This window comes from Actinia tenebrosa, unplaced genomic scaffold (genome assembly GCF_029948245.1).
Source record: "Actinia tenebrosa isolate PJP-AT-01 unplaced genomic scaffold, QUT_ActTen_1.0 PGA_scaffold16__25_contigs__length_10494907, whole genome shotgun sequence".
NCBI lineage: Eukaryota > Metazoa > Cnidaria > Anthozoa > Actiniaria > Actiniidae > Actinia > Actinia tenebrosa.
In genome coordinates this window covers 5,383,855-5,455,943 of record NW_028292576.1, presented here as the reverse complement: position 1 = coordinate 5,455,943, position 72,089 = coordinate 5,383,855, and the positions used below count along the sequence as shown (strand labels likewise).

General features: G+C 37.9%; 2 protein-coding genes across 2 annotated transcripts; both read left to right on the top strand.

Moving 5' to 3' along the window:
* Window positions 1-26,813: 26,813 nt before the first annotated feature.
* LOC148910645 (NAD-dependent protein deacetylase sirtuin-1-like) lies at window positions 26,814-35,694 on the top strand. Its single transcript, XM_089031050.1, is given in 10 exon segments — window positions 26,814-27,120; window positions 27,986-28,071; window positions 28,763-28,924; window positions 29,858-30,010; window positions 30,651-30,798; window positions 31,074-31,153; window positions 32,513-32,576; window positions 34,074-34,141; window positions 34,510-34,570; window positions 35,543-35,694. Coding segments are annotated over 10 exon segments (1,281 nt in total).
* A 6,464-nt stretch (window positions 35,695-42,158) lies between these two features.
* LOC148910644 (uncharacterized) lies at window positions 42,159-48,035 on the top strand. Its single transcript, XM_089031049.1, has 2 exons — window positions 42,159-44,946; window positions 44,989-48,035. The coding sequence occupies exons 1-2, from the start codon at window positions 42,159-42,161 to the stop codon at window positions 48,033-48,035; spliced, it is 5,835 nt and encodes a 1,944-aa protein (XP_088887175.1).
* Window positions 48,036-72,089: the final 24,054 nt, after the last annotated feature.

The following is a 72,089-nucleotide window of genomic DNA, read 5'->3' as shown; positions in this document are numbered from 1 at the left end:
GTTACCATAGCATTCATTGTAATTTCCTACATCAATAGACCAGAGCTTTATCAAGATGGCAGTGAAATTTCTACAGCTCGTCCTATTTAAGTCTTGGAGAAAACGTTTTTTAAAGTGAGGTGTACCTAAAGAGCTCACCCCGCTAGAAATAATTAATTCAATATCGGTCGACGACAACGCTCTCGGACATTCCACAAGGTTAAATTTGGACAGGTTCGGCAGAATATCTGCATAAATACAATGACATTGAAGGTGTCGTTATGTCGTCGTTATGCAAATATTCTCCCAAAGTTAACCGTGTGGAACGACATGAGAATTGTCGACCGACGAGGTTAGCTCTTGAGGTTCACATTGTGACAGCCTTGTGACAATTATCAAAGTGATTGATTTGGGGTGGAGCTGCGTATCACTTACCGGAAATTAATGTCTACGCATGTTCTTTTTTCGTTAGTTTCTGAGATTCTAGGCTAAGCGAAGGATTAGGAACAAGACGCGCGTATAGGTGTTCCCTGTGTCATGCACAGAGGCTCAGTACAGCTGAAGAAGTTTGCAATTTTAATAAAATAATTTTGTAATAGCAAACAACAAGGTTCAATACTATGGCAAACAGTTTTAATAGCAGTCAACTTTATACAATGATTTCTTCAAGAAAATAATGGATGATAAAGTCATACCCACTCTTATGCAGGCACAATTGTCTCCAGATAACATTTTGGTTTGCTTCGTCTTATCATCCCGGTTTTTGGATAACAACTCGACGCATGCTCAGATAGAAAAATGCCGATTCCGGGCAGAGATTTCTTTCTTAACGATCGCTGAGAACAACAAAAGCCAGTAATGCGAAAAGATTCAACAACAAAAATAAAAATAGGAAAAGGAATCTCAGCTAGTAGGGTAGCTGTCGCCTTAAAAGATACACGTGCTTAATTAGATGATACGCGGATACTTGGATCCAGCGTGTGATTTTGTAATTGCTTCCTTGGTAAAGAAAAAAGCAAACTTCACCATGCTAACTTGTAACTACAAAATTGTGAGCAAAATAAATAAACTTGCTATTGATATTTGAAATATTTGCACATTCAGATGGCGACCAAGGAATATACAGACGAGGAGCTCAACTACTTCCGTCTATGTTACGTCTTCACTCATAATGTACCCGAGGGATTACGAACAGTTTTCAAGCAACAATGGAACGCGCGTTACCAGCCTACACACGGCGAATGGAATGATGTACCCAAAAATGCAACCGATTTCTGCAACATGGAATCACCTGGAAATCAAAGACGTAATGCAAGACTTCTCACTATCATGGCAAACGGTAACACTAATGAATGGGACTGCACTTGTCTCTTTTATGCTCTTCTTTTCTCAGATTGTCTCGGGCCATATCTAAATACCACTGTACAGACAAGCATTGACGAACTGAGAGAAATCCGCAATGAACCTTTTGCCCACACTGCTGATGGAAGTCTTACAGACGTGGATTTTAAAGACACCATGCGGAAAGTCTTGGCTGCTTTTAAGGCGTTGGGGCTGGATACGACGGAAGTGAATGAAGTGAAAACCCAGAAAAGCTTTCCAACAGAGGAACTAAGTAGTATTCAACAACAGCTAAATAATGAGAGGAAACGCTATGTCAAATTTCATTCCTTCTGTGTCTTACCACCCAAACCTTCCCATGACACCACTGATCGCGTAGATGAAATCAAGACAATAAACCACGAGATGGAAAAGTTGCGAAGCACGAAGAAAAATGAGACGACGGTCATCTACTTGTCTGGTAACCCAGGATGTGGAAAGAGTGAGATTGCCAGGCAGATTGGAAATAACTACTTTAACAAAGTTCCTGAAGATACAACCCATCTTAAGTTTGTATTCACCTTCAACGCATCCAACATCGACACGCTTCTTGGATCGTACGTGGATTTCGCTGCCAGACTCGGCTGTGACGAAGACTCTGTTACAAGAATTGCTACATCAAAAGACCTCACTCCAGAAGAGAAAATCGAAAATATGAAAAGTTTGGTCAATCCAAAAGTGCAGATTTATTCATCGTGGCTGATCATTGTGGACAACGTAAATGATTTGAAATCAGTTTCAAAGTACTTGCCTCAAGCGGGAGAAAAGACAAGTGGTGATGGTCAAATCCTCGTCACCACTCAAGACAGTCAATCCATTCCACTTGACCCCTATACATATCATTATTCATCTCTTAAGGTAGGGATGCAAAAAGAAGACGCCATTGCATTACTTTCCCAAATCTCTGGTATTACTAGTGATCGAGACACTTTACTTAACATTGCCAGTGCTCTTGATTTCCAACCGCTTGCTTTGGCTTGTGCAGCAATTTACGTGCAGCGAATATTTAACTCTACTGACCAATGTAAAACAAAATGGGAGAACTATTTGCTCAAACTACAAGAAGGAAAGCGTGAGGCAACCGAAGAGGTTTACAAAAAGACCACTTTGACGTATAAATCAGCAATGACAGATGCTGTCAGGCTTGCTCTTGGGAGTGTAGTAAATGAAGACAAGATTATGATGCATGCTTTTCAGTTCCTGTCAGTCATAGCCAATGAACCAATACCATTGAAATATGTTGTGCAATATGTAATGAGCTGTATGCCCGATAAAGACCAAGACGTTATTGCTGATCATATTAGATTGAGTTCGCTGGTCATTTTATCTGAAGATGTAGAAATTTCAAAATTAATTCGTGTACATCAAGTGGTTTACCATGGCCTGCAGCAATTGTTTCACGATGATGAAATGGATATTTCAAAACTGATGTCAGTGTTTTCAGATCTCGTCTCTTTTAAAAACTTTTACGATGTAACCAAAGCAGAAATCATCGCCACACGATTGTTTACGCCACATTTTGTGGTTATATCAAGTAAACGTAACCTGCGTCTATTGGAACATTCCATCTTACCAACAAAATATCTCAATGTCGCTGACTGTTTATTCAAAGCAGGAAGTATCTGTCTAGTGCAGGGAAGTTATAAGGCCTCTGAGATCTTCCTAGAAATATGTCTGTCAATCCAACAACATGCATACCATAGTGGTCCAGAAATGGCTCAAGACCAAAACTTCAACTCAAATATCGCAGAAATGAATAAATCGCACAAAGATAAACAAAGCCATCTTGAGAGTAAACTGAGTAGTGGTGATGTAGGCGTTGCCTTGGCCAATACATTAAAACGCCTGAGTGACTTATATATTGATCTAAGAAATTACAAAAAAGCACAAATACATCTGGATGAAGCACTGGTGATCGAAGAGAGTTTGTACAGAGGAGATCATCCGGAACTGGTTATTACGTTAAAGAACCTGGGTGTCTGCCTCATGCATCTTGGGCAACACGAAAAGGCAGAAGCATTTTTACGGAGAGCCCTGATGATCCAAGAAAAAAGTCCAGGTGAAAACAATACCGTGTTGCCTGACATATCAATTATTATGGTTATGTTAATTCAAAGACATGGAGAATTGGAAAAAGCCAAGACGTATCGCGAAAGAGCACTTGAGTTCGAGCAAAAACTCCGTGACAATGGATATCCACGGCTAGCTGACACCGTTAATGACCTCGGGGTTTGTTTATCAAACTTTGAAGATGAAGAAAAAGAAAAAACTTTCTATAAAAAAGCACTGAAAAAAATGGAAAGTGTACATCATAAAAATTATCCAGACAAAGCCAATACACTAGAAAACATTGGAGTTTCATTATGTCAATTAAAAAGAGACGAAAGAGCAAAAAGGTACTTTGAAAAAGCATTAACGATTTACGAAATTGGAAATGATCAGCTGTTACTAAATAGACTAGGTCCGTGTCTCATCGGATTAAAAGAATACGACAAGGCCAAAGCGTATTATGAGAAAGCATTGTCCATTAGCGAGAAAAGTGAAAATGAAAATGATCCACTGCTGGCTTCTACCCTAAATATCCTTGGTTTCTGCCATAAAAAGCTAGAACAATATGACAAGGCAAAAGTATACTATGAGAGAGCACTGTCCATTCGTGAGAAAGGAGACAATGAAAATGATCCACAGCTGGCTTCTACCCTAAATATCCTTGGTTTCTGCCATAAAAAACTAGAACAATATGACAAGGCAAAAGTATACTATGAGAGAGCACTGTCCATTCGTGAGAAAGGAGACAATGAAAATGATCCACAGCTGGCTTCTACCCTAAATAACCTTGGTTTCTGCCATAAAAAACTAGAACAATATGACAAGGCAAAAGTATACTATGAGATAGCACTGTCCATTAGTGAGAAATGAGACAATGAAAATGATCCACAGCTGGCTACTACGCTAAATAACCTCGGTTCTTGCCATAATGAACTAAAAGAATACGACAAGGCCAAAGTATACTTTGAGAGAGCACTGTCCATTCGAGAGAAAGAAGACAAAGAAAATGATTCACAACTGGCTACTACGCTAAATAACCTCGGTGTCTGCCATGTAGGTCTAAAAGAATACGACAAGGCTAAAGTATACTATGAGAGAGCACTGTCCATTCAAGAAAAAGAAGACGATGAAATTGATTCACAAATGGCTACTACGCTAAATAACCTCGGTGCCTGCCATAATGAACTAAAAGAATACGACAAGGCCAAAGTATACTTGGAGAGAGCACTGTCTATTCAAGAAAAAGAAGACGATGAAAATGATTCACAACTGGCTACTACGCTAAATAACCTCGGTGTCTGCCATAATGAACTAAAAGAATACGACAAGGCCAAAGTATACTATGAGAGAGCACTGTCCATTCGTGAGAAAGGAGACAATGAAAATGATCCACTGCTGGCTTCTACCCTAAATATCCTTGGTTTCTGCCATAAAAAACTAGAACAATATGACAAGGCAAAAGTATACTATGAGAGAGCACTGTCCATTCGTGAGAAAGGAGACAATGAAAATGATCCACAGCTGGCTTCTACCCTAAATAACCTTGGTTTCTGCCATAAAAAACTAGAACAATATGACAAGGCAAAAGTATACTATGAGAGAGCACTGTCCATTCGTGAGAAAGGAGACAATGAAAATGATCCACAGCTGGCTACTACGCTAAATAACCTCGGTTGTTGCCATAATGAACTAAAAGAATACGACAAGGCCAAAGTATACTTGGAGAGAGCACTGTCCATTCGAGAGAAAGAAGACAAAGAAAATGATTCACAACTGGCTACTACGCTAAATAACCTCGGTGCCTGCCATGTAGGTCTAAAAGAATACGACAAGGCTAAAGTATACTATGAGAGAGCACTGTCCATTCAAGAAAAAGAAGACGATGAAATTGATTCACAAATGGCTACTACGCTAAATAACCTCGGTGCCTGCCATAATGAACTAAAAGAATACGACAAGGCCAAAGTATACTTGGAGAGAGCACTGTCTATTCAAGAAAAAGAAGACGATGAAAATGATTCACAACTGGCTACTACGCTAAATAACCTCGGTGTCTGCCATAATGAACTAAAAGAATACGACAAGGCCAAAGTATACTATGAAAGAGCACTGTCCATTTGAGAGAAAGGAGAAAATAAAAATGATCCACAGCTGGCTTCTACGCTAAATAACCTCGGTTTCTGCCATAATGAACTAAAAGAATACGACAAGGCCAAAGTATACTTGGAGAGAGCACTGTCTATTCAAGAAAAAGAAGACGATGAAAATGATTCACAACTGGCTACTACGCTAAATAACCTCGGTGTCTGCCATAATGAACTAAAAGAATACGACAAGGCCAAAGTATACTATGAAAGAGCACTGTCCATTTGAGAGAAAGGAGAAAATAAAAATGATCCACAGCTGGCTTCTACGCTAAATAACCTCGGTTTCTGCCATAATGAACTAAAAGAATACGACAAGGCCAAAGTATACTTGGAGAGAGCACTGTCCATTCGAGAGAAAGGAGAAAATAAAAATGATCCACAGCTGGCTTCTACGCTAAATAACCTCGGTTTCTGACATAATGAACTAAAAGAATACGACAAGGCCAAAGTATACTTGGAGAGAGCACTGTCTATTCAAGAAAAAGAAGACGATGAAAATGATTCACAACGGCTACTACGCTAAATAACCTCGGTTTCTGCCATAATGAACTAAAAGAATACGACAAGGCCAAAGTATTCTATGAAAGAGCACTGTCCATTCGAGAGAAAGGAGAAAATAAAAATGATCCACAGCTGGCTTCTACGCTAAATAACCTCGGTTTCTGCCATAATGAACTAAAAGAATACGACAAGGCCAAAGTATACTTGGAGAGAGCACTGTCCATTCAAGAAAAAGAAGACGATGAAATTGATTCACAAATGGCTACTACGCTAAATAACCTTGGTTTCTGCCATAATGAACTAAAAGAATACGACAAGGCTAAACCGTGCTATGAGAGAGCACTGTCCATTCGCGAGAAGGGTACTCTGGAATTCAGAGATGTTTTAGTCGAGAATGGTAGTCACGAGAGCCGAGGAGCTAAGCGACGAAACGAGTCACGAAGTCACTCACGAAGCCACGAAAGTCGAGAAGCAAAGCGACGGAAGGAGTCACGAAGCCACGAGAGTCGAGAAGCAAAGGGAACTTAACACGAAAACCAACAGGAATGACTTTAGCATGAAGAGAACGACCAATGAAATAGATATGACTAGCAAAGCGTGTGTTACCGTAGACACCTATCATATTTCATCTCGCTCACGTGCCTCATTATAGTTTAGTTAACACAAGTCTTGATACGAACATGTAACAGCCGATTTAGCCGCGAAAATTGTATGTAATTGCCCTTTTCTATCTCTACATATCGTTCAACCATTTATGTTCAACCTATTGATTGTATACACACTTAGCAAGCACCATGTGATTCCTTATCGTTATTCTATAGCCTTTAGTAGTTAATAAGACTATTTCTAATAGCCTACGATTAGAGACATTTACTATGTTATTAGTGTAACTCAGTTGTGGTACTACCTATAATGCCATCCTTATAATAATCAAGTGTAACCAGTGGACTGTTATATTCATTGTACTATTCATAATTGTATTTCAGTCGACCTCTCAGTGAATAAACTATCATAGTGACAAAACCGTGGTTATTTGCTGTGCGAGTCCGGCAACTCGCGTGTTACTAACGTATACGCCGCTACAGCGTGTTTTAGCGAGAATAAGGTTAAAGAGTTTGAGAGCGAGATTAGAGCTAATGTTAGGAAAAGGAAATAAAAACTTACCATTTCCTTGCGGAGTATTATTATTGTAGAAGATATTTTTCCCTTTCATTGATCTCAATATATTTAGGAACTTCATGAAACTCGCACTCACATATATACATCTATTTCTTTACTCTTGATTAAATGAAGATTCATTATCTCTGGTATCGTTGATATTCCATAAGATTAAATTTTTGAATGTGTGATGCTGGGATGTGTCGATGTGTAGTGTGTTGATGCGGCTAACGAATGTGTCCCTATCCAATCCAAAAGAACAAACTCAATAACAATCTCCGATATTCCTCTTGAAAACTAAAGTTCACGTGCTGTATTATCTATCTCATTCCTACCCCAATAGTAGCGGTGTGAGCGCTCACCTCATCAACTCGAACCGAGTTCGAGTCCCGACGGGTTAGGTGTTGTATATGAGTAGAGTTGTTTCGTTGTTCTCTCCTGTGCTTCGAGGGTTTTCCTCCCTCCGCAAAAATCAATTCCTAAATAGACCTAATCGGCTAACATGTTGCTATGTACGTTACCACCCAATTCAAACCTTTTGGGAATAAAAGCGTTTGTCTCTACGAATTCAACTGTGAAACTAAAATATAACGAACAATGAAACTTAGTCCCATGTGGTTTGAATTGGGTGGAAACGTTTATAGCAACACGTTAGCCGATTGGGTCTATTCCAATTCGATCATGGAATGAGAGCTACAGTTTTGTTATCCACTGGCTATTAAGTGCTACCCTCTTGAAAAAATAAATAAATAAAGGACATTATAATGTTTAGTGTCGCCTGGTAACCTGTCGCGTACAGTTACCATTTTATCTTCACGCCTCAGAGTCAGTTTCTTTTAAAGGTTGCTTTTACAAAAGGATATATGGAACACCAATTGGATTGCCCAAATGGACCGATGGCGGCGCCAAAGAAAATGGGCCGAAGCATGCCGTATTGCAAGAAATAGGAAGAGTATTTTTAATAGAGACTCTGGTAGGAATCTACCAAACAAAATAGTCCCCTTTACAGTTTCCTGCGCCATCTTGAATCCATTGGATAGCTATTGCCCTGTAAGCCTGGGATCTGCATGGTCCTCCACACCCGGTAAGCAATGTTGAACTTAAATGCGCACAGTCTATCAACTATCATCAGCTCCATTGACATTAGATTTACCAAGACTAAGAAGAAACTGAATGTGGACAGAGCGAGTGCCAGCCATCGTCCTACAAAATACTTGTCATCCCTGGCGATATACCCAGCCACGAATCCAGGAATGTTGAAGATATAGTTGAGAATGTCAGCGATACATGAACTCAGGATGAGAATATTGGGAATTGTTCGTAGAGATTTGAATCGGTACATCAGAACTCCGACGCTAGCATTACCAACGAAGGTAACGAGAAAGACAACTAGAATTATGGATAGACGTGCTCCTTGATCGAAGTCCATTCCTGGTCTTTACAGCGCAAAACCTTGCATATTCTATACTAGGTTTGATATCGATGGAGTATATACATTTGTTTCTGTGAGAACAGCGTCATCAGTCGTATTTGTAAACGGCTTTTAGGTCCAAAGCGGAAAGCAGTTCTATCAGAAGATTTGTTTTGCTTTTCTTCATGAGTACTGCAGGATTTATTGTCCAAATTTCTAATTATTTAAGTGGAAGTTAAATCAATAAAAATAGTTTTTGCTCTATTTTGGTGGTTTTGTGAGCAGTTCGACCTGTAAATATGGAACAAATTAAAAGCTTTATCAAATACTCGTTAATCACAGTGAAATAGCAAGGTATTGCGAATAGATAAAAATAGCAAAACCACTAAAGGTTCATTTTAATTTCCACGCACTGAAAATGAAAATAAACCATGAAATAGTAGAGCTTAGTAGTAGAACTTTATTTTTTATTTAGGTAAATAAATAAAAAGCTTCCGATTTCCAGTTAAGCTAAAATTTTATTGATATAATCTCTAAGGTTTTAATAATCACTGAAGTTTTTTTCCTGGTATTCGGATGGAAAGTATTGAATTTTTACGAATCTTTAAAGGAGTCTGTGACGTCACTTGATCAACACTAAGCATCACTCATCAAAATATCCGCCAGTTACTAGGTAAGTGTTTCCAAAAGTTCTAATTGTTCTAGGTGGAAGTTAAATCCTCAAAAAATTAATTGCTTTTATCATTTTAGTTGTTGTTGAAAAATCGATATTTCTTTGATATATTGGTTTCTGTAGTCACGATTTTAATAAACACTGTCATATAATAGGTAACAAAACAGACTTTCGTATTACAAAATCTAAGAAAAGGGTTGACCGCGGCAAAAGGGCCCGTTTTGTGGCTGACGTGTCGCTGCTATGGTAACTATTCACGTGATTATTTTCACGAAAAATGATTCCTAAACTCATGGTCTTTAATATGGTTAGCCTATCAGATATCAAGATATAGATCTGTATTTGCTATAAAATATTATTTTTTGATATTCTGAACGTCGTGGATTGATTGATACGGGATTTTGAACAATTTTTGGTGAATTTGCGTTGCCTTTGACGCAAATCGTCCGAAGACCATGATCCTTTGCGTTTAAACAATAGATTGTTGAAGATTGTTTTGTATTGTGAGGTCATAGTGAAGTAAACCTAGGCACTCCGACCACTGCGGATAGCAACATTTTCCTAGTGTTTCCCGGCCCTCGAAGCAAAATGGATTCCCGGATCTGCTGGAATAAAATCATTCATTTGCAAAAAAGTTTATTGTAAACCACGTGATCGCAGTTTTCACATTTATAAGCGATTCTGATAATTACTAGATTCTAGAATCTTAACACTGTACAGTCATTATTCCCGCTTTCACATTTGATTCGTTTATCACTCGTTTGACCGATGCATAAATTGTGAGTAAATGACATTATTATTGATAGTAGCTTTGAAACCAAAATTTGTCGGTGATAATTTGCTTAAAATGCACAGAATTCATTTATATTCATCGCTCATGCGTCTCCATCTTTGGATTTCTTTATTCTCTAGCACCTTATTCAGATAGCTAGATTGCTGATAACTAGAGAAACCAAAGAGGATAAAACCGTTATTTGAGGTACTTGCTAGGCTCTTGTCTGCCATCTTTCTTGTTCGATTGAGTACACAGAGACTAGCAAGGGGGTCATTGAAAAATGAACTTATGACTTCCGCATCGAAAATTCTCTAGTCTAAAAGCGTTGCACTATCGAATACGTTAAAGAAAACCGTGTTTTTAAGTGAATAACGTAAAACGGAAAAAATGGTCAAAAATCCAGTATTCTGCCCATACATTCCCTTATAAACGCTGTTTGCAGAACAAGGAAGGACTTGTACTACAAAATCTTGAATTTCTCTACCTGTAGATTTACTAGAGGCATAAATTAAAAAGTTTATTCAACTTTCATCATCTAACATCGTATTCAGATAGCTAGATTGCTGATAACCAGAGAAACCAAAGAGGATAAAGCTGTTGTTTGATATAATTGCTAGGCTCTTGTCTGCCATCTTTCTTGTTCGATTGAGTGCACAGAGACTAGCAAGGGGGTCATTGAAAAATGAACTTATGACTTACGCACCGAAAATTCACTTGTCCAAAATCGATGCACTAACGAATACGATGAAGAAAATCGTGTTTTTAAGTGAATAACGTAAAGCGGAAAAATTAGTCAAAAATCCAGTATTCTGCACATACATTCCCTTATAAACGCTGTTTGCAGAACAAGGAAGGACTTCTACTACAAAATCTTGAATTTCTCTACATGTAGATTCACTAGAGGCATAAATTAAAAAGTTTATTCAACTTTCATCATGTAGAATCTTATTCAGATAGCTAGATTGCTGATAACCAGAGAAACCAAAGAGGATAAAGCCGTTGTTTGAGGTACTTGCTAGGCTCTTGTCTGCCATCTTTCTTGTTCGATTGAGTACACAGAGACTAGCAAGGGGGTCATTGAAAAATGAACTTATGACTTACGCACCGAAAATTCACTTGTCCAAATTCAATCAAACATCAAATATGGTAAAGAAAGTGGTGTTTTTAAGTGAATAACGTAAAGCGGAAAAATTAGTCAAAAATCCAGTATTCTGCCCGCCCATACATTCTCTTATAAACGCTGTTTACAGAACAGGGACGGACTTGTACTACAAAATCTTGAATTTCTCTGGCTGTAGATCCACTAGAGGCATAAATTAAAAAGTTTATTTAACTTTCATCATCTAGCATCTTATTCAGATAGCTAGATTGCTGAAAACCAGAGAAACCAAACAGGATGAAGCCGTTGTTTGATGTAATTGCTAGGCTCTTGTCTGCCATCTTTCTTGTTCGCTTGAATACAGTGGGCCAAGCAAGGGGGTCATTGAAAAATGAACTTATGACTTAAGCACCGAAATTTCACTTGTCCAAAATCGATGCACTATCGAATACGGTAAAGAAAATCGTGTTTTTAAGTGAATAACGTAAAGCGGAAAAAATGATCAAAAATCCAGTACTGCCCATACATTCCCTTATAAACGCTGTTTGCAGAACAAGGAAGGACTTCTACTACAAAATCTTGAATTTCTCTACCTGTAGATTCACGGCTAGAGGCATAAATTAAAACGTTTCTTCGACTTTCATCATCAAACATCATATTCGGATTGCTAGATTGTTGATATCCAGAGAAACGAAAGAGGATAAAGCCGTTGTTTAGGGTACTTCCTAGCCTCTTGTCTGCCATCTTTCTTGTTCGATTGACTACAGAGGGCCTAGCAAGGGGGTCATTGAAAAATGAACTTATGACTTACGCACCGAAATTTCACTTGTCCAAAATCGATGCACTAACGAATACGGTAAAGAAAATCGTGTTTTTAAGTGAATAACGTAAAGCGGAAAAAATGATCAAAAATCCAGTACTGCCCATACATTCCCTTATAAACGCTGTTTGCAGAACAAGGAATGACTTCTACTACAAAATCTTGAATTTCTCTATCTGTAGATTCACTAGAGGCATAAATTAAAAGTTTATTCAACTTTCATCATCTAGCATCTTATTCAGATAGCTAGATTGCTGAAAACCAGAGAAACCAAAGAGGATAAAGCTGTTGTTTGAGGTATTTGGTAGCTTCTTGTCTGCCATCTTTCATGTTCGATTGAGTACACAGAGACTAGCAAGGGGGTCATTGAAAAATGAACTTATGACTTCCGCATCGAAAATTCTCTAGTCTAAAAGCGTTGCACTATCGAATACGTTAAAGAAAACCGTGTTTTTAAGTGAATAACGTAAAACGGAAAAAATGGTCAAAAATCCAGTATTCTGCCCATACATTCCCTTATAAACGCTGTTTGCAGAACAAGGAAGGACTTCTACTACAAAATCTTGAATTTCTCTACATGTAGATTCACTAGAGGCATAAATTAAAAAGTTTATTCAACTTTCATCATGTAGAATCTTATTCAGATAGCTAGATTGCTGATAACCAGAGAAACCAAAGAGGATAAAGCTGTTGTTTGATATAATTGCTAGGCTCTTGTCTGCCATCTTTCTTGTTCGATTGAGTGCACAGAGACTAGCAAGGGGGTCATTGAAAAATGAACTTATGACTTACGCACCGAAAATTCACTTGTCCAAATTCAATCAAACATCAAATATGGTAAAGAAAGTGGTGTTTTTAAGTGAATAACGTAAAGCGGAAAAATTAGTCAAAAATCCAGTATTCTGCCCGCCCATACATTCTCTTATAAACGCTGTTTACAGAACAGGGACGGACTTGTACTACAAAATCTTGAATTTCTCTGGCTGTAGATCCACTAGAGGCATAAATTAAAAAGTTTATTTAACTTTCATCATCTAGCATCTTATTCAGATAGCTAGATTGCTGAAAACCAGAGAAACCAAAAAGGATGAAGCCGTTGTTTGATGTAATTGCTAGGCTCTTGTCTGCCATCTTTCTTGTTCGCTTGAATACAGTGGGCCAAGCAAGGGGGTCATTGAAAAATGAACTTATGACTTAAGCACCGAAATTTCACTTGTCCAAAATCGATGCACTATCGAATACGGTAAAGAAAATCGTGTTTTTAAGTGAATAACGTAAAGCGGAAAAAATGATCAAAAATCCAGTACTGCCCATACATTCCCTTATAAACGCTGTTTGCAGAACAAGGAAGGACTTCTACTACAAAATCTTGAATTTCTCTACCTGTAGATTCACGGCTAGAGGCATAAATTAAAACGTTTCTTCGACTTTCATCATCAAACATCATATTCGGATTGCTAGATTGTTGATATCCAGAGAAACGAAAGAGGATAAAGCCGTTGTTTAGGGTACTTCCTAGCCTCTTGTCTGCCATCTTTCTTGTTCGATTGACTACAGAGGGCCTAGCAAGGGGGTCATTGAAAAATGAACTTATGACTTACGCACCGAAATTTCACTTGTCCAAAATCGATGCACTAACGAATACGGTAAAGAAAATCGTGTTTTTAAGTGAATAACGTAAAGCGGAAAAAATGATCAAAAATCCAGTACTGCCCATACATTCCCTTATAAACGCTGTTTGCAGAACAAGGAATGACTTCTACTACAAAATCTTGAATTTCTCTATCTGTAGATTCACTAGAGGCATAAATTAAAAAGTTTATTCAACTTTCATCATCTAGCATCTTATTCAGATAGCTAGATTGCTGAAAACCAGAGAAACCAAAGAGGATAAAGCTGTTGTTTGAGGTATTTGGTAGCTTCTTGTCTGCCATCTTTCATGTTCGATTGAGTACACAGAGACTAGCAAGGGGGTCATTGAAAAATGAACTTTCGACTTCCGGACCGAAGTTTCACTTGTCCAAAATCGATGCACTAACGAATACGGTAAAGAAAAACGTGTTTTTAAGTGAATAACGTAAAGCGGAAAAAATGATCAAAAATTCAGTACTGCCCATACATTCCCTTATAAACGCTGTTTACAGAACAAGAAAGGACTTCTACTACAAAATCTTGAATTTCTCTACCTGTAGATTCACTAGAGGCATAAATTAAAAAGTTTATTCAACTTTCATCATCTAGCTTCTTATTCAGATAGCTAGATTTCTGATAACCAGAGAAACCAATGAGGTTAAAGCTGTTAGTGTTTGAGGCACTTGCTAGGCTCTTGTCTGCCATCTTTCTTGTTCGATTGAGTACACAGAGACTAGCAAGGGGGTCATTGAAAAATGAACTTATGACTTCCGCATCGAAAATTCTCTAGTCTAAAAGCGTTGCACTATCGAATACGTTAAAGAAAACCGTGTTTTTAAGTGAATAACGTAAAACGGAAAAAATGGTCAAAAATCCAGTATTCTGCCCATACATTCCCTTATAAACGCTGTTTGCAGAACAAGGAAGGACTTGTACTACAAAATCTTGAATTTCTCTACCTGTAGATTTACTAGAGGCATAAATTAAAAAGTTTATTCAACTTTCATCATCTAACATCGTATTCAGATAGCTAGATTGCTGATAACCAGAGAAACCAAAGAGGATAAAGCTGTTGTTTGATATAATTGCTAGGCTCTTGTCTGCCATCTTTCTTGTTCGATTGAGTACACAGAGACTAGCAAGGGGGTCATTGAAAAATGAACTTATGACTTACGCACCGAAAATTCACTTGTCCAAATTCAATCAAACATCAAATATGGTAAAGAAAGTGGTGTTTTTAAGTGAATAACGTAAAGCGGAAAAATTAGTCAAAAATCCAGTATTCTGCCCGCCCATACATTCTCTTATAAACGCTGTTTACAGAACAGGGACGGACTTGTACTACAAAATCTTGAATTTCTCTGGCTGTAGATCCACTAGAGGCATAAATTAAAAAGTTTATTTAACTTTCATCATCTAGCATCTTATTCAGATAGCTAGATTGCTGAAAACCAGAGAAACCAAAAAGGATGAAGCCGTTGTTTGATGTAATTGCTAGGCTCTTGTCTGCCATCTTTCTTGTTCGCTTGAATACAGTGGGCCAAGCAAGGGGGTCATTGAAAAATGAACTTATGACTTAAGCACCGAAATTTCACTTGTCCAAAATCGATGCACTATCGAATACGGTAAAGAAAATCGTGTTTTTAAGTGAATAACGTAAAGCGGAAAAAATGATCAAAAATCCAGTACTGCCCATACATTCCCTTATAAACGCTGTTTGCAGAACAAGGAAGGACTTCTACTACAAAATCTTGAATTTCTCTACCTGTAGATTCACGGCTAGAGGCATAAATTAAAACGTTTCTTCGACTTTCATCATCAAACATCATATTCGGATTGCTAGATTGTTGATATCCAGAGAAACGAAAGAGGATAAAGCCGTTGTTTAGGGTACTTCCTAGCCTCTTGTCTGCCATCTTTCTTGTTCGATTGACTACAGAGGGCCTAGCAAGGGGGTCATTGAAAAATGAACTTATGACTTACGCACCGAAATTTCACTTGTCCAAAATCGATGCACTAACGAATACGGTAAAGAAAATCGTGTTTTTAAGTGAATAACGTAAAGCGGAAAAAATGATCAAAAATCCAGTACTGCCCATACATTCCCTTATAAACGCTGTTTGCAGAACAAGGAATGACTTCTACTACAAAATCTTGAATTTCTCTATCTGTAGATTCACTAGAGGCATAAATTAAAAAGTTTATTCAACTTTCATCATCTAGCATCTTATTCAGATAGCTAGATTGCTGAAAACCAGAGAAACCAAAGAGGATAAAGCTGTTGTTTGAGGTATTTGGTAGCTTCTTGTCTGCCATCTTTCATGTTCGATTGAGTACACAGAGACTAGCAAGGGGGTCATTGAAAAATGAACTTTCGACTTCCGGACCGAAGTTTCACTTGTCCAAAATCGATGCACTAACGAATACGGTAAAGAAAAACGTGTTTTTAAGTGAATAACGTAAAGCGGAAAAAATGATCAAAAATTCAGTACTGCCCATACATTCCCTTATAAACGCTGTTTACAGAACAAGAAAGGACTTCTACTACAAAATCTTGAATTTCTCTACCTGTAGATTCACTAGAGGCATAAATTAAAAAGTTTATTCAACTTTCATCATCTAGCTTCTTATTCAGATAGCTAGATTTCTGATAACCAGAGAAACCAATGAGGTTAAAGCTGTTAGTGTTTGAGGCACTTGCTAGGCTCTTGTCTGCCATCTTTCTTGTTCGATTGAGTACACAGAGACTAGCAAGGGGGTCATTGAAAAATGAACTTATGACTTACGCACCGAAAATTCACTTGTCCAAAATCGATGCACTAACGAATACGATGAAGAAAATCGTGTTTTTAAGTGAATAACGTAAAGCGGAAAAAATGGTCAAAAATTCAGTATTCTGCACATACATTCCCTTATAAACGCTGTTTGCAGAACAAGGAAGGACTTCTACTACAAAATCTTGAATTTCTCTACCTGTAGAATTACTAGAGCCATAAATTAAAAAGTTTATTAAAGTTTCATCATCTAGCATCTTATTCAGATAGCTAGATTGCTGATAACCAGAGAAACCAAAGAGGATAAAGCTGTTGTTTGAGGTACTTGCTAGGCTCTTGTCTGCCATCTTTCTTGTTCGATTGAGTGCACAGAGACTAGCAAGGGGGTCATTGAAAAATGAACTTATGACTTACGCACCGAAAATTCACTTGTCCAAAATCGATGCACTAACGAATACGATGAAGATAATCGTGTTTTTAAGTGAATAACGTAAAGCGGAAAAAATGGTCAAAAATTCAGTATTCTGCACATACATTCCCTTATAAACGCTGTTTGCAGAACAAGGAAGGACTTCTACTACAAAATCTTGAATTTCTCTACATGTAGATTCACTAGAGGCATAAATTAAAAAGTTTATTCAACTTTCATCATGTAGAATCTTATTCAGATAGCTAGATTGCTGATAACCAGAGAAACCAAAGAGGATAAAGCCGTTGTTTGAGGTACTTGCTAGGCTCTTGTCTGCCATCTTTCTTGTTCGATTGAGTACACAGAGACTAGCAAGGGGGTCATTGAAAAATGAACTTATGACTTACGCACCGAAAATTCACTTGTCCAAAATCGATGCACTAACGAATACGATGAAGATAATCGTGTTTTTAAGTGAATAACGTAAAGCGGAAAAAATGGTCAAAAATCCAGTATTCTGCCCATACATTCCCTTATAAACGCTGTTTGCAGAACAAGGAAGGACTTCTACTACAAAATCTTGAATTTCTCTACATGTAGATTCACTAGAGGCATAAATTAAAAAGTTTATTCAACTTTCATCATCTAGCTTCTTATTCAGATAGCTAGATTTCTGATAACCAGAGAAACCAATGAGGTTAAAGCTGTTAGTGTTTGAGGCACTTGCTAGGCTCTTGTCTGCCATCTTTCTTGTTCGATTGAGTACACAGAGACTAGCAAGGGGGTCATTGAAAGATGAACTTATGACTTACGCACCGAAAATTCACTTGTCCAAAATCGATGCACTAACGAATACGATGAAGAAAATCGTGTTTTTAAGTGAATAACGTAAAGCGGAAAAATTAGTCAAAAATCCAGTATTCTGCACATACATTCCCTTATAAACGCTGTTTGCAGAACAAGGAAGGACTTCTACTACAAAATCTTGAATTTCTCTACATGTAGATTCACTAGAGGCATAAATTAAAAAGTTTATTCAACTTTCATCATGTAGAATCTTATTCAGATAGCTAGATTGCTGAAAACCAGAGAAACCAAAGAGGATAAAGCCGTTGTTTGAGGTACTTGCTAGGCTCTTGTCTGCCATCTTTCTTGTTCGATTGAGTACACAGAGACTAGCAAGGGGGTCATTGAAAAATGAACTTATGACTTACGCACCGAAAATTCACTTGTCCAAATTCAATCAAACATCAAATATGGTAAAGAAAGTGGTGTTTTTAAGTGAATAACGTAAAGCGGAAAAATTAGTCAAAAATCCAGTATTCTGCCCGCCCATACATTCTCTTATAAACGCTGTTTACAGAACAGGGACGGACTTGTACTACAAAATCTTGAATTTCTCTGGCTGTAGATCCACTAGAGGCATAAATTAAAAAGTTTATTTAACTTTCATCATCTAGCATCTTATTCAGATAGCTAGATTGCTGAAAACCAGAGAAACCAAAAAGGATGAAGCCGTTGTTTGATGTAATTGCTAGGCTCTTGTCTGCCATCTTTCTTGTTCGCTTGAATACAGTGGGCCAAGCAAGGGGGTCATTGAAAAATGAACTTATGACTTAAGCACCGAAATTTCACTTGTCCAAAATCGATGCACTATCGAATACGGTAAAGAAAATCGTGTTTTTAAGTGAATAACGTAAAGCGGAAAAAATGATCAAAAATCCAGTACTGCCCATACATTCCCTTATAAACGCTGTTTGCAGAACAAGGAAGGACTTCTACTACAAAATCTTGAATTTCTCTACCTGTAGATTCACGGCTAGAGGCATAAATTAAAACGTTTCTTCGACTTTCATCATCAAACATCATATTCGGATTGCTAGATTGTTGATATCCAGAGAAACGAAAGAGGATAAAGCCGTTGTTTAGGGTACTTCCTAGCCTCTTGTCTGCCATCTTTCTTGTTCGATTGACTACAGAGGGCCTAGCAAGGGGGTCATTGAAAAATGAACTTATGACTTACGCACCGAAATTTCACTTGTCCAAAATCGATGCACTAACGAATACGGTAAAGAAAATCGTGTTTTTAAGTGAATAACGTAAAGCGGAAAAAATGATCAAAAATCCAGTACTGCCCATACATTCCCTTATAAACGCTGTTTGCAGAACAAGGAATGACTTCTACTACAAAATCTTGAATTTCTCTATCTGTAGATTCACTAGAGGCATAAATTAAAAAGTTTATTCAACTTTCATCATCTAGCATCTTATTCAGATAGCTAGATTGCTGAAAACCAGAGAAACCAAAGAGGATAAAGCTGTTGTTTGAGGTATTTGGTAGCTTCTTGTCTGCCATCTTTCATGTTCGATTGAGTACACAGAGACTAGCAAGGGGGTCATTGAAAAATGAACTTTCGACTTCCGGACCGAAGTTTCACTTGTCCAAAATCGATGCACTAACGAATACGGTAAAGAAAAACGTGTTTTTAAGTGAATAACGTAAAGCGGAAAAAATGATCAAAAATTCAGTACTGCCCATACATTCCCTTATAAACGCTGTTTACAGAACAAGAAAGGACTTCTACTACAAAATCTTGAATTTCTCTACCTGTAGATTCACTAGAGGCATAAATTAAAAAGTTTATTCAACTTTCATCATCTAGCTTCTTATTCAGATAGCTAGATTTCTGATAACCAGAGAAACCAATGAGGTTAAAGCTGTTAGTGTTTGAGGCACTTGCTAGGCTCTTGTCTGCCATCTTTCTTGTTCGATTGAGTACACAGAGACTAGCAAGGGGGTCATTGAAAAATGAACTTATGACTTACGCACCGAAAATTCACTTGTCCAAAATCGATGCACTAACGAATACGATGAAGAAAATCGTGTTTTTAAGTGAATAACGTAAAGCGGAAAAAATGGTCAAAAATTCAGTATTCTGCACATACATTCCCTTATAAACGCTGTTTGCAGAACAAGGAAGGACTTCTACTACAAAATCTTGAATTTCTCTACCTGTAGAATTACTAGAGCCATAAATTAAAAAGTTTATTAAAGTTTCATCATCTAGCATCTTATTCAGATAGCTAGATTGCTGATAACCAGAGAAACCAAAGAGGATAAAGCTGTTGTTTGAGGTACTTGCTAGGCTCTTGTCTGCCATCTTTCTTGTTCGATTGACTACAGAGGGCCTAGCAAGGGGGTCATTGAAAAATGAACTTATGACTTACGCACCGAAAATTCACTTGTCCAAAATCGATGCACTAACGAATACGATGAAGATAATCGTGTTTTTAAGTGAATAACGTAAAGCGGAAAAAATGATCAAAAATCCAGTACTGCCCATACATTCCCTTATAAACGCTGTTTGCAGAACAAGGAATGACTTCTACTACAAAATCTTGAATTTCTCTATCTGTAGATTCACTAGAGGCATAAATTAAAAAGTTTATTCAACTTTCATCATCTAGCATCTTATTCAGATAGCTAGATTGCTGAAAACCAGAGAAACCAAAGAGGATAAAGCTGTTGTTTGAGGTATTTGGTAGCTTCTTGTCTGCCATCTTTCATGTTCGATTGAGTACACAGAGACTAGCAAGGGGGTCATTGAAAAATGAACTTTCGACTTCCGGACCGAAGTTTCACTTGTCCAAAATCGATGCACTAACGAATACGGTAAAGAAAAACGTGTTTTTAAGTGAATAACGTAAAGCGGAAAAAATGATCAAAAATTCAGTACTGCCCATACATTCCCTTATAAACGCTGTTTACAGAACAAGAAAGGACTTCTACTACAAAATCTTGAATTTCTCTACCTGTAGATTCACTAGAGGCATAAATTAAAAAGTTTATTCAACTTTCATCATCTAGCTTCTTATTCAGATAGCTAGATTTCTGATAACCAGAGAAACCAATGAGGTTAAAGCTGTTAGTGTTTGAGGCACTTGCTAGGCTCTTGTCTGCCATCTTTCTTGTTCGATTGAGTACACAGAGACTAGCAAGGGGGTCATTGAAAAATGAACTTATGACTTACGCACCGAAAATTCACTTGTCCAAAATCGATGCACTAACGAATACGATGAAGAAAATCGTGTTTTTAAGTGAATAACGTAAAGCGGAAAAAATGGTCAAAAATTCAGTATTCTGCACATACATTCCCTTATAAACGCTGTTTGCAGAACAAGGAAGGACTTCTACTACAAAATCTTGAATTTCTCTACCTGTAGAATTACTAGAGCCATAAATTAAAAAGTTTATTAAAGTTTCATCATCTAGCATCTTATTCAGATAGCTAGATTGCTGATAACCAGAGAAACCAAAGAGGATAAAGCTGTTGTTTGAGGTACTTGCTAGGCTCTTGTCTGCCATCTTTCTTGTTCGATTGAGTACACAGAGACTAGCAAGGGGGTCATTGAAAAATGAACTTATGACTTACGCACCGAAAATTCACTTGTCCAAAATCGATGCACTAACGAATACGGTGAAGATAATCGTGTTTTTAAGTGAATAACGTAAAGCGGAAAAAATGGTCAAAAATTCAGTATTCTGCACATACATTCCCTTATAAACGCTGTTTGCAGAACAAGGAAGGACTTCTACTACAAAATCTTGAATTTCTCTACATGTAGATTCACTAGAGGCATAAATTAAAAAGTTTATTCAACTTTCATCATGTAGAATCTTATTCAGATAGCTAGATTGCTGATAACCAGAGAAACCAAAGAGGATAAAGCCGTTGTTTGAGGTACTTGCTAGGCTCTTGTCTGCCATCTTTCTTGTTCGATTGAGTACACAGAGACTAGCAAGGGGGTCATTGAAAAATGAACTTATGACTTCCGCACCGAAAATTCTCTTGTCTAAAAGCGTTGCACTATCGAATACGGTAAAGAAAATCGTGTTTTTAAGTGAATAACTTAAAGGGGAAAAAATGGTCAAAAATCCAGTATTCTGCCCATACATTCCCTTATAAGCGCTGTTTGCAGAACAAGGAAGGACTTCTACTACATAAACTTGAATATCTCTGCCTATAGATCCACTAGAGGCATAAATTAAAAAGTTTCTTTAACTTTCATCCGTTTATTCCCCCTTGAATTGCAGGGACCTCCTGGCACTAGGAAGACAGCCCTAAAATTTCAATAGCAGAGTTCAAAAAGTTAATAATTGTCTTCGCACTCCCAATCTCATGTACTTTTTCTAGATTGTAAATTATTTCATCATAACACCCCTTCTCAATGTATTATTAAAGTAAACATCAATAGATATTAATAATCGGTCTTACTTGTGTCATGATATTTAGTGGAGGCTTTGATTATGATTGCTTGCTTTAATGACGAATAATTTGGGTATACTTATTCTGGTGCTTAACTTGATACAATGTGTGTAGAGAGAGAGTCATATTACATTTGTTATATAATAGAACCTAATGTTGCGTGACAAGTATATATTATTACATCCCCCTTTCCATTAAAAAAAAAATTAAATTTATGAAATGCTTAAAATTATCTTAATAGAAAAATATCATATGTAATAACAGTAATATTACTTGCTCATGCTTGCAAGTGTCTAATTTTTTTTATTTTTTTTAATTTTTTAATGTCTTTAAACGTATCTGTTGGGCGGTCTTACGATTCTTCCACTTCGGGTAACTATGGTCCCAGGTGCGTGGCTTCCGTTGTTTTGCAGAGGTTCTGCATTGCCTCTGGTCTCTGTTAATTCTTGATATTCACTGGTAGGTTGTTCTGCCCCTGGGGGTGCTTCTCTGATGTGACATCTGTTGCGTCTAAGCTCACTTCCGGTTTGTGACGTCACTAAGTATGAGCGTGGTGCTTCAAGCTTTTCCTTGACGACTGCAGGCTCCCACTTCTTGGTCGAGGGATTCTGAATGGTGATGTTGGTACCTCTTGCTAGCTCGGGTAGAGGTCTGACATTACGGTCGTGGTAGAACCTTTGAATTTCTTGCTTCTCCTTTAACCGGTCGGTGATTTGATCACTGTTGGCACTCCTGTTGATGGTGCGGGGTAGGTTATCTTGCAGCTTTCTTCCGAAAAGTAACTCAGACGGCGATGGAAGTTTATTGTCAATGGGTGTGGTGCGTAGACAAAGCAGTGCCATACTGGGATCCTGTCGTTTCTCGAGGGTCTTCATGAGAACACCTTTGACTGTTTTTACTTGATTTTCTATGAATCCATTTCCTTGTGGGTAGTGTGGAGAACTTGTTACGTGGTGGAAACCATATTCATTGGCAAATTCTTGGAATGCTATACTGTCGTACTGAGGGCCGTTATCTGAACGGACTATCTTTGGGATTCCTTGCTCGCTGAAGATTTGCTTCATCGCATTAATGACAGTTCTGCTATTACTCTGCCCTTTGGGTATCTTCCTGACGAATGGGTATTTGGAGTAAAAGTCAGAGATCAGAAGGTATTCAGAGTCGTGTAAGTGGAACAGATCAGTTCCTATGGTGTGCCACGGCCGAGGAGGTATCTCAGTTGGCAGCAACGGTTGTCTGGCATTAGATGCCTGATGTTGTTGGCAGATGGAGCATGATTGGGTAATCTTATCAATCTCGTTATTAAGGTTCTTCCAGTACACAGAAGTTCTGGCTCTGAGCTTTGTCTTTTCAGCTCCTTGGTGTGCTGCGTGAAGCTTTTGTAGAATGTCATTCTGAAGCGTTACGGGAATGATGATTCTTTCACCTTTTGTTAGTATTCCGTCATCTATTCCTAATTCGTCTCTGAATGACCAGTATGGCTTTAGGCTCTTTGAGACTTCTTTGATGGTTGATGGCCAGCCTTCGTAGATGACTTGCTTGAGGGTGGCTAATTCTTGGTCTGCGCTGGTGTTTTCACGAATCTTCTCAATCATGGTCTTGCTAAATTGAGGGTACACCTCATGTACTTGGACTTCCATGTTTCCAATGGGATGGTGATCTTCTGGTGATAGACGTGAGAGTGCATCTGCTATCAACATGTCTTTTCCGGGTATGTACTTGATTTTCAGGTCGTATGGCTGCAATCTTAGTAGCATTCTCTGTAATCTGGGTGGTGCCGATATCAGATGCTTGAGATGAATACTTTCTAGAGGTTTGTGGTCAGTAAGCACTGTGAATGGTCGTCCGAATAGATAAGTATGAAATCTCTCACAACCGTATACTACTGCTAGAAGTTCCCTTTCAATGTTAGCGTATCTTGCTTCGGTTTCAGTTAGCGACTTGCTTGCAAAAGCGACTGGTTTGCCATCTTGGAGTAAGGATGCTCCAAGACCCTTGATCGAGGCATCAACTTGTAGGGTTACTTCCTTTCTATCGTCAAAATATGTTAGGGTGGTTGTATCAGCGATTGACTTCTTTATTTGCTCAAATGCTGCTTGGTAGTTGGCGTTCCAAGTGAAGACTTGGTTATCTTTGAGTAGACTTCTTAAAGGTGCTGTAAGTGTGCTTAAGTTGGGTATGAAAGAACTCATGTAGGTTGCCAGTCCTAGGAAGGTTTGAAGATCTCGGCGATCTCCTGGCTGTTTCATCTGCTTCAGGGCGGACACCTTTGCAGGGTCGGGCTGTATTCTAGCTTCGCTACAGATGATGCCATAGAATTTGATCTTATCTTGCTTTATGTGACATTTGTCTGGATTGAGCTTTAATCCAGTCTTCTCACATCTTTGGATCATGCTGTGCAAGTTTTGGTCGTGTTCTTCTTCTGTTTGGCCATAGACAACTATGTCGTCAACTATTCCAATGACTCCTTTACAGCCTTCGAAGGTCTGGTCGATTTAGGATTGGAATACATCTTGTGACATACGGAGGCCGAATGGCATTCTCAGAAACCGGTACCTGCCAAACGGGGAGTTGAAAGTTGTGAGGTAACTTGATTCTTTGTCGAGGACGACGTTCCAGTATCCGCTTTTGGCATCTAGAATTGAAAAATGCTTGGCTCCGCTGAGTTTGGGGAGAATTTCTTCTAGTGTTGGCGTAACGTGGTGGTCCCGTTGAATGGCGGAATTAAGATCTTTAGGATCCAGACATATTCTTATTCTACCGTTGGGTTTGCGTCTATAGACTAGGCTGTTGACCCATGCGGTGGGTTCACCTTCACGGACCTTTGTGATTATTCCTTGTTCCATCATCTCGTCTAGCTCTAGCTTGATATCATCCTTAAGGCTGATCGGTACTCTTCTTGGTGGGTGAATCACAGGGGCTATATTGGGGTTCAGCGTGATATGGTATAATTCGCCTTGGAATTTCCCGATGCCGTCGAAGCAGGTGGGGTATTTGGATAATAGCTGTGCTTTACTTTCTATCTTCTGGCTCGTAGCGTGGTTTGTTTGGCTTTGGCCGTGTGGTTGCTTGGCATCATCCTGTGTTTCCACAGAACAGTTCAGTGTAATTAGCCTTAAATCTAGTGCTGTTGGTAGGCCTATGATTGCACGGCCTGGTGCGTTGGTGATGTAGAATGGTGCTTTGGTTTGTAATTTGTTGTGTATGCATTCTATATCGTATATGCCTAGTTGACCGATTTCTGATCCGCCGTATGCTGAGAGCTTTGTTGCTGATGGCTTTAGGGCATTAGGTAGAGGGTTTCCGTCTGGACCAATTTTCTCCGGAAACATCTGCTTGAAAAGTCGGATTGGTAGGATGTTGGCTTGTGCTCCTGTGTCTACCTTGGCCTTTAAGTTTGCAGCTTGTGCGTTTCGCATGCTGGCCAATCGAACGCCTAGTGTTGCGTATACTTCATCTCTGGGTTTAGTAGTGACGTTATCGACACTTATCGATTCAAAATTCAATGAGTCAAAATGTTCATGTAAATCATTATTGTTCACCATCTCATGGACGCGCTTGTTTTTGTGACGTGCTTCTTGTGTGCTGTCTTGATGGGATGGTTTTTTGTCTTGTGTCGTATGTTGGTTTGTGAGCTGTTGTGTGGGCTTGTTCTTTTGGCGACACATTTTACTCCAGTGGTTAGCTCTGGAGCAGTAATTGCATGTAGAACCATACGCGGGACATTTCCGGTATTCGTGAGTGTTTCCGCAGTTTCCACATTTTCTCATGTTTCCGGTTCACGCTTTGGTTGTCAAGCGGTTTGTTGGATAGCTGTTCTATATGCGCCATTGTTGCTTCGTATGTTCTGGCGTATTCGATTGCTTTGTCAAGCGTTAAGTCGTTTCCGTGCTCAAGTATGCGCTCTTGAGCTTTAACATGCTTAGTGCCTATAATCAATTGTTCAATTAGTCGTTCTTCTAACTCCTGTTGATCTCTAAACTTGCATTTATTTGCATGATTCCTGCACCTAGTCATAAAATCATCAGTGCTCTCATCGATATTTTGTTTTAAATGTTGAAGCTGATACCTTGCTAATCTAAAGTTAGTTTTAGGTGCGAGATGCTTTTCGAATTTGGACCAAATAAGATCGGGCTTTGTTTTGTCATCGTCGTCGGTCCACGTGAAACTGTTGTATATATCTACGCCTTGACGGCCTATCCAAAGTAGTATATATGAAGATTTTTCTACATCTGATTTCTTTGAGAACGGGCCGGTGAATATTAATTGGCAATATTGTTTAAATCTAGCAAATTCGTCAGTGATATCGGCTCCAGCTTGCCAGTTCATAACAGGGGGCGTGAACCCTGTCGCCATGCTTGATGTGTTTCTTGCCAAAAAACGCTTATTTCTTAATATTACTGACCTTCCAGTGTCTTGTGTGGTTAGTACTTTACTTCTGACACCATGTCATGATATTTAGTGGAGGCTTTGATTATGATTGCTTGCTTTAATGACGAATAATTTGGGTATACTTATTCTGGTGCTTAACTTGATAAAATGTGTGTAGAGAGAGAGTCATATTACATTTGTTATATAATAGAACCTAATGTTGCGTGACAAGTATATATTATTACAACTTGTTCTCTTTTTCACAAAATAAAGCTTGGTATCCCTGTGGTTACATCCGATCCCCTACACATAATGACCCTTCAATACCTTCCATATAATGGACCTTGCATACCGACATACGATCCAAAATGGCGGATGCAGAAAGCAAGAAATTCCGTTCAAAACGAATTCGTCTTTCTCCTGAGAGAGAAATCGAAGGTCTTAGCCCCCCTAAAGCTCCAAAAAGTGATAAAGAAGGAGCAATAGTCGACGAAGAGCCAATTTTGTCTAATTTTAGCGTCTTTCAAGAAACTGGTTGTTCGTCACGTGAACATGATGGCGGCAATAACGAATTTTCAAAGCACGAACAATTCGACGGGGATGACTTCCCGAGCTGTTTTAGCGTAGAAGATGACATTGATAATATCGAAGAACGTCATTACTAGCCTATAGCAGGTAAACTTCAAACTTAACCTTGTTTAACGAGAGTAATTGGAATATTTTCAACTCGCTGTCGGCAGCCATGTTTGTTTTTGTTTTGTTAACGAAATGTCACTTTACGAAATCCTGTTTTTGAGCCAATAACGCAATGAATAAAGAATAAAAGTGAAATATTAGTTATTAGGATATTTTAGAATGTGAAATTGCCTTTCAGTTATAAATTTTCAAAGGTTTTTAAGGCAGTTTCATAAAAGTACTTACATCTTAGAAAAAATTGAGGGGAGGGGAGGTGGTTATGAACGAAAATCGTCGTAGGACTCATATCCAGTAATTCTGTTTATTGAGTTTGAAGTTTCCAACTGCAAAATAACCTCCATATTCATATTCTTGGTTTGCAATCAATCCCAAGAGAGCACAATAACAAAAGGGATGTCCGCCATGTTGGAAGATATAACAAAAGAATTCATTGAAAAATCTTTTGTCAAATTCTTCCAACATGGCGGCTATGACGTCTATTGCAAATGAAGAATAACGAAATTAAAAATCACTAGTGCTCATAATAAATACACAACAAAATTACTGGATTCTGATTGGACAAGAGGAGTATAAATAAATCATTATTGTACTCTGTAGAGTCTAAATTAAGTTGCTCAATTTTGCTGAGTGCATTATGAACTAAAAATCGTACAATCTTACTCAATTATTTGGAATATATAGATAATCATTTCTTTAAAAGTTCTCAAATTAGACTTGCCTAAAGGCTTGTCTAATTTTGGAAAAACGTCTAAAACAGCACTCATACCTATCAATTCCAAATATTACTCTATTGTGAGATTTCCTATACAAACTGAATAATGATTATTTCATGGTGATATATTAGGTCCAATGGGCTGGGTTCAGCGGCAGATGACTCTCGGCATAAATCCAAGAGAAATACTATCTTACATGATACCCCATGCTAAAGTGGTAAGTACAGTACATGTATGAAGAAAGACATTTGAGTTACAGTACAGCATTGTTTAACGCTAAGTTTTTCAGATTTTAATTTCTGGAACTACAAAATGAATAGTAAGCCTATAAATCCAATAGATATAATAGATTTATAAGTTATACACTGTAGTGAAAGTAGAAACTGACGTTTTGGACATTAGTCCTTCGTCGGAGTCATTGACTCCGTCTGACGTTGTCTACGCTAGTGCTTACTAGCCATCATCTATAAATCCAATGGCACATACATAAACCTTGATCGCTAGCATATGGACTAGTGTGTCCTAATTTTCACTAGCCTGGAGCAAAGACTTACTAGTCCCTGACTAGTGGACCTGTATCAGTTGTCGCCATGCTATGTATCATTATATCATGATCGACCGGATTTTCTTAACCTCATCCAGTAATTGTTTAAGGTAAAACAGTTATAATGCACACATTTAGGAAGACCTGACACTTGTAAGACACGATAGAAATACTAATGGAAGGCATCTTATAATTAATAATTATTAATCTTTTATTTTATGTCGGCATTAAGATTAATTTTACTTGTATCAAAAGTGCAGAAAAAATGTTTATCATTTTTTTTCTCTCTGAATAGTTAGTGATGAAGCTTGAGTCAATCATCTGTTGTTTCTTAAAATTCTGTTGTGTTTCTCTAAATGATCAGCCAACAGAGATAGAAGATAGCCATTCAACACTGTGGAAGATTATTATCGGCCTCCTTACATCACCAACACCTCGACAAAAACTAGATTATGTAAATACATTAGATGATGTCGTCAGTCTGGTGAATAGCTGCAAAAATATTGTGGTATTGACTGGAGCTGGGGTGAGTTATTCATACAGTACCTAGGATATGCAGAAGATTTTATTTAACCTGTGAAAAGATAATAAATAATAAATGGGATATAGCAGTGGCATTTCTACAGAGTAGCTATTCATCCACTGTCATTCCAATTGGAATTTAGGAGTTGATTTTTGCGGAGGGAGGAAAGCCGGGGAACCCGGAAAACCCTCAAAGCACAGGAGAGAACCAACAAACAACTCTAGGCACATAGGATACCAAGCTCAGCGGGACTCGAACCGGGGCCGCATTGTGGAGAAATGAGCGCTCTCACTGCTACGCCACCCGTGCTTCCCAAAAAAGTAATATAGTATGCATAATAGTTAGTATTAGACAATACAATAAACTTTATTTAAAGAGGGTGATATATTAACCCAGTGAGTTATCAACTATAGCTAAATAGTCATTTTTCTTTTACAGGTAAATAAAATAATTCTCTAACTGATTGCAAAATATTTTGTAAAAACTTTAAAAAAAAAAAAATTATAAAAATTTGAATCTGTTAAATTTGAGAATTGATCCTGTGACTCCAGGAAGCATAGAAGCACACAGGAAGTGATGTAAGCACAAAAGAAGCATAAAGAGAAACACCTTGAGCTGTAGGCGAGGTCTTCTTACACTTCTTGAGTGCTTACATTGCTTCCTAAGTGCTTAATATCACTGAACGGAGCACAGAAAGAGGTGTTTTATTTGTTTTATTATATAGTTACTAAATGTTTTCGGTATTGAATTAAATTACGCAAAAAAATGGTCTAAGATCTGTAGCAGCACTTGGCGCGTGCAAATGCCATCAGCACTGTGCTCCGTTCACTTAATAAAGCACAGTTTTTGACCAATCAGAGGGTGCATACTAGCCTAACTATATAATCATTTTTAATGTTCAATCTTTTTGTAATTACGCATCTTATTCCTTATCAGGTTTCTGTGTCTTGTGGTATCCCAGACTTTAGATCACATGATGGTATTTATGCTCGTCTAAGTCAAGAGTACCCTGACCTACCAGATCCTCAAGCCATGTTTGATATTACATACTTTAATCAGAATCCCAAACCATTCTTTAAATTTGCTAAGGTAAAATAAAAATATTATAGTAGGAGATTATCCTTATTTTAGTATAAATACATGTACACAGGTGATTATTGAAAATCTTGCGCACTGATTGGTCAAGAAACTCGTTTCGGTTATTAATTATTCCCCGATATTCAATTCGCCTTTGGCGAATATAATTATTGTTAAATAATGAGAAATATTTTTTCACGGCTCTTGAAATTCTTGAGTTTCCCAGAGTCTCTGACATTTCATTTAAATTTGCTAAGGTAAATAAAAATATTAGCATGACATTATCCTCATAATAATGAGAAATATTCTTACCAATCACAGCTCTTGAAATTCTTGAGTTTCCCAGAGTCTATGACATAGCATTCCATTGAGATTGATTAAGAGTTATATTGGATAGTCCCAAAAACTATCCTTATCCACACCATGGAGGGAATTTATAAGAGCACCCCTTACCCCCAGTAACTTCTAATTTTTTTCCATACAAACTCTGTAATGTTGTTCTTTCTCTGATCCCCTTCCCTCCAGAATTTCAAGTTTCCTCCATGGGTGGGGTATGGATATTTTATGTAAAGTTCTACACATTTTATTTAGCTACCTGTTGCAAGTCTACGCAGGAAGCCCATAATATTAAAAACGTTTTTTTTTGTCATAGGAAATTTACCCAGGGCAGTTCAAACCTTCATTAAGTCACAGATTTATTCGCCAAATTGAAGAACGTGGTCACCTCTTGAGAAATTACTCCCAGAATATTGATACACTAGAACAGATAGCTGGTATAACAAGAGTTATACAATGTCATGGTATGTATATGCTCTATTTAAGGAATATTAAACATATGCACATGTCTCCGTACTGTGACTATGAACACTCTGGGAGCTGTAGATCACAAGATAAGCAAGTTATTAAAGGAACATGAGTCATAGCTGAGTGTTTCTCTTGTTTTTTAAGTACTCTACATCTCCTTGGGTGTTTATCACAGTACAGAGAAATAAGTAACTATTTTATATTGCTTTTATAAAATTGTTTAGCATGTCTCAATCTGCATTTATTAAGTTAACATTGTGTTGTTTTGCAGGATCTTTTTCAACAGCTTCATGTACCAATTGTAAATATCAAGTATCCTCAAGTGTGATCAAAGAAGATATATTTAGTCAAGTGAGTAGTAGAATAGAAATGGTGAAGGAGGTTTATTTTAGTTAGAGGGGCACATCCAGGATTTTGTTCAGGGTGGTGTTCTGTGCACAAAGTCGAACCAGGGAGGGGTGCACCCCTTAGAATCAAAGGGAAAAACATTATTTTGTATTGGTTATCTTTGAAGTAGGAGAACAAAGCTGAACCAGGGAGGGTTGCATCACTTAGAATCAAAGAGAAAAAACATTATTTTGTATTGGTTATCTTTGAAAGTAGGGGGACAAAGCTGAACCAGGGAGGGTTGCACCCCCCTTAGAATCAAAGAGAAAACCATAATTTCGTATTGGTTATCTTCAAAGTAGGTGCAGAATGTCAAACCAATGAGGGGTGCACCCCTTAGAATCAAAGAATTTTTTATGGGTTATCTTTGAAGTAGGGACTCAAAGTTGAACCAGAGAGGAGTGCACACCCTCTGCACCCCTCCCCTGAATCTGACCCTGAGTTGTGTTTTCAAAATAGTGTAATAACAGGAATGGTAAAGGGGGTTTTGCATAAGACGTCATCAAGGGTTTTTATTTTCTGTGGTGTGTGACCTCAAAGAATTCAAAATCACTCCCAAAATAATGATTGATTGCGTTTTGAATCGCTCACATGACCATCTGGAGAACTTTAAGTAGTCGCATGGAGGTCACGTGGCATTTAAATTTTGAAGAAATAGAAAATGCTCAAGCATGCTGTGTTTAGTTATAAAACAAGCGGGGATTGGCAGAACATGAGAGAAGTTTTAGGAGAAGCATGATGCTTAGTGGACTTTCACGACACTTCTCAAGTGTTCTGTTAATCCCCAAGTGTTTTATAACGGCACACAGCACAGCAATCAAGTTTTTTATTTCTTTTATAAACCGTATATAACCGTTATTTTAGATAGGAATGATGCAACTAAAAGTGTGTGCTTGTGCTATATGCTCTCATAAAGCACATGCTCCCAACCAATCAAAACGCCAGATTTATAACATTTTATAATGTACAATATAAATTAAGCTAATGTAACATGACCATTTGGAGCTCTCCAAATCATTGGTCACATTTGCCAAAATTCAGTTTTCTATTTTATATCCTCTGATCAGCTTTACATTGTACATTTGTTGTGTTTTCCCAGCACCTAAACCAATAATATTGCTTATTGTGTATCTTTTTTTTACTACCATCATCACTGAAGTGTGAACCATGAAGTTTGAAGTCTTGTTCGCTAACAAAGCATTTCAACGACCTTCATTCAAATAAGTGCAATAAAATAAAATAAATCTTGAGGGAGATTTTAGACTGCACTAAAGATTTTCGTCCTTTAATCCTCAAAATCGTTTCCAACAACTTTTCTTTCAGAAAATACCAACTTGTCCAAAATGTAGGGAAGAAGAAGATGGGGCTTTTGCTATCATGAAGCCTGGTATCCTTTGTTTAGCTAACATCATCATTATCATTATTTCCGTCACCTCTTAGGAAGCACTGTAAGCACTCAAGGAGTGTGAGAAGCTCTGGCCTATGGCTTCTGCTTCTCCTTATACTTTTGTTGTGTTTACATCACTTCCTGCATGCTTTATTAGTGAACGGAGCACAGAAAAAGCTGTTTTATTTGCTAATTATTTTTTATCATTATAGCTACTGCCATCATCATCATCATCATCAACACCATCTTTACCATCATAATCTATTACCAATATCATAATCAACACCATCTTTACCATCATAATCTATTACCAATATCATCATCATGATCATCACCATCTTTACCATCATAATCTATTACCAATATCATCATCATCATCATCACCATCTTTACCATCATAATCTATTACCAATATCATAATCATTATCATCATCAACACCATCTTTACCATCATAATCTATTACCAATATCGTCATCATCATCATCATCATCACCATCTTTACCATCATAATCTATTACCAATATCATCATCATCATCATCACCATCTTTACCATCATAATCTATTACCAATATCATCATCATCATCAACACCATCTTTACCATCATAATCTATTACCAATATCATCATCATCATCATCATCATCTTTACCATCATAATCTATTACCAATATCATCATCATCATCAACACCATCTTTACCATCATAATCTATTACCAATATCATCATCATGATCATCATCAACACCATCTTTACCATCATAATCTATTACCAATATCATGATCATCATCATCATCAACACCATCTTTACCATCATAATCTATTACCAATATCATGATCATCATCATCATCATCACCATCTTTACCATCATAATCTATTACCAATATCATCATCATGATCATCATCAACACCATCTTTACCATCATAATCTATTACCAATATCATGATCATGATCATCATCATCACCATCTTTACCATCATAATCTATTACCAATATCATGATCATCATCATCATCATCACCATCTTTACCATCATAATCTATTACCAATATCATCATCATGATCATCATCAACACCATCTTTACCATCATAATCTATTACCAATATCATCATCATGATCATCATCAACACCATCTTTACCATCATAATCTATTACCAATATCATCATCATGATCATCATCATCACCATCTTTACCATCAATCTATTACCAATATCATGATCATCATCATCATCAACACCATCTTTACCATCATAATCTATTACCAATATCATCATCATCATCATCATCACCACCATCTTTACCATCATAATCTATTACCAATATCATCATCATGATCATCATCAACACCATCTTTACCATCATAATCTATTACCAATATCATCATCATGTTCATTGATGTCCATTTTTTTAGTGTTATCATTAGAATGCAAACAGCCTATTTTAAAATGACTAGTAAATTGAATGCCTGTTTTTAGTCTTAACTACAGTATCTGTAGATATTGTCTTCTTTGGTGAGAATGTCCCTTCTGATTTTTACCATCACTTAGAAGAAGATTCAGGAAAGGTATTAAGGCCAAACTAAAATATAAGTGTATTTCCTGTTGTGCGACCCTAATTTTCTAGCCAATTGTTGCAGACACTAATATTTTCACTGTTGTATCAGTAAAAAAATATATAATCCGACCTACCAACCCAATTATTTCTTTCATACAACAAGAAACACTTTTTTTTGTTTGACATGTGAAATAGCTTTGTGTATTTAACAAATTTCATATGAATGCGAATCCTGTGTTGCTATAATTATACTTCAATAACATTTTGCAATCAGCCAATCACGATGCATGAAATTACAAACCATCCAATCACAATGCTTGTCTTGGTTGTAAGCCATTTGTCTGCTATAACATTTTCTACTCTGTATTTGTCTTTTAGGCAGATCTTTTGATTGTTATTGGATCATCGTTAAAAGTGAGACCAGTTGCTTTGATACCAAGTAAGTAGTACTTCACATGAACTGTTCATACCATTGCCACATCTTGTTCTTTCAATTTTAATATAGGTAACGTGGGTGGACTAGATGAGCCCAGAGGTTGTTTCAGGGTTCTATCTGTGAGTTAGCCATGCCCTGACTTAAAACAGTCCAGAGGTTGTTGTATTTTTGAATTAGACGTGCCCTGACTTAGATCAGCCCAGAGATTATTGCAGGGTTCAATCTGTGAGTTAGCCATGGCAGACATCCATTTGTAACTGTGCATGTTACGGGCGTGGTGTTACCGAATGGTTTCATGGTGCTTTACAAGACGTCTGGGTTGATCAAAATGATGCTTTGGGCAACAGACTTGTATGCTTTGAACGACTTGTGGAAAAGGTAAACATTGAACTAGCAAGCCGTGTGTCTAGCTATCTAGCTCATCTGATAAAAAATTAAAATAAATGAGGCTGTGTTTACACCGTACAGAACGATTTTCTAACCTGTTAAAAATTCAAAATGTACATACCGTTTAACACGGTATGTATAAAAAAATACGTTCTGTTTTCACGAATCCGGATCCAAATTTGCACGGCTGACTGGCAGACTGTGTGGATCAAGTGAATATTCATACAATCTTTGGCAATGGTCAATTCTGAAATCAGGTTCATTAGCAAACGCTTAAGAGTTTTGGATTTTTTGTTTTTGTTTTGTTTACATGAATGAGTGGTGGCGACACGGTTCTTCTATTAACCCAATTCAGACCACATGGTGCTAAATAAAAGATTGTCATTGTCATTCCCTAGAGTATCATTTCTTTATTTAACAGTTGTACATGAGAAGAAACATGAATATATATGGATACAACTCAAAGAATTTTATTCTCAAGAGGATGACACGTGGTCTGAAATGGGCCAAACATCGATTTGGTCCATATTTCCGCTAAGAATAGTTACAATCTAACTTTATGGTACTTTGATCTAAGATACAAAACAGGACAGCTTCGAGAGGATCTAGAAAAAGTGTTGGTGACAGAAGATCTGAAGGAGCAGGCAAAGGGCGAACAGATTGAATTCAGCGTCGAGATCGACGAGCAAGAATACAGATATGCTTGTATGGACTTGGTGATTGCCCAAAAACAAGGTTAGCAGAAAAGTTTACTTTAAAGTGCCTAAAAACCTTGAGTCAACATTTTCATTGTTGATTCTACATGAAGTGAATAGTTGAATGGTAAAATCTTAAATAATTTAAGTGATGTAGAATCAATACTGAAAACATAGAGTTAGAGTTCATAGACACTTCAGAAACATTGCAAAACTTCAACTCCATCTGTGAGCTACCCGGGCCTTGACTTTGGTCGTCCCAGTTTTTGTCGATGTAAACTAATGCGCTTCCATGGCATTGCCGAGCTCATAAGTAAACAACTATCAAACGAATGATAACAATTTGGGGAAAAAACGAACATCCCATGTATTATCATGTTTAAACAAAACTTTTTTTCCCACTGTGATAACATAAGGAAAACTGTCTACAAATGAAATTGTAATTATTTTTTCAAGCTGAACAAAGTTACCACAACAGTCTGTTGTCATCGCGACGACGCTCTCGATCTGTCGATAGTCTGACGTCATTAAGACTTCAGGAGATGTCACGTGACTTGAACTGTCCCGCTCATCCCGATACAAACCAAAAGAGAGTTAGCATTTTAAACACGAAAAGTGTTTCAATCTGTTCAATGAAAGGAGCTTTGGAAGTGAGACATCTGATGGTAATTATTATTTATTTTTATTATTTTGTTTATAATTTATTTTTGGTTGACTTCGTCTGTTTTCTCTCTGTACTTGTCAACCCTTTTTATAGCTTATTTCTCGCCTATCGTTACGTTTCATTCCATTTTAATAATATATTTTCATGATATCCTTTATTCCATCTTCCCTCATCGTCCTTCTTTTCCTTACTTCCTTTCTTTCTTGCTTGATTAACTTCATCCAGTTGCTTGCTTCATTCCTTCCTTCCTTTTTTTCTGTTTATTTATTTTTCTTTTTTTGTACTTCTTCCTCGCTTGAACTCGACCCTTCCCATACCTTTATTCCTTCTTATCTTGCTTCCTTTGTTCCTTTCTTGCTTGCTTGCTGGTGGCATGGGTGACCTAGTGGTTTACTTCTCGCCTCTCACCGTTGTGGTCCGGATTTGAGTCCCTGCTCAGACTGGATCATATATGAGTTGAGTTTGTTTGATATCTTGTTTTCTCCCTTTCCCTCCGGCTCCCTCCCTCCGTAAAAAGCAACATGTGAGTTGAGTGTTCTATGTTGTAAATATAGTATGTAGTGGAAGAATCCCTAAGGGGAATAATGGTTGTCATAAGTTTATTAAACATAGAGTTTATCTATAGCTTGCCTGCTTGCCTGCTTGCCTGCTTGCCTGCTTGCTAGCTTGCTTCCTATTATAATATTTAACTAATTCCCTTATTCTATTTCTCATTTTAGAAGGCTCTTTTCAACTCCTTAGGGATTTCCTAGAAATTAGCGGAAAAGTACGCGACGTGTGTTCACTCCTTGACCGTCCAATGGTGATTTGTAACGACTGGAGAAATCTTGCCTCCGAGTTTAGTTACAAAATGATTCACATTCGTCTCTGGGAAAGAAATCACTCGCCTTGCATGACTCTTTTAGAAAACATCACATTAAGAGATCCTGACACGCTAGTATCCAAACTAATCGATAAACTGTCGGCTATTGATCGACATGATGTTATCAGACTTATACAAGGTAATCTAAAACATTTTTGACTACAAAATAGATATAGTTTAACATCATTAACTACCACGACTAGAATCCATAGACCTTTTAAGTCGTAACGTAGTTTTCGGGTCAAAAACCGCTCTAAAACAGAGGGAAATTGTTGTACAACCACTTGAAGTCAAACGTTTATTCAGTCGGCCAAACTAAGAGACGTGCAACAAAAATGAAGAAAATATTTATAACTATTTAACAAGTTATTTTTATTAATTTTCAAAGCTATACAAAAAATAAACCATTTTTGGTTAGAGTAGCACTTTAGCCGTTACCCTAACCCTGATGTTAGCGAGTTGGCTGAGACGGCCGAAGCTTAGTCGCATTAAAAAAAAACTCGATACTGCGCATGCTCAAGAATTTGGCGGGAGGGCTGGCAGACGCGCATGCAAGTGGGGTTTATTTCTATTAACTGATATTTTTTTTAATTCAAAGGTCGTGAACCCAAAAGTGACTCAAGGACAGTATGGCATTTTCCATTCAGTACTCGCAAACAACTGTCCTTCGAACTAGACAACGCCACAAAAGAACAGTTCCATCTTGTGATCAGTGACATCTTCAAGGACCTTGAAGCGAGCAAAATAGAGTCCCTAAGAAAACGTCCCTCCCCTACAATGGCCCTCTTGGAAGAACTAGAGACAATTTGTCCTTGTTTACCGATGTCCCATGTACGAGATGCGTGCTACCGAGCCAAGGCGTGTGGTGCGGTGAAGATCATGGACAGCCATATAAGGAAGAAAAGCTTTCAGGGCAAAATAAGTAGTCATAGAAACCTGTTTGAACACGTGGGAAGCGATGAATCAAAGAGTGTCGCTTCATTGAGCCGTGATTCTGCGATTGAACAGGACCTGATGGAACATGAAGGGTCGTGATGGATTAAAATTACAAGTTATGAATCACTTGGCTCAGTTTGCGCATGCGCTACATTTCAGAACGTTTTCTAAGAATTTTGAAGAGTTTGAGTGAGAAAATAAATGTTTGTTTTCTCCAAGTATACTAAAAAGTTCGAGAGTATACTTTTGTCACACCAAGATACTGTATTAACAAACACAATATAAAAGAATTAGCCTTAAGTTTCAAGCATGGACACTAAATTTTGGCATTTTGTGAAGTCCAATTTTTCAGGCATGTTTGGCTCAGTAGTCAAAGATGAGTAGTTAAAGATTGAACAGGACCGATTGAACAAGAAGGGTCATGCTGGACAAAAGTACAAGCTTTGGAGCACTTGGCTCTGTATTAAAAGATTCGTCATTGGACCTCATGAGAAGAATTAACTGCGCGTAGTCTCATCTTGAAGCGCCTGAATGCAATGTCTTAGTGGGGAAATCTATTGTTCTAGTCAAGATGGTTGCCGCACAATGAAGTTTCATACATGACTTCCTTACAACTAGTAATAAGAATATGTTGAAACCTTTTACTTGTGTGATCTTCAAGATCTGCCAAAGCTGAAATGCAGTATGAGATTCTTCACCGGATGATGGTCATTTTATAGACATTCCTATATGACAACACTAAATGACCGGCAGTTATATTTATCTTTCAAAATCAAGCCCAATCCATGCAATAACACAACCCAATTTTTTTTGTCGATCCCACACTCCACCTATAAAAAAGTCCATTCCACGGAGTTATTCCAGATCGTAATTTTCCTCATTTTTTGATTTTGATTTTTAAATTCTAAAAGACAGTTGAAATGGGTTTCAAAAATTGGTTTTGCTTTTTTCCTAAAAATGTAATAGTTTTACGAGCTTCAAAGGTATTAACCCGCAAGACACTTGTACGCCTTTACTCACACCTTCCCCTCACCCGAGGGGTTTTGGTACTACAACTGGACTTTTGGAAACTAGGCAGATTGAAAGAACATACACTGCTATTTCATTCGAACCGATTTTTCAGTTTTCTAAGCTTTATTTCGAACTTAGTGATGTTTTGTTTGAATAAGGAAAACAAAAGCAAACCCTGTATGTTTGCCTGAATTTTGAGGTTCAAGCAGTTTATAAAACATTAAAATTGTTTGACTGACGCAGCTTGTACACAAGCTTACCATTTTGTGTCAGTGATCAAAAACGATCGTTCAAAACCCACCCTAAGACACGTACAGAATTCAAACAAAAATGGAAGCATTTTTCGTGTTTGTTTTGGATGTTTGAACGTATCGTTCTTAAGTTGAATGTCAAACAACTACATGTTGTTAGGGGGCGGGAACAGTCAAAACAAACACGCGGAATGCTTGCATTACTACGGTTTTCCATATTCTGTAGTTACAAGCTGCAAGTCCTGAAATTTCGTTTTTTTGTCAATCAAAAATAACCAGTCGCGGTAACCTTTTATGTTCTTGACTGGCGGCAGTAAAAAACAATTTCACAACAAGCCGTTGGAATATTATTTTTTCAGGCAATTTCGACCGTTTTTCTTTATGGGATAATTAAATGAAGAAAAACGATCGAAATCGACTGAAATTGAGCACAGGGCATAAAAACCAACAGATAAAGACGTCAAACTAACGTAGTACATTTTATTCTTATAAGTCTATATCAAATAGGCTATAAAATATAATCCAAAGAAATCCCCATGCATTCTCTATAGAATTACAGAGCTGGGGCTGCCTGTGGCCAAATACGCAAGTAAGCACTTCTTTTTCCTGTTGCGTCTGGTCGCTCGGACTAAATGTTACTTAGGCAGGCCTTCCGTAATGAAAAGGTCTCGATCTGCCAGAAGATGAAGGCAAATATGTGATATAAAAGGTAACATGATATTGATTGTTGGCTATTAGAAAAGGTAATATATGCATAATATTGATTTTTGGCTATTGTCAAGTATAGTCTGTATTAAGTTCAAGTTGTTGCCGAGCAAGTGATGTATTTCTGTGACGAATGAGATCGAGATGCCTATTTTTCGAGCCAGGATCTTGGCTTTTATTATATTTTTCTATTATTTTTTGGATGGTTTTCATCTCCGATTCATATGGAACTTGTTTAAGAACAATATTCTAATTTTCTGAGTCATTTTTGAACTATCTTCGAGTAAGAAAACATGTTTTGGCACGTTTGACTTCATCTTCCTCCTATTAAGAAGGTGGAACCAAACTATAAATTCAACGCGAATTTTGGAAAATTTTATTCTCGCTTGTTTCGCAAAACTGGAGCGTTAATTTAAATAAATTGGAAATAAAGATCAATAGTTTATCATGAGTCCTGAAGTGTTTCATATGCGAAAAAGCCTTAAAAATGCTCGTTTAGGACTTCAAAGGTTTGATGGTTAATTTGTCTCGTTCACTATCTAAAATAGACAAGGCAGGCAGCTTCGACCGCCGGATCGATTACCACCTTGTATTTGGACCCGAAATGTTTCGCCTTTTGTCTCTTCTTTTGGCATGAAAATCACACAGAGCAAAGAACGGTTATCCAGCTGTGATGTGCCTTGGTTTTGAGAGATTTCATCCAACGGTCTACGAGAAAATGAAACTCAAATGTAGTTGATTTGGTTTCTTCTCGTGATACCGACACTAGGGGCACTCAAAGGAATTTCAAATATGCGATTTGGTTTCAAACTTCTAACTAAACCACAGGAAGCCCATACAAGCTTTGATAACTGAATGTAATTTAACGAAAAAAATAAAATAAAAGGTAATATGTACTCACATGAAGTGTTGTTTACGTCGTCCTTGTTCTTTAGTAGTGATTTCGAGCCATTTTAGCGATGTTTTAGAAATCTTCGTTTCGGCCCCTGTAAAGGAGAAGACAAGGAAACGAATATTTAAAAAAAAAAATGAATCACTAAAATGGCTTGAAATCACAAAGAAAATAGGGAAAAGTTAGCTCGCCCAGGGTAGGTCGGGGAAAAGGGTATCCCTTCTACCAGGGACAAGTTTGCTCGATGTAAACGACTCATTAGTTTATCTCGAATACGCGATGAAAGACAAAGCAGATGTAATTATGAAGCTTGTCGTAATAAATAAAATGAAAAACATTTTGCGGATACAAAATTTTGCGGATACGTGTGGACGGGGACTAAGTGGTCAAATGCCCGCCCCTCCAGTCCGATGAATCTCTAATTTTACCTAAAAAGTACTAAACTGAGGCCGTACTGAAGTTTTTCATTCATGGTTATCCTAATAAATAAAAAATCTTAAATTTTCCCAATATCATAGGAAAAAAATCTTGAATTTACTCTCAACAAAACAGTAATTTTAAACAACTTGCGAATTTTCGTTTCTTAAAATTCAAAGCACGAAATAAGCACACACCAGGTGATAAATTTTGCAATCAAATTTATTTTCAGCTTCAAATTCCAAACTATGAGGAGCTTGACTATGGTCAAATGCCCGAATGTTTGCATGAGCCTCGATTTCGTGGGAGTGGGCTGTGGCACTGCAACAGACTGACAGGTAAGGGAGAATGTAGATTTGTGATCAGTTTTAAGTCATACCAATTCATATTTCAGGCACCATTTTCTCCAGATAACATTTTAGTTTGCTGTGTGTGCCTTATCATCCAAGTTTTTGGAAAACAACTCGACGCATGCTTATTTGTGGCCAGCTCAAGTCGCACCAACTCATATTGCAGCCAGGGTAGAGGTTCCTTTCTTAACGATCGCCAGTAACAAAAGCCAGTAATGCAAAAAGATTCAACAACAAAAATAGAAATACGAAAAAGGATCTCTGCTAGTAGGGTAGCAGTCACCTTCAAAGACACACGTGCTAAATAGATGATAGGCTAGGAATACTATCCAGCGTGTGCTTTTGTAATTGCTTCCTTGGTAACGAAAAAAGCAAACTTCATGATGTTCTTATTGACATTTAAAATCTTTGCACATTTCAGATGGCGACCAAGGAATATACAGACGAGGAGCTCAACTACTTCCGTCTATGTTATGTCTTCACTCATCATGTACCCGAGGGATTACGAACAGTTTTCAAGCAACAATGGAACGCGCGTTACCAGCCTACACACGGCGAATGGAATGATGTACCCAAAAATGCAACCGATTTCTGCAACATGGAATCACCTGGAAATCAAAGACGTAATGCAAGACTTCTCACTATCATGGCAAACGGTAACACTAATGAATGGGACTGCACTTGTCTCTTTTATGCTCTTCTTTTCTCAGATTGTCTCGGGCCATTTCTAAATACCACTGTACAGACAAACGTTGACGAACTGAGAGAAATCCGCAATGAAGCTTTTGCCCACACTACTAGTGGAAGGCTTACAGACGTGGATTTTGAAGACGCCATAGAGAAAGTTTTGGCTGCTTTTAAGGCGTTGTGGCTGGATACGACGGAAGTGGATGAAGTGAAAACCCAAAAAAGCTTTCCGACAGTGGAACTTAGTAGTATTCAACAACAGCTAAAGAATGAGAGGAAACGCTATGTCAAATTTCATTCCTTCTGTGTCTTACCACCCAAACCTTCCCATGACACCACTGATCGCGTAGATGAAATCAAGACAATAAACCACGAGATGGAAAAGTTGCGAAGCACGAAGAAAAATGAGACGACGGTCATCTACTTGTCTGGTAACCCAGGATGTGGAAAGAGTGAGATTGCCAGGCAGATTGGAAATAACTACTTTAACAAAGTTCCTGAAGATACAACCCATCTTAAGTTTGTATTCACCTTCAACGCATCCAACATCGACACGCTTCTTGGATCGTACGTGGATTTCGCTGCCAGACTCAACTGTGACGAAGACTCTGTTACAAGAATTGCTACATCAAAAGACCTCACTCCAGAAGAGAAATTCGAAAATATGAAAAGTTTGGTCAATCCAAAAGTGCAGATTTATTCATCGTGGCTGATCATTGTGGACAACGTAAATGATTTGAAATCAGTTTCAGTGTACTTGCCTCAAGCAGGAGAAAAGACAAGTGGTGATGGTCAAATCCTTGTCACCACTCAAGACAGCCAATCCATTCCACTTGACGCCTATACATATCATTATTCATCTCTTAAGGTTGGAATGCAAGAAGAAGACGCCATCGCATTACTTTCCCAAATCTCTGGTATTACTGGTGATCGTGACACTTTATTTAACATTGCCAGTGCTCTTGATTTCCAACCGCTTGCTTTGGCTTGTGCAGCAATTTACGTGCAGCGAATATTCAACTCTACTGACCAATGTAAAACCAAATGGGAGAACTATTTGTTCAAACTACAAGAAGGAAAGCGTGAGGCAACCGAAGAGGTTTACAAAAGGACCACTTTGACGTATCAATCAGCAATGACAGCTGCTGTTAGGCTTGCTCTTGAGAAGGTAGTAAGTGAAGACAAGATTATGATGCATGCTTTTCAGTTCCTGTCAGTCATAGCTAATGAACCAATACCATTGAAATATGTTGTGCAATATGTAATGAGCTGTATGCCTGATGAAGACCAAGACGTTGTTGCTGCTCATATTAGTTTGAGTTCGCTTATCATTTTATCTGAAGATTTAGAAATTTCAAAATTAATTCGTGTACATCAAGTGGTTTACCATGGCCTGCAGCAATTGTTCGACGCTGATGAAATGGATATTTTAAAACTGATGTCAGTGTTTTCAGATCTCGTCTCTTTTAACAACGTTTACGATGTAACCAAAGCAGAAATCATCGCCACACGATCGCTTACGCCACATTTTGTGGTTATATCAAGTAAACGTAACCTGCGTCTATTGGATCATTCCATCTTCACAGCAAAATATCTCAATGTCGCTGACAGTTTGTTCAAAGCAGGAAGTATCTGTCTTGTGCAGGGAAGTTACAAGGCCTCTGAGATCTTCCTAGAAAAATGTCTGTCAATCCAACAACGTACATACTGTAGTGGTGCAGTAATGAATAAATCGCTCAAAGATAAGCAAAGACATTTTGAGGGGAAACTGAGTAGTGGTGATGTATGCGTTGCCTTGGCCACTACATTAAAACGTCTGAGTGACTTATATATTAATCTAGAGAATTACGGAAAAGCACAAATACATCTGGATGAAGCACTGGTGATCGAAGAGAGTTTGCACAGAGGAGATCATCCGGAACTGGTTATTACGTTAAAAAACCTGGGTGTCTGCCTCATGCATCTTGGGCAACACGAAAAGGCAGAAGCATATTTACAGAGAGCCCTAGCGATCCATGAAAAATGTCGGGGTGAAAACGACACCCTCTTGGCTGATATATTAATTAAACTGGTTATGTTACTTCAAAGAAGTCATGGAGGATTTGAAAAAGCCAAGACGTATTGTGAAAGAGCACTTGAGATCGAGAAACAACTGCGTGACAACGAATTTGTACGGGTAGCTGACACCATTAATGACCTCGGGGTTTGTTTATCAAACTTTAAAGATGAAAAAAAAGCAACATCTTTCTATAAAAAAGCACTAAAATTAACAGAAAGTGTATATCATGAAAGTCATCCATACAAGGCCATTACACTACGAAACATTGGAGTTTCATTAAGTAAATTAAGAGAAAACGAAACAGCAAAAAAGTACTTTGAAAAAGCACTAACGATTTCCGAAACTGGAAATGATCAAAGTAATATACAGCTGGTACTAAATGACCTTGGTTCGTGTCTCATCGAATTAAAAGAATACGACAAGGCCAAAGCATACCTGGAAAGAGCACTGTCCATTTGCGAGAAAGGAGACAATTAAAAGGACTCACAACTGTCTACTACGCTAGAAAACCTTGGTTTTTGCCATAATGAACTAAAACAACACGACAAGGCCAAAGTGTACTTGGAGAGAGCACTGTCCATTCGAGAAAAAGGAGACAATAAAAATGATTCACAACTGGCTAGTACGCTAAATAACCTTGGGTTCTGCCATAATGAACTAAAACAACACGACAAGGCCAAAGTGTACTTGGAGAGAGCACTGTCCATTAGCGAGAAAGGAGACGATGAAAATGATCCACAACTGGCTGCTACACTAGAAAACCTTGGTTTCTGCCATTATCAATTAAAAGAATACGACAAGGCTAGAGCGTACTATGAGAAGGCACTGTCCATTCTTGAGAAAGGAGACAATGAAAATGATTCACAACTGGCTAGTACGCTAAATAACCTTGGGTTCTGCCATAATGAACTAAAACAACACGACAAGGCCAAAGTGTACTTTAAGAGAGCACTGTCCATTAGCGAGAAAGGAGACAATGAAAATGATCCACAACTGGCTGCTACACTAGAAAACTTTGGTTTCTGCCATTATCAATTAAAAGAATACGACAAGGCTAGAGCGTACTATGAGAAGGCACTGTCCATTAGAGAGAAAGGAGACAATGAAAATGATTCACAACTGGCTAGTACGCTAAATAACCTTGGTTTCTGCCTTAACGAACTAAAACAACACGAAAAGGCCAAAGTGTACTTGAAGAGAGCACTGTCAATTCGCGAGAAAGGAGACAACAATGATTCACAACTGGCTAGTACGCTAAATAACCTTGGTTTCTGCCATAATGAACTAAAAGAATACGACAAGGCCAAAGTATACTTCGAGAAACTACTGTCCATTCGCAAGAAAGGAGACAATAAAAATGATCCACAGCAGCTCAGTACGCTAAAAAACCTTGGCTTCTGCAATTACCAACTAAAAGAATACGAAGAGGCGAGAGCGTACTATGCGAGGGCACTGTCCATTCTTGAGAAAGGAGACAATGAAAATGATCCACAAATAGCTAATACGCTAAATATCATCGGTTTCTGCCATTATGAATTAAAAGAATACGACAATGCCAAAGTGTACTTGGAGAAAGCATTTTCCATTCACGAGAAAGGAAACAATGAAAATGATCCACAAATGGCTAGTACGTTAGAAATCCTTGGTATTTGTTATATTGAATTAAAAGAATACGACAAGGCTAAAGCATACTATGAGAGAACACTTTCCATTGGAGAGAAAGGAGACAATGAAAATGATTCACAACTGGCTACTACGTTAAACAACATTGGTTTCTGCCTTAACGAACTAAAACAACACAAAAAGGCCAAAGTGTACTTGAAGAGAGCACTGTCAATTCGCGAGAAAGGAGACAACAATGATTCACAACTGGCTAGTACGCTAAATAACCTTGGTTTCTGCCATAATGAACTAAAAGAATACGACAAGGCCAAAGTATACTTCGAGAAACTACTGTCCATTCGCAAGAAAGGAGACAATAAAAATGATCCACAGCAGGTTAGTACGCTAAAAAACCTTGGCTTCTGCAATTATCAACTAAAAGAATACGAAGAGGCGAGAGCGTACTATGCGAGGGCACTGTCCATTCGAGAGAAAGGAGACAATGAAAATGATTCACAACTGACTACTACGTTAAACAACATTGGTTTCTGCCTTAACGAACTAAAACAACACGAAAAGGCCAAAGTGTACTTGGAGAGAGCACTGTCAATTCGCGAGAAAGGAGACAACAATGATTCACAAATGGCTAGTACGCTAGAAATCCTTGGTATCTGTTATATTGAACTAAACGAATACGACAAGGCCAAAGTATACTTGCAAAGAGCACTGTCAATTCGCGAGAAAGGGGACGATGAAAATTATTTACAACTGGCTAGTACGCTAGAAAACCTTGGTTTCTGCCTTAATAAACTAGAAAAATACGACGTGGCCAAAGTATACTTGGAGAGAGCAATGTCCATTCATGAGAAAGGAGACAATGAAAATAATCCACAACTGGCTACTACGCTAGATCACCTTGGTTTCTGCCATCATAAACTAGAACAATACGACAAGGCTAAAGCGTACTATGAGAGAAGACTGTCCATTCGCGAGAAAGGAGACAATGAAAATGATTCAGAACTGGCTAGTACGCTAAATAACCTTGGTTTCTGCCATAATGAACTAAAACAACACGAAAAGGCCAAAGTGTACTTGAAGAGAGCACTGTCCATTCGCGAGAAAGGAGACAATAAAAATGATCCACAGCAGGTTAGTACGCTAAAAAACCTTGGTTTCTGCAATTATCAACTAAAAGAATACGAAGAGGCGAGAGCGTACTATGCGAGGGCACTGTCCATTCTTGAGAAAGGAGACAATGAAAATGATTCACAACTGGCTACTACGATAGAAAACCTTGGTATGTGTTATATTGAACTAAAAGAATACGACAAGGCTAAAGCGTACTATGAGAGAACACTCTCCATTTACGAGAAGGGAGACGATGAAAATGATTCACAACTGGCTAGTACGATAGAAAACCTTTGTATGTGTTATGTTGAACTAAAAGAATACGACAAGGCTAAAGCGTACTATGAGAGAGCACTCTCCATTTACGAGAAGGGAGACGATGAAAATGATTCACAACTGGCTACTACACTAAATAACATTGGTTTCTGCCTTAACGAACTTAAACAACACAAAAAGGCAAAAGTGTACTTGGAGAGAGCACTGTCCATTCGCGAGAAAGGAGACAATGAAAATGATCCACAGCTGGCTTCTACGCTAAATAACCTTTGGTTCTGCCATAATGAACTTAAAGAATACGACAAGGCCAAAGTATACTTGGAGAAAGCACTTTCCATTCACGAGAAAGGAGACAATGAAAATGATCCACAACTGGCTAGTACGATAGAAATCCTTGGTATCTGTTATATTGAACTAAAAGAATACAACAAGGCCAAAGAACACTTGGATAGAGCACTGTCCATTTGCGAGAAAAAAGACAATGAAAATGATTTACAACTGGCTACTACGCTAAATAACATGTTGGTTTCTGCTTCAATGAACTAAAACAACACGAAAAGGCCAAAGTGTACTTGGAGAGAGTACCGCTGTCTTTTTGCGAGAAAGGAGACAATAAAAACTAGACGCATATCTGCGTAAACTCGGGCTTCTTTTTGAACATTGAAAGGTTTGAAAAAATTAAGGAAAATGCGAAACTGTTATCGATACAACACAAAATGTCACAAATAGGAGTAAAGTAATTGTTACTAATTGTTATTTATTTCTGACTACTACTTTCAGTCAAAGCCATATTGTGACAGACAGTTTCGCAACTTTGTTTCGATGTTTTATTTTCTGGACATTGAAAGAATTTTTGGGTGGAACTTATTTGAAATCAACAAATGACATAGAGTGCGCTAGTCTCCTTTGCAGCCATTCTTAGTGTCCGTCTAAAATCACCTTTAGACTGACACTAAGAAGGCTGTAAAGGTGACTAAGAGTGACCAAACTACACCAAGTTTTAAAACGGTCGGGTGCAATAGAATTAAGTTGCTTGTAAGAGTGTAGAAATGATTGCATGGTAGAATAGAAGGGTAATTGTATACATTCTCATATTTTTGTATGTCATAAACAGAATGAATGAATGAAATGAGTTTTGTATATCAAATCACAAAGCAAAGAATATAAACATTACGACTTTTATTTCAACAAATTTAAACATCTTAGGACACAGATACATTTTGAACTCAAGACATAACGATTTTGATGTGTTCAGCTTAACAGAATATTTACCTATATATCTTGCATAATGTTTTGTAGTTATTGCACTATAGGAAAATATCATATACTGTAGTGCTCAATTTTATAAAGAACGAACTGTAACTGGATGGACTATTTGAACATAACATTTTTTTCAAAGGAACTATCTTGCAACATATAAAAGGATGACTTCTCATAAACAAAAAAGAACGTGACTTATAAATAAAAAAAATAAAAATAAATTAGTGTATTGTATATAGTTTCAGCAATCTTATTAGATACAAACAAATGACAAAAGTTGATCAAACGCTTTCTACTGTAATTAAAATCTTACTATGACAAATTTGCCACAGCTATTACCAAAATATAACGGGATTATACATCAAATACATGATTTAAGAAGCCCAAGAAGAAGTACCAAACTAAACTTACGAATATTTAAGCACACAGACCCAATACTCACAATCAATGCCTTTCTCTGCGAAGTGAGTTAACTTTTTTAAATCAATCATTTAAAGTCTCTCCACGTTCCTTTTTCGTGCATCTGCAGCGTTATTTTGCCCATTCTTAGGAGAATTTATACTTTTAAACCACAAAATGTAAGAAATTCAGCTTGTTTGACTCAGTAATCAAGATGGCGACACGTGTACGTACGTCAGAGACCCGTGGCTGATGTCCCAGTCGTTCCTAGTTGGCATTAAGGGCCTTCCTTCGGGAAGAAGCACGAGTAATGTTTCACAATTGGCTAGTACGCTAAATAACTTGTTGGTTTCTGCCTTAATGAACTAAAACAACACGAAAAGGCCAAAGTGTACTTGAAGAGAGCACTGTCTATTTCCGAGTAAGGAGACAATAAAAATGATTCACGATTGGCTAGTACGCTAGATAACCTTGGTTGCTGCCTTAAAAAACTAAAACAACACGAAAAGGTGTTTTTATTAGGCCCTCAATACATGCTCCCCGAACATCGATGTAATATTTGATTCAATATTTGACAATTGTAACTCTCTGCTCTTTGTTTTACCGAACAAACGTCTTGATAAACTACAAACTGTACAAAGTGCTGCTGCCACAATCATCTCTCTACCGTAAAAATGAACACATACACTCATCCTTGTTAATCTACACTGGCTACCAGTTGAATCTAGAATTAAATATAAAATCCTACTACTTACCTTCAAAGCTTTTCATGGCCAATCTCCTATCTATATTCAGGAACACATTTCCAGAGTACAAACCTCCTCGTAACCTTCGTTCTTCAGCACAATTTCTTCTATCAACACAGTCTAACAATCTCAAATCATATGGTTATCGCTCCTTCTCTTTGACGTCTGGAACTCTTTGCCAATATCTCTCCGAAATGAATCAAGTCTGGCAACATTTAAAACTGCACTTTTAAGTCTTAGAAGACTAACCTTTTCAAATTAGCCTATTCTTTGTAATTAATGTATCTTTTACTGTTGTTGTTTTTGATTATTTCGTTTACTAGTGCTAAGAACAGATTTGTATTTGCGCTTTATAAATAATTAATATTATTAGTATATGTAATAGGACTCCATGCTGTCCAATTAAGAAATAATTGGACGAGGAAAATTCCGAGGACTTCAAAATAATTATTATATTATCATTATTTTATTATTATCAATTGGAACAGAATTTCACATAAGGTGAAGGCTTCAAGTCCATATAGCACAATAACAGTTTATATTTCTAATTTTAAACACAAATGCTAACTAGTTGTTATTTGGTTATTTTCTAGTCTTCTGTGCTATTCCGAGGAAAAAACATAGAACAGATGGTGAGACCGATATGGTACATGGGAAGTAGATGTATCTGGATATACGACTTGTGGAGTGTTCATTAATTGTTGTACAGAAAGAAAGGCACAAATGAATACATTAGAAGATAATTATGACATTTCCCAGAACACCTATCGGTCTCGGCTTCTATGTTTTATATTTTGAACCCGACAATGGATTATTATTATTTGCATCAGAAAAGATGGGCTATTGTTTTAACTCCCTGGAACAATTCCTCTAGGAAACCAATGCATGGGGTATATACACTCGTTTTGCATTCGATGCATATTGCTGTTTTTAAGACCACAGACTCATTTGTACAAGTTTAGCCTCGTTTACAAGTCAGCTATTTACAGATATCGTTAAACTTCCTTGGAATTTCAACACATTGGTATTGTTTGACTTGCACACTCCTTACAGTTGACTTTTGTAAATGATTTGCTAGCTAAAGGCTAAAGCTGTAAAAATAAGCCTTCAGTCATAGGACACAGCGGCATCTACCGTTCGCACAGCACGGTACGCCTGTAATGCAGTGTTACTGAGTTATTTTTACCGTGGATGAATAAAGTTTATTATTATTATTATTATTATTATTATTATCATTATTATTATTATTATTATTATTATTATTATTATTATTATTATTATTATTATTATCAGCCACTTCATCTTCTTTTCTTAACTTTTGTACTCATTCTTATATCAAGATCGGAATCCAGCCAAAATTTTAGCACAACACAACAAAAATCAGTAAAAAAATCATCTTATTCTTCAGTTTTGTTTTGTTTTGTTTTTCTGCTGAAGGGGGGGGCTTCAGTCCCCCTTTGCCCCCCTGGATCAGCCCTTGTATATAGATCCAGTTTTTTAATTAAAATTATTCGATTGGGGTAATATGGCCAGGCAAGATACCCAAGCTTCTCTTGATATTGAAATGAGTCAAGTTTCTCGTTGTCCTTCGTGGATAACATAAATATTATTGACAACGAAAAGCTGCTATATGCTTCTCTTGATATATGCCCATGAATGTCTCTACGGCTCCTCAGGAAGTCAAAGTCTATAAACTCGATCGAACAAAACGATGATTTCAATCGAAAGTTAAGAAAAGGCTTTGTTTTGGGATTCTAGTAATAGTTTTTTTGATTTAAAGAGTTTTCGAAAAGTAAATTTATTTATTTGTTACTGATTTGAAAGACTTGCCAACAAGCGTGACGTGACGGCGAGGGAAAAAACATCCGTATTCAAATTAGTCAAACGTCTTAAAAATATGGAAATTTGACTTAGCTTGACACTGGAAAACTTAAAGTCAGTTTTTGAAACTTATGGCTGATTCTTTCTCATATTCTATTTATTAATACAGTATCTTGGTCTCTAGGAATTTTTTTGTATGTTCGGATTATTTATTTTCTCAGTAAAGACTTCTAAATTCTTGGAAATCGTATTGAAAGGTACGCATGCGCAAACTATTTTCTCTAGTGTTAGAAAATACGAGGCATTCTTTACACTCATTTACTTTATTTAGAAAGTTGCAACTTAATTTTAAAACGATGGACGAATACACAGAACTTTTGACCAGCATTGCACTCAAAATAAACGCCGACGAGCTGGCAACGATGAAGTTCTCGTGTAGAAGGTTCCTCCCTTACACAGATGAAATAACTGAAGTGGAAAATATTCTGAATGCAGTATTCAACTTCTTTTGTAAGCTGGAAGCAAAAAGGAGGCTCGGTATCGATAACTTAGATTGGATGAAGGGCATGTTAACTCGCTTAAAGAAAAAGGATCTAGCGGATGAAGTAACAGCTTTTCAATCCAAGCGAGGATCATATCTATCTTCTCTGAATGCCGAGAGAGAAAGCGAAATAAACCAGACAACTCGAAGCGAACAAGAAGAGAATCAGGAAGAAGAACAGAGACGAGGAAGCGAAACAGAAGTTCGAGAAGAACAACAAACAGCAGTGGGAAACCAAACTAGCAGAGGTAAGTGACGATAGTTGAAAGTTAATAGTAACACTGCGTTGCGTGAACTACTGAAAACGATTGTTCGTTGCCAAACACATCTGATATGTACATAAATAACACGATGAACGGCATTCAGTCGTGTAGAATCAACGCTTCGATACTGTACCTTCATTTCACTACTTTCTCTCGAAATAAAGAGGCAATTTCCTTAAGAATCAAACAAATGGTGACAAGAGTGATAGCAATTAAAATGGAGAGAACATATTGACGTATGTAAATAAACGAGCAAACGCCTAGGTTTGCTCCCATGAATTTGACCTTGCATCGCACTTTTAAAAGGAGGCTCTGGCACACCTAGCCGCATTGAAACGGCTACAACTTCGTCTTGAATAACTAGATCTGCAAGCGCTTTTCACACAATGTCAGGAAAGGATTAAAGGTTTCAAAAATGATAAATTAGTTTAAAGCGGCCTTTTCGTTATGACGTAATGGTGACATCATAGAAATCGTTTAACGCTTATTTTCTCCAAAACTAGACCTAAACTTTCAAAGCGACTTGCACCAGTCGATAGTATTCATCAAGGCACCCAACATATTGCAATATGAAAAATATCAATGAAAGTGACACTTAGTGGGGAGAGCTATCCGCTGGCTGTAGCAAAAAACTCCAAAGCCTTCAAAACCGAGCTGCGTGCATAATCCTGCGTGGATACTTCAAAGGAAGCATTTGACATTTTAGACGCATGGTTTGACTTCATACATGAAGCATGCCCAGCTAGACTGTTATTCAATTTGATAAAAAGATTTTTGGTCGTTCCAATCTTCCGAGAATGAAATCAAATTTAAATTCAAACTTGGAAATTTGATTGGATTTCTTTTCAGCATTTGTACAAGTTTGTAACTGTTGAAGTTCTTCAATATAAGATTCAAGCCAGCGATTACGCAGATTTACAAAAATAAATCATATGTCTCTCACAATAACGTCAAATCAATCGAAATATCTAAACACAATATCACATTTTTATTGCTTGTCGATTTTTTTAAAAATCTCAGATGGTTAAAACCGTTATACAGTTGCTGATCAATGTTGGGAATGCGAGCTTGTGACCTTAGCCAGTTTCGAAGAAAACAAGCTTTACGCTAACGCTTCGATTCAAATATTGAAGCTCTACTTGTTTGTTTAGACTCCTTTACTCGCTCAAAAGTTTATTTGATTTAATTAAATTGATGAAAAAGGTGCTGATTATGAACACAGCAAAACAGAACGCAAATGTGGGTATTTGAGTGTCATTGAGTGGTTTATATTTGTTCGCAAATATATTTCTCACGTCAAACCACAGGCAATCCAAGCTCACTTATTTATAAGAGAATGTATGGGGATTTAGAATATGCCGTATTTTATTTGGAAAAACGTGAATAGAAGTTTTATCGATTTACCTGTTGTGTCAATTTGTTTATTTTGAACTCCTGTATGTAGTTTCAGCTAGTTTTGAAGAGTATTTAAGAAAAAAATTCCAACACTTAAGAAATAATGACAAGGTAGGAAGCTGCCGACCCGAATTCGATGTCACTGGTGTCCACTTCGAACCGTTTTTCTCAGTAAATACGAATCCGATGAGGAATTTGCTTCATACGAGCACGAAGGAATAGTTAACCAATAAATCTGTGTGATTTCATTGGATCTAGCTACGAACTTGCAGTCCTCCGGTCCCCTTAAGCTTTAAAAAGTTACTCCAATGAACGCCTGCGAATCCGTGAGGACGGCTGATCGCCCACCTTTCACAGCCAAGGACTGAAAACCATACAAAATTTCACGCCATTCGGAGAGGGGGGTCAACAGAATACGGTGCATTATCCTACCTACCGACTATAGCCCGGACCGGCAAATGTTTTGTTAACCAGTCATGCGCCGTATTTTGTTGACCTTCTCTCAGAGTGGGCGATCAGCCGTCCTCGATTAGTTATCATTAGACTGATTTAGCATCGGGACGGCGACGCCGAAGACGACGTGACGGCGCGCGGAATAGACTGGAACTAGCGGTTTTTAACTTTCGGTTTTCGAAGCGACGTCCTACACGTCCCGTTAAGGACGGTGTTTGCAGTCATTTAACGTCGCGAAGAAAACGTGAAAAGTGAGTAGTCTTTAATTGACTTTTATAGCCTAGAAGGTGATATAATTAAGCAAATGCTTGATTTAAAATACTTGCCAATTAGTTCACTAGATAATTCAATTCGTCTACAATTCATTTTACTTCACAAATGGAAAGAAAATACGTGGATAAGCTTACTATCAAGCTAATAGCGAAATGTCATAGCTTCTAGTTACCGGTGTAATAAAACTGTTTTCCCTGGAAATTGTTGTTGAATTGTTTTAATGAAGAAATTTTAAAGAACAACTCGACTAGGTACTAGCTTATCAAGGTTATTACTACTTATAACAACAACAACAACAATTAATGTTGTGCTTTGAAAGTTTTATAAATATTCATATTTTATCACATCTTCCTTGTTGTTTTTTCATTCCAGTGATGTGTCTAGAGGACTGTTTTTATCGATATTCCAGTCATATAAGATTAAACTTTGTAAATCAAATTTTCTCATTTTCCATTATAATTGACTTACAATAAGACTATATTATATTATAAAAACAAAATAATTAAGTATAAGCTCATAAATATTAAGTAATCTAAGTATAATATAATAGCAATATATACAATGGTACTATACAATTATAACACTACACTTTTATCTCATGTTCAACGAAAACGTCATGAGCTGTTTTATAATTGGCTTATATTTTTCTATCCCCTCTGACGCATGCATTATATAACGAGCTTTTGGCTAGAACGCCAAGGGGAGTTGCATGGGCGTAGCTGTGTTTGCCGTGAGCAGAGAAGATGAGTAGACAGGGTTGGAACTTTTTGGCCACTCTTGTGGCCGTTTATTAAAAGTTAAACCTAACCTGGGATTTAAACCCAGTTCTTACAAATGTTCACAGCAAAGGCGAGGCATAAACGCCTTTACATGTTAATCTCCCACTTGGAGGTGAGTGGGGAGGAGGGGGGAATGTTTTCCCTTGATGTCTATCGAGGGAAAGAGGAAGGTCGCTAGATTGCACCATCCAAAGTCCAGGGAGGTCATCACGTGACCGGAAATAAAGCCTCGAATGGCATAAAACCATTCACTTCCGTTTGGAACCAAATGACCTTTATTTATAGGTCAGTAATGACTTGGGGTGAAACTAAAGACTTGATGATGTCGAGGGTGATTGCAGCAGAGGGAGTTTTTGTACATAAATTTGGTAGCAGAGAAAGAGGCAAATTCATACTCGTCGATAATGTTTTGGTCGAAAGCAAGCAAAAGGGCTTCTCTGACAACCTGAAGTCCGCCACCTGTGGCCATAACTTTTCAAAAATACGTTACTGTACTGTAGTTACTTTGACTTTTTATATAGGAGTGTTTTTTTTTTTTTTTTTTTTTTTTGAGAATATTAAACCACAACAAAAACAAACCGAAGCCATTTTGATTTTCTCTTGTATCCGTCACGTCATCGTCATGCTAGCTAAATCACGTATACTCACGCCGTCTTGCCATCTTGCCGTCCATACCGCGTGTCGTCACGTCGTCTTAGGCGTCGCCGTCCTGATGCTAAATCAGTCTATTGATATATCAGCACGTGACTGTTTGTTGCAAAAGGCCTTTTTAAGGTCATTATTTGTGGGTCTGAGACCGAGCTAGAAGCAAATGTCACCCAATATTTGTCCATTCATTGACAAACTGAATTTGATCAAACAATTTCAGGTACCATACTGATGCGGTGCGCTCCTTACGTAGCAGGAGTTGCGTGGGTAGCTGGATCAGCGTACGTCCTAAATCTTCATAAGAAGGACCCTGAAGCCCTGGCGACACTGGTTACTAAAGTGGTTTTACCTACCGGTATCTTAGTCAAGTCAATTTTTCCTGGTTCCATCAATTTTTTAATACAAGCTACGGAATTAAACAGCCTTAAGGAGTTGTGGAAAAGGTAGAGAAGTACTCATTATTAATGTCAAATCTTCATTTCAAGGAGCGAAAGGGAAAGACTACTTACCCTACGCAAACATGTTTTCCATAATTAAATCCTTTCACTGACGTAAAAGACAGCTCCCATTTCAAATTTAAGACATCAAAAATGTATTTTTTTAGAGGGGATAAGAATTAACCTTGAGGTGCCCTGCCGTCTTTGGGCCTGTAATTCACTGATTGCTTTTTGAAGCAAACGAGCTTGCAATGCTAAACGAGCGAATGTGAGCTTGTAGGTTGCCCTTACAGGATATTATAATTGTTTCGAGGCATTCAAATGATACTAAAACTCAAACAATCTTCCCTTATATTTAACTTTCAATGTTCAGTGAACTGAATTCTTAACCTCGGCTGAGCCTTGAACTTAAGCAGCCAACGAAAACGAACATGCTTAGATATCAATTCGCGACAGGTGATACGTCACTGGAAGACTCCTGGGTACTATTGCGCAACTTTTCCGATTTGTCGAGGAGGAAAAAGAAAACGGAAAAAAACCAAACGCATTTTTAGAATGGGCTGCCACATTGCGACCAAATAGTTAGTAAACCTTAAATGTTGTGTGTGTATAAGAAGCTTCAAGACAATCTCTTTAGCTTTTATCAATGATTTTCGTAGATACCAAAGTGGTCGACTAAAGGAAGACCTCCAGAAAGTGATGGTAACAGAAGAACTAAAGAACCTGGCCAATGGTGAGCCAATCGATCTGGTGGTGACGATGAGTGAAGAAGAATACAGGAATGCTTGTCTTGATCTGATGGTTGCACATACAAAAGGTAAAGGGATCCGACCAGGGAATATACAGAAAGGGATCCAAGGCTATCCCATCATACATTTCATGCCATGTAAATATGTACCAACAAAGAGAACGAGAACGAGAACGAGAACGAGAACGAGAACGAGAACGAGAACGAGAACGAGAACGAGAACGAGAACGAGAACGAGAATAATAATAATAATAATAATAACAATGATGATAATAATAATGATGATGATGATAAAAATAATAATAATAAGGGGGAGCCATGCTGTATGAACTCTCGCTTAGTGTTGCATGAGACTTTATGTAGGAATATTAAAACATTATTCATTAACAGATCATAGAGGCCGTATAGCCTGGCGCTTTGTTGGTCTTTAGCTACTTCACTGTAGTTTCGACTTCGCTTCTTGTTGGGTAACTAAGGTCTATATCAAGACCTTCCCATTTAGCATCAAAAGTTATGTTTATGTCATCCTTTTCTCGTGGGTCTCGTGTATTTAAAAGATCTCTAAAGTGCTCAGCCCACCTTTCCAGTCTACCCTTCTCGTCATCTATGATACTACCATGTTTGTCCTTTACAAGTGGTATGCTTCTTCCCGTGTGAGGATGTTGACCTTTTTAAATACTTCCCTCTGGTATTTCTTTAGGGCAGCTTCTTCAAGCTCTGCTGCTAGTCGATCCGCCCACCTTTACCAGTCATTCTGCACTATTCTTCACTCTCTTGTCTGCCTCCCTCACTCTTCCTTCCACTCTGCAGATCCTAATCTATCTCTCATTGTCTTGGCTATCTATCGCTTATCGATTAGTTCTTCTGTTTCTGCACAGATCCATTTCTTATGTTCTTTAAGCTTGAAACTAACAGTTTCTTCGGCAGCAATATAGACTTCCTTTTTAAACTTTACCACTCATACTACGGGTCAGGATCCGATGAGAGATCTGACAGGGCATGAAAACGGTTAGATATCTTCACTTTGATAATCTTGCGCGAACTGTGGTAGTAACAAGGGCTCATTCTTCAGTTTAGGTTTCTGTTTTCTTCTGTGCAGCGCTAGCTTCAGTTGGACCTTAGCTAACAAGAGATCATAGTCACTGCCTGTATCTGCACCTCTATATACTCGCACATCTAGCAAACTTCTTCCTTCATTTACCATTGATCATTACATGGTGTATCTGGTTTCGTGCGTTTCTATCCGGGGATACCCAAGTACGTTGTTTTGTGAATATTCTTATGTTGAAAAAGTGTCCCACCCGTAAGTATTCCATTTTCTGCACAAAACTCGGTCAACCTAGGGTTAGTTATTTTAAAGGTCTTAACACGCCATTTACGTTCGGCTTTACGTCTCGCCCTATTTAATGCAAGCTTTTCTTTTACTTTGATATTAATATATTTGTATTTTTTCTTTAATTGTAGCGCAAACCCTGTGGAAAGGGGTGATTTCATCTAAACATTCCCGACAAGCCTCTCGCTCCTTACCGGATCTGACGTCACTTGATACCAATCACGATTGGTCACGTGGTTTGCTCTTCGAACAACTGTCTGACGATATAAAGAGAATAAGACAAAATGAAAGAAAGGGTGAGAAAATCCAAAAAAAACCTCTTAACGTCTGTAGAGAATGTTTCACTTCTTGTACAACAAATCAAGTCAATTGAATCTGAAATCAATGAGTTAGAAGTTTCTATAGGCAAATCGTTTCCCAAGAAGCCCAAAGAGATATTTTCTCGGTATCGATTTAGAGAATTTGAAGAATCACAGGAAATATACTATCATCATATGCTTGGAAAACCTTCTCTTAATGATTTTGTAATTCTGCTCGAGAAAGTGAACGCATTTTTGGAGAATGGGCGATTTTTATTAAAAACTGAAGAAGCCGTTAAACGTCTTCGCTCGTTTGCATGGCGATTAAAACGTGAAGGACATAAGAGTTCTTGGTATACTGAATTCCAACGTTGGTCTCGCCAATCCACCTTTTACACACTAGGTCAATCCATACGTTCTTTAGTAATTAATCTCGCTTTCAAACTGAAAGATTTGGCAGCACTGTTGGTGAAAATGTTCAAACTGGATCCAAAACTATTAAAAGGTATGACGGCAATCGATCAATGCGGTATATTTTAATCATACTAAAGTCTTGGTGTTAGCAATCAGGGCAACTTTTTGCGCTTGAATTAAAAACGGACATTTCTGCTGACTTGCTTATAAATCGTCTAACATTTTTTAATATTGATGTATCCCTCGGAAGTCTCGCTCAATAGACCTTTCTACTGAAACGGCGGCCACCTTGAATGATGGGAAATCTATAAAGCATTGGGTGGCGGAGTTAGGTTTTTAACCAATCTGTAGCCTTGGTGTTTCGCATATAGTTCCAACTATCAATAAATTTAATTGCTATTTAGATTTGCTTCTCATTGAAAATGGTAAAGAATTTATATAAAAAGACATCCTGGCAGCTGTGCTGTCTGTATTATGTTCCAATAGCTGTCCCCTTGACATCCCATAATGTCTTGATTAAAACAGAATTCACGATGGCCGCCCTATCGTTAAAATGGTCTATTGACACCTAAACCCGGTGTATGTAATATCGCTGTTATATAATGACCGACAGCACTCATGATCAGATTGCATTTCTTAGTATACCTATCGAGAAATTTAGAATCTGTTTTTATTTTTAAGAAGTGGTCACTGCTTAGCGGTCGTATATCCAGTGCTGGATGTCTGAGGGAGTATGTTAAGGAAAGCTAGGTTCAAGGCCTTGGCATTGATCATTCCTTTATTTTTCTTAATCGTAGTCAGCCAATTAGAGATCGAGGACAAATCGAGTGATGATGATGATGATGATGATGATGATGACCCGATCACGAGTATCAAAGTGAGTATGGAAATCATATCTTATTCTGTAAACACCCCTGTGTTTGATGACTAAAGACTCATCTGCAAAGCCTCCCAATAGTCCCTTATCTATATCAGTAAATATAAACAAATAAGTCTGGTCCTCAAAAACAGCGGTATGCATATAATGCGAAACTGCACAGGTGTATTTAAATGCCTGCGGACAACTATTTGCATTGAAATGCACATGACATTTATCAAATCGAAATTTAGCGACCATTTTAAATAACTATTGTTCTGGACTAACTAGCGACTGACTAGCCTCGTATATGTGAAAACGCTTTTATGTTTTCCACGTGAACAGTAAAAACGATAGTTATTCAAATTGATCGCCATATTTCGATTTGGTGGAAGAAATACTGTAGACTAATACTAGTGTAAAGATAAAACATGATGAGGTTTTATACCTACACTTCCAGAATCCTTTTCGGTAGCTTTATTTTGTTATGCTAATTTACACTATTGTCTTGGTATTTTCAAAGAAGTTTTAACATTTGAATATGAAAAGATTGTGGAAGCTTAGGTATGAAAATCATTAGGGTTGAGGTATATCGATTGCGCGACAATGTATTATTCTCTGTATAAGGTTGGTTTATTATATTTTCATTTATAGGCCAAATGCAAAACTCGCACCGATGTGAGACTTAAGTTGTGAACAAAGAGATCTCCTCTCCCCGGTATACAGCGTAATCGATGCGTTGATATGAGCGAAGCGCTGATTGGCTGATTCAAACTAGCCTGCATATTTCGAATTCCTTCCGTCTCGAGTGAGTCCTCTATCCTTTTACGGTATAGCTTATAGGGTATCTTCGATCGTGCTGTGGTATTTTTTGTGTGAGATTTTTCTTGGATTTGAATTCTGATGGGCTAGATCGAGCGGTGGTCGAATTTTGTTGCCTGCCTTCCCTCACTTTCTCCTTCTTCTTCTCTTTCACACACACAAACATAGCTCACGCCAAACGCCAAAAAACCGGCCTTAAAACGCATCGGAAGAAGAAATAACACTCAAATTTCATGAAGCGAATCACTAAACTTTATTTTGACGGCATTTTATTCTTAGGAAGTTTTCAGAAGATGTATTTTTGAGAAGCTGAAATCACTCGATAATTCAAAATTTTATTAACGGGTGAACGCCATAAGAGATCACAGGGAGCCCACACATCCGAAACCACAGATACTTCGGATGGTAAGCCTGTGATCTCTGCTAGTAGAGTAGCAGTCACCTTAAAAGATACACGTGCTTATTAGATGATAGGCTAGGGATATTATCCAGGGATATCTGTTAGTAGTGTAGCAGTAACCTTAAAATATACACGTGCTCATTAGATGATAGGCTAGGGATATTATCCAGGGATCTCTGCTAGTAGTGTAGCAGTCACCTTAAAAGATACACATGCTTATTAGATGATAGGCAAGGGATATTATCCAGGGTATTCTTTTGTAATTGCTTCCTTGGTAACGAAAAAAGCAAACTTCATGATGCTATTATTGATATTTGAAATCTTTGCACATTTCAGATGGCGACCAAGGAATTTACAGACGAGGAGCTCAACTACTTCCGTCTATGTTATGTCTTCACTCATCATGTACCCGAGGGAATACGAACAGTTTTCAAGCAACAATGGAACGCGCGTTACCAGCCTACACACGGCGAATGGCTTGATGTACCCAAAAATGCAACCGATTTCTACAACATGGAATCAGCTAGAAAACAAAGACAAAATGCAAGACTTCTCACTATCATGGCAAACGGTAACACTAAAGAATGGGACTGCACTTGTCTCTTTTATGCTCTTCTCTTCTCAGATTGTCTCGGGCCATTTCTAAATACCACTGTACAGACAAACGTTGACAAACTGAGAGAAATCCGCAATGAAGCTCTTGCCCACACTGCTGATGGAAGGCTTACAGACGTGGATTTTGAAGACGCTATGCGGAAAGTCTTGGCTGCTTTTAAGGCGTTGGGGCTGGATACGACGGAAGTGGATGAAGTGAAAACCCCAAAAAGCTTTCCGACAGTGGAACTTAGTAGTATTCAACAACAGCTAAAGAATGAGAGGAAACGCTATGTCAAATTTCATTCCTTCTGTGTCTTACCACCCAAACCTTCCCATGACACCACTGATCGCGTAGATGAAATCAAGACAATAAACCACGAGATGGAAAAGTTGCGGAGCACGAAGAAAAATGAGACGACGGTCATCTACTTGTCTGGTAACCCAGGATGTGGAAAGAGTGAAATTGCCAGGCAGATTGGAAATAACTACTTTAACAAAGTTCCTGAAGATACAACCCATCTTACGTTTGTATTCACCTTCAACGCATCCAACATCGACAAGCTTCTTGGATCGTACATGGATTTCGCTGCCAGACTCAACTGTGACGAAGACTCTATTACAAGAATTGCGACATCAAACGACCTCACTCCAGAAGAGAAAATCGAAAATATGAAAAGTTTGGTCAATCCAAAAGTGCAGATTTATTCATCGTGGCTGATCATTGTGGACAACGTAAATGATTTGAAATCAGTTTCAAAGTACTTGCCTCAAGCAGGAGAAAAGACAAGTGGTGATGGTCAAATCCTTGTCACTACTCAAGACAGCCAATCCATTCCACTTGACTCCTATACATATCATTATTATTCATCTCTTAAGGTAGGGGGGATGCAAGAAGAAGACGCCATTGCATTACTTTCCCAAATTTCTGGTACTACTGGTGATCGAGAGACTTTACTTAACATTGCCAGTGCTCTTGATTTCCAACCGCTTGCTTTGGCTTGTGCAGCAATTTACGTGCAGCGAATATTCAACTCTACTGACCAATGTAAAACCAAATGGGAGAACTATTTGTTCAAACTACAAGAAGGAAAGCGTGAGGCAACCGAAGAGGTTTACAAAATGACCACTTTGACGTATCAATCAGCAATGACAGCTGCTGTCAGGCTTGCTCTTGAGAAGGTAGTAAGTGAAGACAAGATTATGATGCATGCTTTTCAGTTCCTGTCAGTCATAGCTAATGAACCAATACCATTGAAATATGTTGTGCAATATGTAATGAGCTGTATGCCTGATGAAGACCAAGACGTTGTAGCTGCTCATCTGAGTTTGAGTTCGCTTATCATTTTATCTGAAGATTTAGAAATTTCAAAAGTAATTCGTGTACATCAAGTGGTTTACCATGGTCTGCAGAAATTGTTCGAGAATGACGAAACGAATATTTTGAAACTCGTGATGTCAGGATTTTCAGACCTTATTTCATTTAAAAACGTTTACAATGTGACGAAGGCAGAAATCATTGCCACACGATCGTTCACACCACATTTTGTGGTTATATCAAGAAAACTCAAACACTTATTGGATAATTCCAGCCACATCCTTGAATCTGTTACGGCCGACTGTTTATTCAAAGCAGGAAGTATCTGTCTAGTGCAGGGAAGTTATAAGGCCTCTGAGATCTTCCTAGAAATATGTCTGTCAATCCAACAACATGCATACCATAGTGGTCCAGAAATGGCTCAAGAGCGAAAATGGACATGCGGTGGTAATGTAAGTGTTGCCTTGGCCACTACACACAAAAGTCTTGGTCAGTTATATATTAATCTAAGGGATTTTAATTAAGCACATACGCATCTGAAGGCAGCACTTGTAATCAAAGAGAGATTGCATGAAGCAGATGATCCGGATTTGGTTATTACCTTGAAAAAGATAGGCTTCTGCCTCAAGCAACTGCGGCAACACGAAAATGCAGAAACACATTTACAGAGGGCCCTGACGATCCAAGACAAAGGTTGTAGTAAAAACGATCCCCTTTTGGCTGGTATACTAGTTAATTTAGTTTCGGTACTTCAAAGTCAGGGAAAATTAAAAAAAGCCGAGACCTATTGTGAAAGAGCTGTGGACATCGTGCAAAATCTCACTGACAATGATGAAGATACACAACTAGCTGTTACGATAAATAACCTTGGGGTATGTTTTTCACGATTTCAAAACATACAAAAAGCAAGAACTTATTTTGAAAAAGCACTAAAAATAAATGAAAGTTTATATCATGCAAACCATCCAACCCTTGCTATTCTCCTATCAAACATTGGAGTTTGTTTGCTGCAATTGAGACAATTCGAACAGGCAAAAGCTTCCTTGGAGAGAGCGCTGTCCATTCGCGAGAGAGGAGACAATGAAAATGATTCACAACTGGCTACTACGCTAGATAACCTTGGTCTCTGCCATCTAGAACTAGAACAATACGATAAGGCTAAAGCGTACCTTGAGAGATCACTGTCTATTCAAGAGAAAAGAGACAATGAAAATGATTCACAACTGGCTACTACGCTAAATAATCTTGGTCTCTGCCATCGAAAACTAGAACAATACGATAAGGCTAAAGCGTACTTTGAGAGAGTACTGTCCATTCAAGAAAAAGAAGACGATGGAAATGATTCACAACTGGCTACTACACTAGATAACCTTGGTCTCTGTCATCTAGAACTAGAACAATACCACAATGCTAAAGCGTACTTTGAGAGAGCACTGTCTGTTCGCGAGAGAGGAGACAATAAAAATGGTTCACAACTGGATACTACGCTAGATAACCCTGGTTTCTGTCATCTAGAACTAGAACAATACGACAATGCTAAAGCGTACTATGAGAGAAGACTGTCCATTCGCGAGAAAGGAGACAATGAAAATGATTCAGAACTGGCTAGTACGCTAAATAACCTTGGTTTCTGCCATAATGAACTAAAACAACACGACAAGGCTAAAGCGTACTATGAGAGAGCACTGACCATTCGAGAGAAAAGAGACAATGAAAATGATTCACAACTGGCTACTACGCTAGATAACCTTGGTCTCTGCCATCGAAAACTAGAACAATACGATAGGGCTAAAGCGTACTATGAGAGAGCACTGTCCATTCGAGAGAAAGGAGACAATGAAAATGATTCACAACTGGCTAGTAAGTAACGATAGAAAACCTCGGTATGTGTTATGTTGAACTAAAACAATACGATAAGGCTAAAGCGTACTATGAGAGAGCACTGTCCATTCGAGAGAAAGGAGACAATGAAAATGATTCACAACTGGCTACTACGCTAAATAACCTTGGTCTCTGTCATCTAGAACTAGAACAATACGATAAGGCTAAAGCGTACTATGAGAGAGTACTGTCCATTCGAGAGAAAACACACAATGTAAATGAATCACAACTGGCTACTACGCTAGATAACCTTGGTCTCTGCCATCGAAAACTAGAACAATACGATAAGGCTAAAGCGTACTATGAGAGAGCACTGTCCATTCGAGAGAAAGGAAACAATAAAAATGATCCACAACTGGCTACTACGCTAGATAACCTTGGTTTCTGCCATAGTAAACTAAAGGAATACGATAAGGCTAAAGCGTACTATGAGAGAGTACTGTCCATTCGAGAGAAAAGAGACAATGTAAGTGAATCACAACTGGCTACTACGCTAGATAACCTTGGTTTCTGCCATAGTAAACTAAAGGAATACGACAAGGCTAAAGCGTACTATGAGAGAGCACTGTCCATTCGAGAGAAAGGTAACAATGAAAATGATCTACAACTGGCTACTACGCTAGATAACCTTGGTTTCTGCCATAGTAAACTAAAGGAATACGACAAGGCTAAAGCGTACTATGAGAGAGTACTGTCCATTCGAGAGAAAGGAAACAATGAAAATGATCCACAACTGGCTACTACGCTAGATGACCTTGGCCTCTGCCATCGAAAACTAGAACAATACGATAAGGCTAAAGCGTACTATGAGAGAGTACTGTCCATTCGAGAGAAAGGAAACAATGAAAATGATTCACAACTGGCTACTACGCTAAATAACCTTGGTCTCTGTCATCTAGAACTAGAACAATACGACAAGGCTAAAGCGTACTATGAGAGATCACTGTCCATTCACGAGAGAGGAGACAATGTAAATGAATCACAACTGGCTACTACGCTAAAAAACCTTGGTCTCTCTCATCTAGAACTAGAACAATACGACAAGGCTAAGGCGTACTATGAGAGAGCACTGTCCATTCGAGAGAAAAGAGACAATGTAAATGAATCACAACTGGCTACTACGCTAGATAACCTTGGTTTCTCCCATAGTAAACTAAAGGAATGCGACAAGGCTAAAGAGTGCTATGAGAGAGCACTGTCTATTCAAAAGAACGAAGAGAAAGGAGGCAATGAAAATGATTCACAACTGACTGTCTACTACGCTAGATAACCTTGGTTTCTGTCATCGAAAACTAGAACAATACGACAATGCTAAAGGATACCTTGAGAGAGCACTGTCCATTCGCGAGAGAGGAGACAATGAAAATGATTCACAGCTGGCTACTACGCTAAATAACCTTGGTCTCTGGCATCGAAAACTAGAACAATACGATAAGGCTAAAGCGTACTATGAGAGAGTACTGTCCATTCAAGAAAATGAAGAAGATGAAAATGATTCACAACTGGCTACTACGCTAGATAACCTTGGTCTCTGTCATCTAGAACTAGAACAATACGATAAGGCTAAAGCGTACTATGAGAGAGCACTGTCCATTCAAGAAAATGAAGACGATGAAAATGATTCACAACTGGCTACTACGCTAAATAACCTTGGTCTCTGCCATAGTGAACTAAAACAATACGATAAGGCCAAAGCGTACTATGAGAGAGTACTGTCTATTCGAGAGAGAGGAGACAATGAAAATGATTCACAACTGGCTACTACGCTAGATAACCTTGGTCTCTGCCATAATGCACTAAAAGAATACGACAAGGCCAAAGTATACTTGGACACAGTTCCTATTCGCGAGAAAGGAGACAATAAAAAGGATTGACATCTGGCTACTACGCTAGGTAACCTTGGTTTATGCCGTCAAAACTAGAAAATACGACAAGGCTAAAGCGTACTATAAGAGAGTACTGTCCATTTATGAGAAGGGTACCCTGGATTTCAGAGGGGTTTTAGTCGAGTTGCCAAGCCACGAGAGTCGAGAAGTAAAGCAACGGAACGAATCTCGAAGGCGCGAGAGTCGAGGAGGAGAGCGACGAATCGAGTCACGAAGCCACGAGTGTCCAGGAACAAAGCGACGAAACCAGTCGCGAAGCCACGAGAGTCGAGAAGCAAAGCGACAAAATGATTCACGAAGCCACGAGAGTCGAGAAGCAAAGCGACGTAACGAGTAACGAAGCCACCAGAGTCGAGAAGGTTCCTTCGCTTCGTTCTTCGAAAACAACAAAAGAGAAAAGGGAACAACGAGGAACGTCTGGCACCCAGGGTACGAAAGGGGAGACAATTATTCACGAATGGCTACTATGCTAAATAACCTTGATTTCTGCCTTAATAAACTAGAACAATACGACAAGGCCAAAGCATACTTGGAGAACAACAACAAGTATCTTTATTACCAATAATAATAGCATATATATGTACATATATATATATCAAGTTATGCTTTACAACATTAATGTTTATAGCCAAGATTCAGGTAATAGCATCTCAGTATTGCAAGCTAACCCATCTGAGCAGCCGTTATCTGTCATTGTGGTGGGTGAAATAACACATAACTAGTTTTATCAATATTAAGAGATAACTTATTAGCTAATAACCAATTACCAATGTGTAATAGTTCTTGGTTGATTACATTTTCTAGGTCTAGTAATTTTTTATTATTCAAGAACCAGTTGGTATCATCAGCGAAGAGATGGAAGTCAAATAGTTGAGAACATTCTCGAAAGTCATTCATGTATATTAAAAATAGCAGCGGCCCAGGGACTGAGCCATGGGGTACCCCACATGAAATGTTTCTATAGTTTGAGTTGACCCCATTGATGCAAACAAATTGTTATCTATTTGCTAAGTATGAAGTGAACCATTCATAAGTTATCCCTCTTATACCATAGAAAGCTAGCTTGTCCAATAGTATTTTATAGTTTACTGCATCAAATGCTTTGCATAAATCTATAAATATTCCACATGATTTAAGACCTTTGTCGATATATGTTCGAATTTTTTCAGTTAAAAGTATTAGAGCATGGCTAGTTGAATGTTTGGATCTGAAACCAAATTGGTTATCATAGATATCTGATACATTGATACATCACTTTCTCAAGGATTTTATTGAAAACTGAGAGTAATGAAATGGGTCTATAGTTAAAATAATTATCTTTATTTATAAAATAGTTGGGATATTACGCGCGCTATGATTGGTCGAAAACCGTCATTTTAGCGCGCGCGAGTATTGCAACTGTCAGATTTTAATCTATCGCGCGTGCGCATTGGTCAGTTTGAATAAGACGGCAAGTAGGGAGAATTTACTTAAATTTGCTTTTTTTCGATCTTTTACGCGCGTTGTTATTTTATAAAACAAATCGCGTTTTCCGTGTTTGATACTTCTCTTCATGGATTGATACAGGTTTTAGAACAATGTTTGGTGAATTTGCATTGATTTGACTTCCTCCGACGATCATGATCCTTTGCGTTTAAACAATAGATTGTTTTAATGTGGCGTCATAGTGAAATAGGTCAATATTATTGCCTAAGCTTGCTTTGAAATATTCTTGATTTTGTTTTGCAATTTTCAACAAGTTTTATGTTTATGTGATATATTTGCATTTCTATTTTTCAATTATTGTTTATACAATTTACATTTTTCTATGATGGAGATTTGTAATCCTTTTGTTATCCACGGTTTATCATTAAAGTTAATTTCCTTGCGTGAGAGCTTTCTCAGCGGCATGGTCTTGTTAACAAGACCCTGTTGGCAGGGTACACTGGGATACATGGAGGACCTGGTTTCAACATGCATGGTGTAGTTGGTTGAGCTTCCAAAAAGGTAAAAGGTAACGGTAATTTATTTTACTTCGATAACGCGGGGAGTGGTTGCCCAATTCTCCCGAGCCAGGGGCTCATGTTTAATGTGCTCGAAGGTGCGCCCTCTACCCCCTCTTACTACCAGTGCTCCTTTTTACGGGTATTTGAAGCTAATTAAAGCTACACAGAACAGAGAGAAGTCGAAACAGACATGGAGTTCCTGAGGATCGAACTATGGACCGCCTGCTTCTAAAACTACTGATAAAGTAGATAGTGTTGTATGACATTGAAATATATGATGTGATTGCTGGAAAGGTTGCGCATCTAGAGCCGAAGTAATGTTAGACATTTACACTTTTAGGGTATGTGTGGTGATTTATTGATGTTGTTGATGAAATAAATAAGTGGGCGTTTTGAATTGAGTCGATCAGTAACACAGTAAGACTATACAGAATTTTTTTATAAACACTTTCTCAGAAAGAAAAAAGTTAATTTAAAAAAAATGACACTGGAGTTTTACTCCTAGGAAAAACAGCAAGCGTACATTTTTTGCATTCATTTTAGGTAAAAACTATCAAGCACTAGACAAATAAATAATTCTATTTTAAGATTTTCACTTTATATGTTTTCTCGATGGTAATAGATATTCTTCGGAGTAATTGTCTTGGCGTCCATTTTTAATTTGTCACTCCTAAAGAGGGTAAAACCGCGTTACAACCCAAAGAACGTCGGTGACGTAGGAGCCTTGTGGAGAACCGTTCTACTGCATAACGAACCAAGTTAAAGTGCAGGTTGCTTGAGGATCATGGAAGCTTCTTTCTGATTGGTCTTTGTAAGTAGCTGTCTATGCAACGTGGCCTTCTGATTGGCTGGTAAACTTTCGCCTTTTCTGAGTACGGACTGCTTAGACATATTCACCATCAAAACAAACAAAAGCTAACAAATGCGTAAGAACACTGGAAGAGAGCATGCACCGGTACTGGATCTGCTCACTGAGATATTTCACTTCTGCCGAATGGATCTTTAAAGAAGCACTTCACAGCTTTGCGGAAACGCCTTGTTCGAATAGCATAGATGAACGGATTAAGTAGACCAGGAATAAACAGACAAGAGTAGGCTGCAAAATCAATCCACGAGGCCTCTGTAGAAGACGAATGAATTACACCCATTTTCGCCAAGATAATTAGCACAGTAAAGGGTATGTAACACAGAAAGAAGGCTACCACTATTAAACTGATTGTTTTGATGGCTCTCATCTCGTTTGGTTCGCGTGTTTGGTCAATGGTACTTGACTGGTTCAGGCACATTTCCTTGGCACTGATCTATTGGTCAAGAGAAAAATAGGTTTGTTAATCACTTGTTATATTTGCGTACTAAGCTTGCAAAACGAGGACGATTTGCCGAACAAGTACGCAGCTCTATTATTGTAGAAGATATTCTTTCCTTTCATTGATCTCAACTTAGTTAGGAACTTCATGAAACTCGCACTCACATATATACATCTATTTCTTTACTCTCGATTAAATGAAGTTTCATTATCTCTTGTATCGTTGTTATTCCATAAGATAGAAATTCTCAAACGTGTGACGCGCTGTTGTGATGTTGAAATGTGTCGATGTGTAGTGTGTTGATGCGGCTCACGAATGTGTCCCTATCCAATCCAAAAGAACAAATTCAATAACAGTCTCCGATATTCCTCTTGAAAACTAAAGTTCACGTGCTGTGTTAACTTTCTCCGTTCTATCTCAATAGTGCCCAGTGTCTCTCGGACAAAACATCTGGGCCTGGTAACCTGTCGCGCACAGTTATCATTTTATCTTCACGCCTCTGAGTTTTCTTTTAAAGGTTGCTTTTACAAGCAGGTATATGAAACACCAATTGGATTGCCCAAATGGACCGATGGCTCCAAAGAAAATGAGCCGAGGCATGCCGTATTGCAAGAAAAGGGAAGAGTATTTTTAATAGAGACTTTGGTAGGAAACTATCAGACAAAATAGTCCCCTTTACAGTTTCCTGTGCCATCTTGCAACCTTTCGTTGTATGTTCATCAAGATCTGCCAAAACTGAAGTGCATATTGAGATCCTTCACCGTATACCAGTAATATAGACACTCCTATATGAACACTATATAAACACTATATATGGCCGGCAGTTATATTCATTTTTCAAAATCCAGCCCAATCTATGCAATAACACGAACCAAACCATCCTACGACAAGCTAAAGTGTTATTACATGGATGGAGTCTAAATACGAAAGAAAATTGTTTGTCGATCCCACGCTCTACCAATAAAAAGTCCATTCCAAGGACTTATTCCAGATCTAGAATTTCTTCAATTTTGGAATTTAAGGCTAAAAGTACCATATTCTAAAAGAGCAAGTGAAATAGGTTTCAATGGCGTAATTTGTTTTGCTTTTTTCTTTAACAAGTAATGGTCTTACGAGCTTTAAAAATATCAACCCGCAAGCTAATTGTATGCCATTACTCGCACCTTCCACTCCCCCACGGGGTTTGGTACTACAACTGGACTTTTGGAAGCAAAACCCTAGCGGAAACTAGGCAGATTGAAAGAACATGCACTGCTATTGCATTCGAAGCGAATTTTCAGTTTTCTAAGCTGTATTTCGAGCTTAGTTATGTTTTGTTTGAATAAGGAAAATAAAAGCAAACCCTGTATGTTTGCCTGAATTTTGAGGTTTAAGCCGTTTTCGAAACATTAAAATTGTTTGACTGACGCAGCTTGTACACAGGCTTACTATTTTGTGTCAGTGATCAAAAACGATCGTTCAAAACCCACCCTAAGACACGTACATAATTCAAACAAAAATGGAAGCACGTGTTTGTTTTGGATGTTTGAACGTATCGTTGTTAGGTTGAATGTCAAACAACTCTATGTTGTTAGGGGGCGGGGACAGTCAAAACAAACGCGCGGAATGTTTCCATTACTGCGGTTTTCGATATTCTACGAACTCTGTAGTAACAAACTGCACGCCCTGAAAATTTTTTTTTGTCATTTAAAAAAGTCACTCGGTACCCTTTTATGCTCTTGACTGGCGGCAGTGAAAAACAA

Coding starts and splice junctions, on each gene's coding strand:
- LOC148910644 (XM_089031049.1), top strand. CDS start 42,159: ATGGCGACCAAGGAATATACAGACGAGGAGCTCAACTACTTCCGTCTA. Junction 44,947..44,988: donor AGCACTGTCCATTTGCGAGA/AAGGAGACAATT, acceptor CTACTACGCTAG/AAAACCTTGGTTTTTGCCAT.